At 35.0% G+C, this 72,089-nt stretch overlaps 1 protein-coding gene across 3 annotated transcripts; it reads right to left on the bottom strand.

Moving 5' to 3' along the window:
* Positions 1-1,202: 1,202 nt before the first annotated feature.
* Positions 1,203-34,801, bottom strand: LOC113743267 (rRNA (cytosine-C(5))-methyltransferase NOP2C-like). 3 transcript variants are annotated; one of them, XM_027271225.2, is made up of 13 exons: positions 34,624-34,800; positions 34,399-34,517; positions 33,061-33,430; positions 32,385-32,532; positions 28,350-28,487; positions 28,149-28,211; positions 25,083-25,204; positions 23,937-24,150; positions 22,426-22,631; positions 20,649-20,749; positions 3,401-3,482; positions 2,766-2,827; positions 1,203-1,631 (listed from the first exon to the last, which is right to left on the bottom strand). In XM_027271225.2, the coding sequence occupies exons 1-13, from the start codon at positions 34,702-34,704 to the stop codon at positions 1,517-1,519; spliced, it is 1,821 nt and encodes a 606-aa protein (XP_027127026.2). In that variant the 5' UTR covers positions 34,705-34,800; the 3' UTR covers positions 1,203-1,516. The 3 variants fall into 3 exon arrangements, with proteins under 3 accessions (XP_027127026.2, XP_071904484.1, XP_071904483.1); XM_072048383.1 differs by having other exon boundaries at positions 33,061-33,342; positions 34,624-34,644; XM_072048382.1 differs by lacking the exons at positions 1,203-1,631; positions 2,766-2,827 and adding an exon at positions 2,834-3,201 and having other exon boundaries at positions 34,624-34,801.
* Positions 34,802-72,089: the final 37,288 nt, after the last annotated feature.

Below are 72,089 nucleotides of genomic sequence, written 5' to 3' on the forward strand. Positions count from 1 at the left end.
TTCAAGACGAAGAACCAGAAGAAAATGTGCAAGATAATAGTAGTTCTGGCATTATTCAATCCATGGAGACAGTTAATGGAGATTTGGACAGTATGACCATGGAATACTCAGACAAGATTCAGTTTCACTACGACAACTTTGCCTGGATTGACACCATGGAAATTGGCTCTGCCTTGCCAAGTAATGATATGGACTTATGGTACGTAGATAATGCACACACTGAAGAGATAATTAGCGGAATTGCTCAGGTGAAAGAAGTTATAGATAACTCTAATAGCACAGTTCAAATAGATGAATCATCATACTTTGAGTTGTGGCATGATAATTGATGATAGAAATGCTTGGCCCATTAGAAGAATGGCTGTGACTTTTTATCATCATCAATCATTGATGATGAAACAATAAACCACAAAAGGTTCTGTTATCTTTAACTCCTTGAAGTTTGTTTGCCCTTATGAATGCTTGAAACACTAGAGACAACTTTTCTCGGTTGTCAAAATGTCGATGAAAATGTATCTTCCATGCTTTCGTGGTGTAAAAATTTTGTTCGCAGGAATGAATTCAAATTTCCTCCATCTCTTGATATGGCCTCAGGAGGAGTGTTCATGTTTAAATTTTTATTTTTTTTTTAAATTTACAGAATCGTGTATTAGTGGTACAACCGCCTTAAGCTAATACAATTTTACGACATGCAGAAAGATGGAAATAAATATAACTGTTGAGCGAAGGTTCAATTTAACAAAGAATAGACAACAACAATTGTCTGCCAAATAAAAGTTTTCTCCGTCTGAAAGAGTAAGACTTCAATTCACTTTACCATGATCCGAACAAGAATAGAAATTTCCATGTAAAAACAAACTCGTGGTTTATTTATTGATACTATTATTTAACTTACTCAGTTAACCTCCTGGCCCTTTTTTCCTCTTTTACTTTTAAACTTTTAACTTGGTGAAGGAAAGGGTATCAATTTGTTTGATGCAGAGATTAGATTACTTAATTTTGCCATTGTTCAATGTGAAGCCTTACTTGTGAATCTGTACGCACCTACGTTCTTCCCCAAGAATTCAAGTAAAAAAGGAAATAAAAGCTAAGAGTATGGAATAATGGAAAAAAACACATGCAGCTCCAAGTGTAAAGGCCCAACTTGACCCCCAAGAAGGAAAGGGGAAATAGAAAGGTCAGAGCATAGAGGACTGGAAACAGACATACAACTTCAACTGCTTGTGATGTAATTCAAGAACGTCTTGTTGGCTCAGCAGTACAAGTAAATAACTGTTGAGCAAAATAATATTCATTGCAAAAAATATGACATGAATAATGTAACATGGTTTTCAAGAGGGCTAGGGTACTGGCAAAAGGAGATTTGTTTCTTAAGCTTCCTTTACATGACCTTTGGCCAGTAAAACCTGAGTTCTTGTAATTTAGTGAGGTAACTTGCGTAAATAGATGTGCTCCATGAGAAACGCCAATAAATGGTGAAACTCTCCTGCTAGGGACTAATCCAAAGCATTCCAGTTTAAGCATCTTTGGAACTAACATTAAACTTTGCTATGAAAAAGCCTATTGTATCCAGTGGAGAAGATGGATCGAACCTCTGAACAAGATCTTCCTCTCCAGGTCTCAACCATTCCCTGAACAATTATGCCAATTAAAAAAGTTAAAGACAACTCATGGAACAACTTACAACTATCAAAATGTATTGATTATTTTTAAACTATTTGCCAAAACAGCTGAACACTCAATAGTACAGCCAAGGGCAGATATTTGTTAATGTTGGCATTTCATACCTAACATGAACCCATGTTGCCAGCAGAAAGTATACACTAAAATGTGATTTCTAAATTGCAATTAATTCTTTAGAATGTAAAAGCTGATTCTAAATATCAGTGTAATGTAGGAAAATCACAAGGCTAACTAATTTGAATAAACCATGTGATCTGAACATAATTGTGATATTATACATCTCTATCAAATTTCCTATGAAATTAATAAATTTAAATAAAAGTCTTCAACCAAACAATACTAGATGGCCTATATTCTTTTGAGACTTTTTTTTTTCTCCTATTATTTTCAGAACAAAAATGCTAAATGTCCTACATAAGTTGGTTCTCTCATGCAGTATCTAACTTTAATCAACAATGGCACATTGAAACCGTTAAACCTTTTATTATCAGGCCTGTGATTAAGAATCAGGTTTAGACTTAGCAGCAGTTGTAAACATTAATCACTAAAGAGCACAGAGAGAGAGAGAGAGAGAGAAACTGATAAGGCAGCTATCATTTACCAACTCCAAATAACAAGCAAAGCCATCATAAAAGAAGCATTAGTATGCAAAATTGGTCGTCTTAGCTTCAAGTTAGATTTTAGAGTCCCTTTTGCCTACACAACCAAAAATAGCACATGAAATATCTGCCAATGCTCATCATGATTCTGCTTATGTCTATGATACCAAAATCATAATCTCCCAAGTAAACAATAAAGCTTCCTTAAGTGAACGCTTGGGAAACTTCAGCCGAGGTGAACAAAATATTAATAATGTTTTCAATTGTAAGCAGAACCAAAAGAAGCACAAAAGAATTAACTTGAAGCTGCTTAGTTTAACTGTAATTCCAAACACCAAATGGTGGACATTGCATCCCTGTACCTTCAGATGAACTGCAAAATTCTAAAATTTAGACTAAACAGCTCCAACAGCTGAAGCATTTCAGACTCATAATATTTACACAGAAAAACTCGATATGATGACACAGGAGAAAAATACTTACTCAGTATATCCATCAGATAACTGACAGCCACCAACAAGGCCAGGTCCCCCAACTCTTGGATGCTGAAGTGCATTATGTAGTCAATGGAAGCTCATCAAAACATGACCGACTCAAAATCATTATTAGTCATCTTACAAGAACAGCAAAAATTAGGACCACCTGACACTTGCAAATGGTCAATCTAGAGTACAACCATACAAGTTGTGCAGATTTATTGCACAGGTTTGCAGTGTAGATATGTGAATTGTTGGTATTCCAAGTTTTGTTACCTAAGCGCCTCTCTTGGAGCAGAACTTATGTATGCTTTATGAGATTGCACAAGATGATCAAAATATCTTGCTCTTCAACATACTGTTCAGTTCAATTTCATCGCAATTTTGACCACAATATAGCATAAGGAATGCCCGCTGACAATAGATAGAGATCGACTGCCATGCTGAAAAGCGATCAATCTCTAGGTAATTTCTGGAACACATGCTAATTATTTGAAAGAGCAGGAAAGGAAAAATATAAGGTTTTAATTGTTACTTGGATGATTTTTAGAACCTCTAGCATAACTCAATAGAAAGTCCTTGCACATAAGTAAAGAATTGCTTCATTTATCTAACAGTCTGAGCATCAAAAGAAGTGCAGACCTGTGAAGCCAGTGAGAGAAACTTGTAGGTATCCAATGCATATCGAACCAATCCTTCATTCTCTCCAGGATTTATAGTACATCTGCCAGCATTGAAATTGAGGTCAATCCTCTTCCTAAGTTAGCAATAACTTTAAAACGAATGTTACTCTCTCCCACTTCAAATTGACGTCCGCTTTTCCATATTTTGGTGTAGCAAACTTATGTTCATTTTCCTTTAATGAAGACTTGGAATCATATAGTAGTAATCTTTTACATTAGCTCCTCATGTTTCCACATTTTCCCTAAACTAAAATTAACTGACATCGGCGCCACAGATTTTTTTTCACTTTCTTTTGATTTTATTATTCTTCAAGGTGCCCTAACATTTGCATTCTGTCACCTTTATCTTGCAATAATAGTACATGATTCACAGGATTCATGAAATAAACAGTACATACTTCATAGGGGTGTAACACAAGGTAGAGGATGGAGCGGAAGCAAAAAATGGAATATTGACAGCATATACTAGTGTACTACATGATGGCAGCAATAACTAAATCAAGAAAGTAACTGGTTAAGCCTTCCACTATTGCAAATATTAACAATCAAATTGGATAACTGCCTCTTGCATTATACAGGCGTGGGTTCCACCTTGCACTCAAGATATAGCTAAGATAGGCTTGAAAGATTCAGGGTGTGTTTGGATCCTTGTTTTTGGAGCTGTTTTTGAAAAACTGTTTTTCACATCCCAAATGCTACAGTAAATGTGTATTTCTAAAACAACTCCAAAAACACCATATCCAAACATTATATCAAAAACAACTACATATGTATATTTCAATTATGTATATTATATATATATATATTATATTAATATAAATTGAAATATACAAATTGAAAATTATATATATTATATATTATATAAATATTTATATACATTAATATTATAATATACATAATATAATATACATAATATGTAATATTGTATACATAAATGTGTAAATATTTATACATAATATATTATGTACATTATATTATAATATATACATTATTAATGTATAATATTATTATGTACATTATTGTGTATAATAATGTCTAATAATGTTAGGTATAATATATAATATACATAATATGTAATAATGTAACAATGTATATTATGTATAATATATTATATTATATATATATATAATATTATGTATATTATACAAATTGAAAATTATATATTATATATTATATGAATATTTATATAATGAAATATAAAATAAATATTAAAAATTGAAATATTATATAAACACCATATTTATAATATTATAATATTTATAATTAATATTAATGTATATTATATATATATTAAATATTTATATATTTATTTTTACATATTATAAATATTTTATTTTACTTAAAAAATATTTTTACATATTTATAATATATTTATATGAATATTATATATTATATAAATTATATATAATATAATATATATTTTACATTTATATAAATGTATATTTATACATAATATATATATTAATGTATATTTATAATATACATTTATATTATGTATTATACAAAATATAATACATTTATATTAATATACATAATATTAATTTTACATTTATACATAATATTAATACATTTGTACATTTATATTAATTATATTAATACATTTATACATAATATTAATATATATTAATAAAATTATAATTTATACATTTATATAATATTCATTTGTAATTTATACATTTATAATAATATGCAATTTTACATTTATAAATATATTTATAATATGTATTATATGTAATATAATACATTTATATATTTTTATATAAATACATAAATATATTTATTTATAAATATTTATAAATGTATATTTATATAAAAATATATAATTTATAATTTATACATTTATACATTTATACATTTATGTAATATTCCTTTATAATTTATAAATTTACAAGAATATACACTTATACATTTATAAATATATTTATATTATGTATTATATGTAATATAATACATTTATATACTTTTATAGAAATAAATAAATATATTTATTTATAAGTATTTATAAATGTATTATAAATGCATAAATGTATATTTATATAAAAATATAAAAATTATAAATTATAAATTATACATTTATACATTTATATAATATTCATTTATAATTTATAAATTTACAATAATATACACTTATACATTTATAAATATATTTGTATTATGTATTATATTTAATACAATAAATTTATAATATATTTTTATATAAATATATAAATATATTTATTTATAAATGCATAAATGTATATTTATATCAAAATATAAAAATTATAACTTATAATTTATACATTTATACAATATTCATTTATAATTTATACATTTATAATAATATACACTTATACATTTATAAATATATTTATATTATGTATTATATATAATATAATACATTTATAATACATTTATATATTTTTTAGCGAATATATAAATATATTTATTTATAAATATTTATAAATGTATTATAAATGCATAAATGTATATAAAAATAAAATTATATAAATTATAAATTATAAAAATACCCAAAATATGTTTTAAAAATATCTCTAAAAATAATCCAAAAAACATCTACAGTAAAAGTTTTTCATATAGTTTTTGAAAAACAATCTCAAAAACAACTAATCCAAACGGACTTATATTTCAAAAACGAAATGCTACAGTGCTGTTTTTGAAAAACAACCCAAAAAACAGGTAATCCAAACGGAGCCTCAGTTTGTAGCAACAGAAGTTAAATCTAAATCAGTATAAAGGAGAACAATATGGCCATCCATTGTCCAGATCCAGAAAAGAACACTCTTCTCATCTTCTTACCCTCCCAAAACCAAGCTTTCATGGTGTATTGCCCAACAAGACCTTCCAACAACCAAAAATAGCTATCTGCCAGGCATTCTGTGTCTTCCGAGCCCTCCAGGTCAAAAGAAAGTTTCCCCAACTCCTTTGATTGTGTAGGTTCCTTTCCCATACTAAGTTCACCAAAAACACTGCCAATGAAGTTCCAAATAACCTGTTGACCGACCATCCTCCAACAAAACTATGTTGTCCAGACGATAAGTGGCCCAAGGAATTCCAAGATTAAGGATTAGGCACAACTTCAAAGACAGCCTATTTGGTAGTAGTTGGGTTTGAGTCTCAACAAGTCTTTCTGTTTATTTCTAAATTTTTTTGGTATAACACTTAAGAGGTATATTCTACTAATATAGGTGTGAGGCCCCAGTCCGTTCGTAAGTTGATATTAAGGTTATTCATTATTTTGTGCGGTTAAATTAAGGTTGTAGGGCTAAGGAGAAACCCTAATCTCGGCTAAGATTGAAAACCCTAACTTTACTTATGATTAAACCCTAGTTTATGTGTTATTTGTAGGTTCAAGTTATAGTTCATGTTTGGTATTCTAGTGTGTGTTTTGGCCCAAGTAAAAATAGGATTCGTTTTAGTTTACAAAGGTTTAGCAAGGTTGATATGGTTAGCAAACCTTAGATTAGTAAACCTTTAGTGTTATAAATTATTAGAAAACTTAAGTTGGGTTTAAAAACCCTAATTTTGCCAATATTATAAAAGTTGATGTTTAATTGTTTTATTTATGGAGAAAGTATGTTTAAGTATAAGTGATTAAGATGGGAAAGTGATTAGTGAAGTAATTAAGTGTGATTATGTGTTTTAAACTAAATTAAGCTAGAACCTATGGAGTAAATTGAAAGATTATCAAATGTTTGAGGGAAAATGTATAAGAAAGAGAAAGTTGGAGTGCAAGGGTTAAAAGTGCAATTGAGGAACTTTTATGTGATTGGTTAAGCTTAACAAATATCTTTTCTTGTATTTGACTATTTAACACCTTAGGAATATGAAGTAATCACAAGACAAACAAGACAAACTTGGAGAGCAAGAGCGAGAGAGAGGAGCCGAGATTTAGAGAGAATTCTTCAAAAATCTTTAAATTTTAGCTTTCATCTTGCCTTTGGATCTTGTGGGAACAACTTAAGAGGTTGATTGTCAAGAATTGATCATCTACCTAACTCACTTGAAGGTATGCTATCTTCTTTAAAAGATAAATGTTGGGGTTTTAATTTCTAAGCTATGGAAATGATGTAGTATGTTATGATTATGGATTTATATGGTGGATTTGATGTTTATATTGAAGTTTCATGGTTAATTTTAGTGTTGTTTTGCTGCTGGAAATTCGATCAAGAAGAGAAAAATTAGGGGTTTCTTGCTTTAATGCTTTCCCTAGTTGCTTTGATTGAGAAATTGATTTGTAGTGATTGTGTTTGATAATTTGCCTCACTTGATTGGTTGGTTTCTAGCAAAAATCTGATTTGGGTTAAGAAACCCTAGACTCCATTAGGTTAGCTTAGTTTAGCCTATGGCTATTGAGTTAGGGTTTATGTAGTTGGATGTTAGAACAAGTTCTATGGTGCAAGTAAAACTAGATTAAGGATTATGGTTAGTATTTGGTGATTTTGGGCTAACTTGTGAAGGAATTTCGGACCACTCCTAAACTGATATAAGTATGGTTGTTGGGGATCAAATTGGTTAGAAAATTTGCATAAGAATCATAAGAACGGACCGTACGGTTGTGGCGCGCAAAACCGGCAAATCTGGGAAACTAGGACAGTTCAGGATCCGAACTTTGGCTTTGTTTTTCTCAATGTTGCGTACGGATTCAGAAGTTCCTCAAAACATGAAAGTTGTAGCCTTATAAGTCCTGAATATGCCTGTAAATTTTCAGGTCAATCGGATTAGCGTATCCGGAGTTATAGATGAAATACTCAAGTCTGTTTTGAACATCAGATTCTGTGCGTTTTTTGTTTAGCTTCTAACCATGACTTTTTCGATTTTGATCCCGTACGATCTGGGTGTCAACTCCTTCATAAGAAATGTAGATTTTGGTCTCAGCTTCGAAACGGTATAAAGTGCGTCGAAATCCGAGTTCCGTAGCTTCCGTTATGACCAAAATAAGATTGATCGTCAGAACTGCTTTTGATCTGGACAGTTCTGACGGGTACTTTGACACTCAAATTTCGTTCTGTTCTGAGTGGATTCAGGTCTTGGCCAAAACATCAAAGTTTTAGCCTTATGTCTCAGATTTCTAATGCCTTTGGAATTTCCTGATTTGGTTTTGTGAACTGGGAATTATGGTCCAGCAAACATACCCTGTCTGTCACTCTAAAGTGCGAATTTCTGGAACAGTTTTCCATACTTTCGACCTATTTCCGTTTAGATCCGGAGTTAGGTGTCTTCATGAAAGTTATAGACTTTTCTCTTAGCTTCGCAATGGTACCTCATGTACCTTGATCCGACACTCGTAGCTTCGATTAGGCTAAAAACAGTTTTGACGGCAAAATGGCTAGGCCACCATTTCCGTTTCCGTATGCCGTTTCCGCACTCGTATGTGCCGATTTTGCCGTTTTGCTTGTTTTAGATATATTAGTAGCCGTTTATGATCTTATGTGATGCAATCTTCTATTTCAGACGATGGTAAGCTAGGTGGAGCCGGTGGGGCCTACTAGCTACTTTTCGCGGCACAAATTTCAAATTTTTGCTCTTTTGTTCGTTGAGTAAGTATTCAGGCCGATCTTACGTGTTAGTTGCTTATGTGTTTCGATATGTATGAAAAGGGTACCTAGGCGAGGGTGTATTTTATCGCACTCGACCTAAACCCTAATTTGCGTACATATTTGTACATGACATATGTATATGAATCATTTTGGAACTAAACCCCTTGAGCTTGTGGCTCGGGGTGACTTTTGAATAAATTTTGTGAACTTTGTGAGTTTGGGGCCCGATCTCATGACCTAGATGGGCTATTCGAGCCGATTAGGGCTTGGTCGAAATCAGTCCAACCTAGTTGAGGTCACCAAGTTTGTGAATCCGGTTCATCGAGTATGTGGACCAAGTTTGTGACCCGAGCTTGTGAGCCAAACTCAATTTCGTTCGCTCGAGCAAGTTTGTGAGGTGTCTAGCCAGAGAGGGTGATAAAGTGTACGGTGGGGAGAACAAGTGGAGTTCTACGGACCATTAATTGTGGTCGACGGAGTTTCGGCAGGAGATCATACATGGCACATGAATTGGCTTTGGAGCCACCTGTATCCTTATTATGTGATGTTACTTTTCTGCTTTTGCTTTACTCTTACTGTGTAACTGTTGTTACGTGAAATTTACGCTTTTGCCCCTGTTTACTTACTAAGCATATAACTTACCCCTTTCCTTTTGTTTTCCTTAGAAGGGGCCGACGCGGGGACTTTTGGCATACACTAGTATAGTTAGCTTTGCTTGTAATAGTTGAACAATTAGGATGTTTGTTTTTGTTGTGGTGGTTTATATAAGGACCCTCCTTAGGGTCTACATTTTGGTTTTGGTTGTAATGATAAGGATGTAATAGTGTGAGCAGGTACTTTTGGAGAATGTAATTATAACTCTTTTGGGATTGTATATAGTATGTATAGTACTCTTTTGGATTTTCTGGCTTTTATTGTTTTAAGTTTTGAGTCCTGGCGCGAGCTAGGCAGGCGGCCCGCCGATACCCTTGGGTTCGCCCTTGGGAGAAGTGGGGTCGTCACAGTTGGTATCAGAGCCAGGTTAGGGGACTTGGGCAAATGGGACATACGTGATAGGCACTAGGCATATTTGATTCTTTTAAGTTGAATGATATACTTTAAGCTGAAATGCCGGTAAACTGATGAATTAATGTTTTGTAAGTATGTATCCGGGCAGTTCGAGTGGTGCAGGACCCAGTGGCATGAGACCGAAACCTCCGAGTGCGAGGGGTCCAGAGGATCGAGCACTGCGTAAGCGGGCTTCCGTTATCGACAGAGACCTGGAGAGCCTTACACTTTGTACTCCCCTTTTGGTCAGGTGTCACACCGACCTTATAGGTGTTGGTATACGTATAGTTATCCTGACGAGGTCGTCCTGGCAGTGGACGATGAGCGACGCAGTCTGATTAGTCAGCTAGAGGAGGCCAGAGAGGTTGGCCATGGGCAGGAGTTGCGTATTAGGGCCTTGGAGCTGGGCCTCCGAGATGAGATGGAGAGGGCGGACGCTTTACGCCGTCAGCTTCAGGACACACACCAGCACCTCTTCGCTATGAAGAGGCAGCTGAGGGATAGGGCCCGGAGTATGTCTGTCGACTGCGAGCTCCTACTAGATCTAGCCGCAGAGGCACCGCCACGAGCCACCGGTCCAGAGAGGATGGACGAGGTGGACACGTTAGGTTCCGTTGGGAACCTGGGCCTTAGGGGAGGCGATTAGGGTTGCTTTTGTACTTTTGTTTAGCTAGTGGATGACTTTTGTTAGAACTAGCATGACTACTTTCTTTTGTTATCTGGTTGACTGATTAGATTTTAGAGCCGATGCTCATGTGTACATTGGGTTTTGTACCGACCGGAGGTCGGTAATCTGTAAATCTTTTGGTGTGACTTTGTAAATATATGTATATATTTGAATAGTATTTTGAACTTATCTTTTGTGTCTTCTGTGCATACGCTTTACGTCTGTACTTTTGTTCATAGTCTGGAGAATAAGTATATGTAATGTTCCGATCTATAGACTTTTGCATTTAAATGGCCTCCGGTACTCGAGGTGGAGGTAGAGGGCGAGCACGAAGCCCTGAAAGGGAACAAGGACAAGAGCCAGATCAAGTCGCTACAGCCATCCAGTGGATGGCCGATCTATTAGAGCGAATGTCAAATCAACAAGGCCAGGGGAGCAGTACTGGGAATCCTGGACATAATCCGGGACATAATCCGGAAGAGGACCGTGCTTTAGAACGGTTCCAAAAATTTGCACCTCCTAAGTTTATAGGTGGACCCAATCCTGACCTAGCAGAGGCCTGGATGGACCGTATGTTAGACATATTTGCCGCGCTTAGGTATTCGGAGGAGCGGCAGATATCTTTTGCTGTTTTTCAGTTTGAAGGGACCGCTCGAACCTGGTGGAACATGATTAAAACCAAGTGGGAGCGCGAACAAACCCCCTGGACCTGGATCAACTTTACACGAGAATTTAATGAAAAATATCTACCACCCATTGTGCAAGAAAAACGGGAAGATGATTTTATCCGCCTGCGTCAAGAGGCATCTAGTCTGGCGGAGTATGAGACTCAGTTCACTAAACTCTCTCGCTTTGCCCCAGAGCTAGTACTAACAGAGCAAAAGCGGATTCGCCGTTTTACCCAAGGCTTGAATGTAGAGATTCAGGAAGCACTAGCGGCTGCACAGCTGGACACCTTTAGCCAGGCACTAGAAAAAGCACAGCGGATTGAGACTGCCAGGGGACAGGTTAAAGCCTTTCATGACCGGAAAAGGAGGCAACCCAGCTCGAACGATTCCCCGGTTGGACAGAGCTCGCGAAACGAGCCACCTGCTAAAACGAGTAAAGGCACAGATGGTCCACGACCTACAGGAACCCAGAATAGCTTTGGGCGAGGTCAGATAGTGCAAGAGCCCCAGAGGAGTGCCCAGCGTGGAGGGTCAGGTACGGCCACTAAGCCAACCTGTGATTTCTGTGGGGGCAATCACACCGATGAAAATTGTTGGAAAAATAGTTCGGTACGGAAATGCTTCAAATGTGGTAGCACTGAACATTTGATTGTCCGGTGCCCTAAGATGCAGAAGGAAGGACTCAAACCACCAACAGAAGGGACCACAACGAAGCCATCAAACGCAGGGGAAAATCGACCCAAAGGGCCAGCAAGAGTGTATGCAATGGATCAACACGAAGTGACTGACCCTTCGGCGGGTTTCGAAGGTATGCTTTGACCAAAGAATTAATTTCGAGGAGGAAATTGTCCTAAGTGGGGGAGATTGTGAGGCCCCAGTCCGTTCGTAAGACGATATTAGGGTTATTCATTATTTTGTACGGTCAAATTATGGTTGTAGGGCTAAGGAGAAACCCTAATCTCGGCTAAGATTGAAAACCCTAACTTTAGAAAGTTGTAGCCTTATAAGTCCTGAATATGCCTGTAAATTTTCAGGTGAATCGGATTAGAGTTTCCGGAGTTATAGATGAAATACTCAAGTCTGTTTTGAACATCAGATTCTGTGCGTTTTTGGTTTAGCTTCTGACCATGACTTTTTCGATTTTGATCCCGTATGATCTGGGTGTTAACTCCTTCATAAGAAATGTAGATCTTGGTCTCAGTTTCGAAACGGTATAAAGTGCGTCGAAATTCTATACACTTTCGAGGGAGTCAAAAGATAAGTTCAGCACTTTCGGGTCACAAATTTTATCAAACACTAAACAGGGGTAAGCTATACTAGTGTATGTGCCAAAAGTCACCCCGAGCCACAAGCTCAAGGGGTTTAGTTCCAAAATGATTCATATACATATGTCATGTACAAATATGTACGCAAATTAGGGTTTAGGTCGAGTGCGATAAAGTACACCCTCGCCTAGGTACCCTTTTCATACATATCGAAACACATAAGCAACTAACACGTAAGATCGGCCTGAATACTTACTCAACGAACAAAAGAGCAAAAATTCGAAATTTGTGCCGCGAAGAGTAGCTAGTAGGCCCCACCGGCTCCACCTAACTTACCACCGTCTGAAATAGAAGATTGCATCACATAATATCATAAACGGCTACTAATATACCTAAAACAAGCAAAACGGCAAAATCGGCACATACGAGTGCGGAAACGGCATACGGAAACGGAAATGGCGACCTAGCCATTTTGCCGTCAAAACTGTTTTGAGCCTAATCGAAGCTACGAGTGTCGGATCAAGGTACATGAGGTACCGTTGCGAAGCTAAGAGAAAAGTCTATAACTTTCATGAAGACACCTAACTCCGGATCGGAACAGAGATGGGTCGAAAGTGCAGAAAACCGTTCCAGGAATTCGCACTCTAGAGTAACGGACAAGGTATGTTTGCTGGACTATAACTCCCAACTCACAAATCCAAATCAGGAAATTTCAAAGGCATTAGAAAGCTGAGACATAAGGCTAAAACTTTGATGTTTTGGCCAAGACCTGAATCCACTCAGAACAGAACGAAATTTGAGTGTCAAAGTACCCGTCAGAACTGTCCAGATCAAAGGCAGTTCTAACGATCGATCTTGTTTTGGTCATAACGGAAGCTACGGAACTCGGATTTCGACGCACTTTATACCGTTTCGAAACTGAGACCAAGATCTACATTTCTTATGAAGGAGTTGACACCCAAATCGTACGGGATCAAAACCGAAAAAGTCATGGTCAGAAGCTAAACCAAAAACGCACAGAATCTGATTTTCAAAACAGACTTGAGTATTTCATCTATAACTCCGGATACGCTAATCCGATTGACCTGAAAATTTACAGGCATATTCAGGACTTATAAGTCTACAACTTTCATGTTTTGAGGAACTTCTGAATCCGTACGCAACATCGAGAAAAACAAAACCAAAGTTCGGATCTTGAACTGTCCTAATTTCCCAGATTTGCCGGTTTTGCGCGCCACAACCGTACGGTCCGTTCTTATGATTCTTATGCAAATTTTCTAACCAATTTGATCCCCAACAACCATACTTATATCAGTCTAGGAGTGGTTCGAAATTCCTTCACAAGTTAGCCCAAAATCACCAAATACTAACCATAATCCTTAATCTAGTTTTACTTGCACCATAGAACTTGTTCTAACATCCAACTACACAAACCCTAACTCAATAGCCATAGGTTAAACTAAACTAACCTAATGGAGTCTATGGTTTCTTAACCCAAATCAGATTTTTGCTAGAAACCAACCAATCAAGTGAGGCAAATTATCAAACACAACCACTACAAATCAATTTCTCAATCAAAGCAACTAAGGAAAGCATTAAAGCAAGAAACCCCTAATTTTTCTCTTCTTGATCGAATTTCCAGCAGCAAAACAGCACTAAAATTAACCATGAAACTTCAATATAAACATCAAATCCACCATATAAATCCATAATCATAACATACCACATCATTTCCATAGCTTAGAAATTAAAACCCCAACATTTATCTTTTAAAGAAGATAGCATACCTTCAAGTGAGTTAGGTAGATGATCAATTCTTGACAATCAAACTCTTAAGTTGTTCCCACAAGATCCAAAGGCAAGATGAAAGCTAAAATTTAAAGATTTTTGAAGAATTTTCTCTTCTCTTTCACTCTCTAAATCTCGGCTCCTCTCTCTCTCTCTTGCTCTCCAAGTTTGTCTTGTTTGTCTTGTGATTACTTCATATTCCTAAGGTGTTAAATAGTCAAAGACAAGAAAAGATATTTGTTAAGCTTAACCAATCACATAAAAGTTCCTCAATTGCACTTTTAACCCTTGCACTCCAACTTTCTCTTTCTTATACATTTTCCCTCAAACATTTGATAATCTTTCAATTTACTCCATAGGTTCTAGCTTAATCTAGTTTAAAACACATAATCACACTTAATTATTTCACTAATCACTTTCCCATCTTAATCACTTATACTTAAACATACTTTCTCCATAAATAAAACAATTAAACAACAACTTATATAATATTAGCAAAATTAGAATTTTTAAACCCAACTTAAGCTTTTTAATAAATTATAACACTAAAGGTTTGCTAATCTAAAGTTTGCTAACCATTTCAAACGTGCTAAACCTTTGTAAACTAAAACGAATCATATATTTGTGAGTTTGGGGCCCGATCTCATGACCTAGATGGGCTATTCGAGCCGGTTCGGACTTGGTCGAAATCAGTCCAACCTAGTTGAGGTCACCAAGTTTGTGAATCCGGTTCACCGAGTATGTGGACCAAGTTTGTGACCCGAGCTTGTGAGCCAAGCTCAATTTCGTTCGCTCGAGCAAGTTTGTGAGGTGTCTGGCCAGAGAGGGTGATAAAGTGTACGGTGGGAAGAACAAGTGGAGTTCTACGGACCATTAATTGTGGTCGACGGAGTGTCGGCAGGAGATCATACATGGCACATGAATTGGCTTTGGAGCCACCTGTATCCTTATTATGTGATGTTACTTTTCTGCTTTTGCTTTACTCTTACTGTGTAACTGTTACGTGAAATTTACGTTTTTGCCCCTGTTTACTTACTAAGCATATAACTTACCCCTTTTCTTTTGTTTTCCTTAGCAGGGGCCGACGCGGGGACTTTTGGCACATACACTAGTATAGTTAGCTTTGCTTGTAATAGTTGAACAATTAGGATGTTTGTTTTTGTTGTGGTGGTTTGTATAAGAACCCTCCTTAGGGTCTACATTTTGGTTTTGGTTGTAATGATAAGGATGTAATAGTGTGAGCAGGTACTTTTGGAGAATGTAATTATAACTCTTTTTGGATTGTATATAGTATGTATAGTACTCTTTTGGATTTTCTATTTTGTGCGGTTAAATTAAGGTTGTAGGGCTAAGGAGAAACCCTAATCTCGGCTAAAATTGAAAACCCTAACTTTGCTTATGATTAAACCCTAGTTTATGTGTTATTTGTAGGTTCAAGTTATAGTTCATGTTTGGTATTCTAGTGTGTGTTTTGGCCCAAGTAAAAATATGATTCGTTTTAGTTTACAAAGGTTTAGCAAGATTGATATGGTTAGCAAACCTTAGATTAGTAAACCTTTAGTGTTATAAATTATTAGAAAACTTAAGTTGGGTTTAAAAACCCTAATTTTGCCAATATTATAAAAGTTGATGTTTAATTGTTTTATTTATGGAGAAAGTATGTTTAAATATAAGTGATTAAGATGGGAAAGTGATTAGTGAAATAATTAAGTGTGATTATGTGTTTTAAACTAAATTAAGCTAAAACCTATGGAGTAAATTGAAAGATTATCAAATGTTTGAGGGAAAATGTATAAGAAAGAGAAAGTTGGAGTGCAAGGGTTAAAAGTGCAATTGAGGAACTTTTATGTGATTGGTTAAGCTTAACAAATATCATTTCTTGTCTTTGACTATTTAACACCTTAGGAATATGAAGTAATCACAAGACAAACAAGACAAACTTGGAGAGCAAGAGCGAGAGAGAGGAGCCGAGATTTAGAGAGAATTCTTCAAAAATCTTTAAATTTTAGCTTTCATCTTGCCTTTGGATCTTGTGTGAACAACTTAAGAGGTTGATTGTCAAGAATTGATCATCTACCTAACTCACTTGAAGGTATGCTATCTTCTTTAAAAGATAAATGTTGGGGTTTTAATTTCTAAGCTATGGAAATGATGTAGTATGTTATGATTATGGATTTATATGGTGGATTTGATATTTATATTGAAGTTTCATGGTTAATTTTAGTGTTGTTTTGCTGCTGGAAATTCGATCAAGAAGAGAAAAATTAGGGGTTTCTTGCTTTAATGCTTTCCCTAGTTGCTTTGATTGAGAAATTGATTTGTAGTGATTGTGTTTGATAATTTGCCTCACTTGATTGGTTGGTTTCTAGCAAAAATCTGATTTGGGTTAAGAAACCCTAGACTCCATTAGGTTAGCTTAGTTTAGCCTATGGCTATTGAGTTAGGGTTTGTGTAGTTGGATGTTAGAACAAGTTCTATGGTGCAAGTAAAACTAGATTAAGGATTATGGTTAGTATTTGGTGATTTTGGGCTAACTTGTGAAGGAATTTCGGACCACTCCTAAACTGATATAAGTATGGTTGTTGGGGATCAAATTGGTTAGAAAATTTACATAAGAATCATAAGAACGGACCGTACGATTGTGGCGCGCAAAACCGGCAAATCTGGGAAACTAGGACAGTTCAGGATCCGAACTTTGGCTTTGTTTTTCTCAATGTTGCGTACGGATTCAGAAGTTCCTCAAAACATGAAAGTTGTAGCCTTATAAGTCCTGAATATGCCTGTAAATTTCAGGTCAATCGGATTAGCGTATCCGGAGTTATAGATGAAATACTCAAGTCTGTTTTGAACATCAGATTCTGTGCGTTTTTTGTTTAGCTTCTGATCATGACTTTTTCGATTTTGATCCCGTACGATCTGGGTGTCAACTCCTTCATAAGAAATGTAGATCTTGGTCTCAGCTTCGAAACGGTATAAAGTGCGTCGAAATCCGAGATCCGTAGCTTCCGTTATGACCAAAATAAGATTGATCGTCAGAACTGCCTTTGATCTGGACAGTTCTGACGGGTACTTTGACACTCAAATTTCGTTCTGTTCTGAGTGGATTCAGGTCTTGGCCAAAACATCAAAGTTTTAGCCTTATGTCTCAGCTTTCTAATGCCTTTGGAATTTCCTGATTTGGTTTTGTGAGTTGGGAGTTATGGTTCAGCAAACATACCCTGTCTGTCACTCTAAAGTGCGAATTTCTGGAACAGTTTTCAATACTTTCGACCTATTTCCGTTTAGATCCGGAGTTAGGTGTCTTCATGAAAGTTATACACTTTTCTCTTAGCTTCGCAACGGTACCTCATGTACCTTGATCCGACACTCGTAGTTTCGATTAGGCTCAAAACAGTTTTGACAGCAAAATGGCTAGGCCGCCATTTCCGTTTCCATATGCCGTTTCCGCACTCGTATGTGCCGATTTTGCCGTTTTGCTTGTTTTATGTATATTAGTAGCCGTTTATGATCTTATGTGATGCAATCTTCTATTTCAGACGATGGTAAGCTAGGTGGAGCCGGTGGGGCCTACTAGCTACTCTTCGCGGCACAAATTTCAAATTTTTGCTCTTTTGTTCGTTGAGTAAGTATTCAGGCCGATCTTACGTGTTAGTTGCTTATGTGTTTCGATATGTATGAAAAGGGTACCTAGGCGAGGGTGTATTTTATCGCACTCGACCTAAACCCTAATTTGCATACATATTTGTACATGACATATGTATATGAATCATTTTGGAACTAAACCCCTTGAGCTTGTGGCTCGGGGTGACTTTTGAATAAATTTTGTGAAGTTTGTGAGTTTGGGGCCCGATCTCATGACCTAGATGGGCTATTCGAGCCGATTAGGGCTTGGTCGAAATCAGTCCAACCTAGTTGAGGTCACCAAGTTTGTGAATCCGGTTCACCGAGTATGTGGACCAAGTTTGTGACCCGAGCTTGTGAGCCAAGCTCAATTTCGTTCGCTCGAGCAAGTTTGTGAGGTGTCTGGCCAGAGAAGGTGATAAAGTGTACGGTGGGGAGAACAAGTGGAGTTCTACGGACCATTAATTGTGGTCGACGGAGTGTCGGCAGGAGATCATACATGGCACATGAATTGGCTTTGGAGCCACCTGTATTCTTATTATGTGATGTTACTTTTCTGCTTTTGCTTTACTCTTACTGTGTAGCTGTTGTTACGTGAAATTTACGCTTTTGCCCCTGTTTACTTACTAAGCATATAGCTTACCCCTTTCCTTTTGTTTTTCTTAGCAGGGGCCGACGCGAGGACTTTTGGCATACACTAGTATAGTTAGCTTTGCTTGTAATAGTTGAACAATTAGGATGTTTGTTTTTGTTGTGGTGGTTTGTATAAGGACCCTCCTTAGGGTCTACATTTTGGTTTTGGTTGTAATGATAATGATGTAATAGTGTGAGCAGGTACTTTTGGAGAATGTAATTATAACTCTTTTGGAATTGTATATAGTATGTATAGTACTCTTTTGAATTTTCTGGCTTTTATTGTTTTAAGTTTTGAGTCCTGGCGCGAGCTAGGCAGGCGGCCCGCCGATATCCTTGGGTTCGCCCTTGGGAGAAGTGGGGTCGTCACAATAGGAGTTGCAGTAACTCTCTGTTTTGGTAATTTTACTGTTTTGGCAATTAGCATTTCAGTTTTTACAATCTTAGAGTGAATAAGAAATGTCTCTGCTTTGATAATACTAGTGGTCCGTTTGTCAGGTTGTTTTTTGGGGGTTTTCATAAGAATTCAACTATAGATGTGTTTTACAAAAACATTTGATGTTTTTTAGGAGTTTTTCTTAAACGTTTTTAGAGATGGTGGTAAACCCCCTTGCACCTTCCCCTCCCCTCCCCTCCCCTCCCCTCCCCTCCCCTCTGCCACCCTCCCCATTTCTCCTCTTCCACCAACTCTAACAGTATCAGGGGTCAAAGGCGAGGTACCGGGTAAGAGGTGGGTAGGAAGGACGGGGGAGGGGGTGGCAGGGGCAGGGAGGGAGGAGGCTGGTTGGGGTTCCTCAGAGTGATTGCTAGAGTTTCATAATTCCCTTCTTCTTCTTATGCCTTCTTCAACTGCAGTTCTCTATACTTTTCTTTCCTGTTTCTTTTCTGATCTTTATGCCTGCATTTTTTAGTTCCTACCAATTCTAAGCCCTGTAAACTGTGCTATAGACAATTGGGGCCTACCAACAACTTTAGGCTGCATCACTCCCCCAAGCACAGCCTCTATAAACCAATACCCACCCTCAGTTGATCCTCTTAATGACCCAAAGTAAGGAATCTCATTCTCGGTAAATACAAAACCAGAAGACAAATTAAACCCACCAAAGGGAGATTATATTTCCATGAAAATTGGTCAAAGGACAAAAAATATTCCACCAAAAGCCTGTGACATGCACAACCCTCTTGCCAAATTCGATCTAAACTTCTCATAGGTTAGAAAGAGCAGTCTTCTCAGTCCCAGGCAACATCCTGCTGAAAGTAACCGATTGTAAGCGGGATATAGAAGGAAACTGGTGGAGAGTAAAAGAAGTGGGGTAAAAGATTAAGGGGAATGGAAGTGGAGGACAGAAAGGCTGGGAGGGCAGGGAGAGTTTGAGAAAGTAGGTTGGCCAGGGGATGGGATTAGAGAGGGAGGAGAAAGGGGAAAGAAATGGAATGAGTTAAAGGTAGCAGAAACAGAAGATAGTGAAGAAGGGGAGAGAGAGATAATGAGAAGAAACAAGGAAAAAACTTTGCATGGGAAAGAAGTCACAATTTCATTGCTGGTACTACTCACAAATGGTACTACTCACAAATCCTAATGTTCGTCAAAGCAAACAACTTGAAGAGGCAAATGTTCAATTTTCAGAAAGCCAATGCATTTATAAGCATTTTTATCAGGGGGAAAAAAACTGTTTACTGAAAACCATTTCTTGTTACTACATAAACACGGACTATAAAAATTATAACAAGAAAAAGAAACTAGACAGATAAATGTCATCTTACAGGCCCTAAGTTAAGCAAACATAGAGAACAGTATAGATAAATGTTTAAGAAAGACGATAAGAGTAAAATCAGAAAACAAGCAAGAGAATCAGATAAATACATCTCTTGAGATCATAGAATGACACAATTAAAACTTAATGAGGATTATCCACATATACACCATAAAAAAATGTAGAGCAACAATAAGTTGGTAAAATTTACAAATATCCATACTTACGTGGAATACACAATAACCCCACCCGGACGAACTAGTTGAACAGCTTGATCAAACATTCTTTTCTGGTATTTGGCATGATTCCTCAATGATTCTACAGTTTCCTACATAAGATATCAGACACATTCAATGTTCTTCCATCTTTTTTTAATTTTATTTTTAGTAGGGGATGGGTGGGATTTAAGAAGAGGGTGGGGGAAGGGGGATTCAAACCCAAGATCTGTAAGTCTTGAAGCCTCGACCTCAAGCATCAGACACATTCAACGTATTCCATCCAAACATTTGTCGGAAAATTTTCCAATGCACAGAAAATGGAATGACATGGATGCAGTTATCAACCGTACCGTTTGAATCAAAAGAACAAAAACAATATGTATGCTTCTAAATCTATGAAACTTATCCATGCCCACAAGCCCCCCGAGACAAGAAAAGGACAAGGTTAAGAAAACAGAAAAGGAATAAGGAAAGAAAAAATAATATCAAGAAACAAATTTTAATCTTCATGGAACCTTTTCCACAAGGGGAGAATGGTGTAAACAATAGGGATAATTTCAGAAACCTCCCTCGAGGTTTTTGACAATTTCACCTAGTTCCCTTGAGGTTTCAAAAATTACATATACAGCCCTTGAGTTTACCGTTTTGGCAACAAAAATTAATCAATGGTTAAAATTTTGAATGAATAACCCAAAATGCCCTCATGAAATTGTGAAGTTCATTTTACCTTCTTATAAAATTCTTTAAAAAAAATATGGAACATGCACAAAATCTCAAACCTATTTTCAACCCTCATTTGTACTATTTTAAACCTTTCATATTCCCACATATCATATTAGTACCATTATCACCATGACCACCACCACCATCAGTTCCTAAATTCTAAAACCACAATCTAAGTTTCAAAAAAAAAAATAGCACTATTAAACTCAAAAAAATTCACTAACTGCATTAATATAACATCCTATCCCTCAAATGTTGGAGTACCAACACCAGCCCCATCCTTTTTCAACATTTAGCTTACATCTTCTATTCATCTCCAGATCCTCTGAGCAAAGCTAAAACTAATTTTTAATATGTTAAAATTGTGTTTAGGACATAACTAGTTATCCCACGAGTGAATCTGGTTTTTGTTTCCATTAAATGTCTAATTGTGTGATGCATTCATGTGCACAAGATCAGGAGCGGATTGTTTAATTGCATGAAAATATTAAATATTAAGGTTACTATGGTCATTTTATAGGGCCAAGGAAGGAAGTATAATACTGAAAACCTCAAGGCTACTAGGTAAAATTGTTAGAAACCTCGAGGGAGGTTCCTCAAGGTTTCTGAAATTATCCCTAAACAATATTGTCCAGGCATTAACAAAATGCTTCAGATGAGCTGGATGTGCAAGGTGCAAACAAAAAATTAAAAAAAAATGACAATGTTAGGACAAAGAAGAAGTTAGTGAAACAAATGAAGATAGCATGACAAACAAATTAAGGAATACAAGTCACATACTAAGTTTGAGAATATCTCCACCTAATTGCAATACTTTAGTATACCAATTCAAATTGTGAAAAGACAAAAGAAACACGAGGATGATACTGTCATCGAAAACCAGCAATCTAAATTTTAGATGTACTACATTTACCAAAGTTCAGCAATTTCAAATCTCTTACAAAAAAGTTGTAAAAATACAATGCCTTGCAATCAAGTTGTACACTATGATGGCAATACATGAAAGGGGAGGGGCAGAATGATGGCTAAGCATAATATGTAATGCCTTTCAGAAATGCCTTACCTCTCCAGCAAACAGTCGAGGTCGAAGACCAAGAGCAGAACAAGGAGCATCTAAAAGAACCCGGTCAAAAGAATTTGGAAGAAAACCTTTGGACTTTTCAACTCTACCACCCGAACAGTGATTTCTTCCAGGCCCATTTCTCATTTTCCGCATAATCTTTCTCTCCACAGCTTTGCTAGAATAAGTTCCATTTTTGGAATTTACATCTGAAAAAAGGTTGAATAAGACCAACTGACTGAAGAGTGTAAAGTGAAATAATTTTAGGTAACCATATAGAGCAAGCAACAATCCTAGACAAAACACGAAAGGGAAACTAATGGGTGGTATCTAAAGGAATAGAAGTAAAGGGGAAAAAAAAGAGTAAGTACTGCATGGTAAAGTTGAGAAAACTAAATTCAAAAGCCCATAGTTCAAATTTTCTTCTTTTAAGGCGGGGCGGGGCCGGGGGGAAAGAATTGCAGGGTCACAGGCAACTCAAAATAAATAAACAGTTAATCTGGAGATTAAAAAATAAAGAGATGGTGTATTATATGCAAAATTAAACTAAGTAGCATGGTAAAAGAATATGCAATGGCTACAAAAACACCTTTTGGGTATTTGGTTGATGAAAAACAGGATAGTTGATTGGAGGATATGAACACGTGTAAGAAATTAGCTGATTCTAATTTAAGCAGGTAAAATCCAACCTTATCCATTCATATTTTGGAGACATCCAAAAGAAATCAAGACTACCATCAGAGTTCCAACCTTTTTCCTATTTATACGAAGCCATAAAAGTTAATTCTGCTCGTTGAGTTATAATTTCATATTTCTGCCTTTCTTCTTTAAACCATTATTACCTTGCCCTTTTCTGTTTCCTCAGTAAGAGTAATCAGTTTTTCTTATTCCTTCGCTTGATTCATAACTCAATCGTTAGCATTATCCCCACATAAGATTAATTTGTGCTAAAATTATATCTTCAAACCGTACAAGGCACTTAAATACAAATTGGTTCCTGAGAAGAAGAAATTTGATAGAATGGACACAGAAATGAACTAGAAATCTATTGGCATCATTTTGAGTTCATTTTATCACTGGATTCTATAAAAGTGGTCAATGAATCAGGTCAGATTTAGCTACTACACACATGACAAGTTTAAGGAACCAAGAACCGTTATTCTGACAATCAACCTTCATATTTTTACCAGGCAGAGAGAACTAAAAGCAGAGAGGGACTAAGGGAGCATAAATATAACCAGCAAGATGAATATGCTGGCATAATTGGGAGAAGGTGATAAACGAAGAAAGAAATTAACTGTTGTTAATCAATCTTTGAATTAAACCCCCAAAATAATCAGCAAGCGTAAGCTGTCTTCTGAATGAAGCATTGAGGTTGTCATAGCCGGAACTTGAAGCTAGATCCTACTAGGTCTCAGAATTTTTACTTGGGGAAGTTTAAACCATACAGAGTTATCCTCATATACCATGTAGCGCTCTTCAAATCCAAGAAGACTGTGGAATAAAAAACTAACCGCAACTTTGGGGAACCAACTCAGCATCCAAATCATCAGAAGCAGCCATTGATGTTTTCTCTATCCTTTCCTCAATGCCAACAACATCTTGAGGAAAGTGTGATGCAGCCAAATCATCAGATTCACTTCTACAGACAGCTTTGAGCGCATCAAGCTTGTATGGGGTGATGCAAGTCAGGCCCATCTCAGCTGCCAACTTTTTAATATCAAGTACCTAGGGTTTTTTCAAGGTCAAAGCTAGGTAAGGAATAAATGTTAACCAGAAACAATAAAATCCCATAGGAAGCAATGTAATCTATTGCAAAAAAAGCTTAAGGTCAATGAAGAAATATAAATTCTCCCAAGAGTATCAGATAACTTGCTAAATGTATATAAACTTCTTATATGAAGCCAACTGATGCAAGACAAGGATTCAGAGAAATGTGTCGGCATCATTGGAGATCAAATCTTCAAGTTCAACTGGAAAAAGCAAATCTCACCTAAGAGCATCAAATGACTTGCAAAAAATTATACAAAACAATCTTATTGGCTCCAAATGATGGAAGAAAAGGATCATTGAGATGATGGGAGATTCTTAGTGTTTAATGACAATACAGAATGCAATCCAGGAAAATTGAGCAAATTTTCAGTACATTTAAAGATATAAAAGATATGGCATACATTCTCAAACTTTAAGCTGCAATCTACCTCATATGTTCATCATGGTGTCCACTGCTCGAATTAAGTATTACTAAGCATTGCGTTAAGAAGCATATAAGGATAGAAGCCAATGCTTATTTTAAAACAATCAGATATCATTTTAAGATCTAACACTATCCATATGTTCTGCTTGAAGATTAAGTTGTGAATTCGTATGGCAGCATCAGTGCCTATCTGGTTCATATGAATTATGCAATTGATCAATAATATGTACCGGTTTTGCAACACATGGAAATACTCAATTTTAATAATTATAAAAAATGACTCTTAATAATCACATGGTCAACATCTAAAAAATTTTGAAACAGAATAAATAGGTGTCCTTTTACAGTGTTGAGTAATCTCAAGTTAAAAAAAATACCCGTTAAATTTACAAGATTCTGTAAGGAAGCCAAATTACATAACTCTTTTTATGCTAAAATCACCTGTTAGGTACAGATGATGCACCTTATTGTGAGATCTGTCAACTGCAATGACCTCTCCTTCATCCTGCATTAGGATCGCTATTGCAGTGGTTTTTCCTCCAGGAGCTGCACACATGTCTAATATTCTTTCACCCCGTTGTGGATCTACAGTGCAAAATGGGAATATGTCACGCACTCACACAGAGAGGGAGGGAGGGGGTGAGTAAGAAAATGCTGAACAAATATATTTTAGAGTGACAAGTTGCTATAATCTTTATTACTTTTGAGGTTCAACATGAAGATCTCCTCAGTAACAGGACATGAATGGAAATACAGTTGTTCGTAAAAGGGTCAGTACTAATGGTTTGTAAAGACTGCCTACTCTAGAAAGTGCTTAGTTAAGGAGATGGTGTGTAGACCTAGATGTGATTCTGATAAGGCCTTAAGCCCCTTGCATCTTGTGTATTGCAACTTAATTCTAAACAATTTCCTATTGAGCATGACTCTCAATGTGTTTTATTAGTACCACATCAGAGGCTGTGCCCATATCAGACATGAGCCCTCGGAAGTTGTTTTGTAAAGTCACTCATCTACTTCAACTTTTCCTTCAGAGGCAAAAATGGCCTTGAATTTTTAGGAAGATTGCAATCCATAACTTTTTTCTGCTTCCTTTGTAATGTTTTTCACTACATTCACAAAACGTCCCAATAACTTCATTCTGATCCTTGACTGAGATTCAATTTCCTTGGATTAATACCTACCTACAAGCACCAAAAACTAGCCAAGGAAAGTAGTAAGAAAGATGGGAAATGGAAAATGACTTCATTCAAAATTTTAATTCTTTCTCTTGTTTGGTAAACCAAGAAAAGTAGGAAGAAAGATGGGCAAAATTCCTAAGAAAATAATATTTTTGTTTGAATTACAGATTGTAAAAGAAATGGAAATGGAAAAAGTAAATAAAGAGAAAGATTCATTTACTAATAATATTGAAGTTGCTCAACTGATGACCTTGTTTATAAAAATAAACAAAAGTTGTAAAAAAAGAAAAGTAAATTTTCATTGATCAACAATTTTATACTGACAATCTCTCAAGTAAATTGTTTTTTTAACATCTTTTCCAGAAATGGCTGATATGTAAACAATTAACTAGCCCAGTATGAGTGATTCAAACCATCTTTTTTCCCAAATAAATTTGCATGTATAACATCTTTTTTCCCAAACTAAAATATGCAGATAACCTTGAGTTAAACCATGGATAAATAGGTCGGAATGTTGTTTTTGATGTCATAAAAATAAGGTCAGACTTATCCTAACAGAAAACAAGAGAAACATTTCCGAGATATAAAAAAGCCAAGTCGAACCATAGTATGTCCCAATCTCCAGCTCACCAATAGGTCCATTTGCCAGAAGAAGATGAGGTCCTGGGTTCCACTCTCAAACCTTCTTTTTCCCCTCTCCCTATAAGGTTTGGAGTCTCCCTTAACCAAAATACTGTAAAGTCGATAAGATTATTAATATAATTTTAACTAAAATGTAATTAGAACTCAATTGCACTAACTAATCATCCCAAAAAAAAAAAAAAAAGGGTCAGTGATCCAAATCAAAGATTTGACATGGAATGGATCTGCTTTCTTTTTTTAAGGTAATGGATCTGCATGTTAACCGTTCTCACTTCAGAACCCTTGTATCTCCTTTCCTACCCAGAACTGTCCCCTATTTCTTTTGAATAAAATAATACAAAGAGCTACATGCCCCTAAAACAATAAAAATGCAGATGAGATGTGGGTTTAGCCAACTATTGTAACAGATATCAGAGACTAAAATTTATGGTTTTGGCAACAGTAATGGCCAAAAATTTGAAAAATGCATTCACTTTCAAAGAACTGGAAAGGCTTACATTATGCCTCTGGTTCGGGAGAGTCATTTCGCATGCCTAACTGGGATGCTAGCCTATGATGTTTTGCCTACATGTCAAAAAGATTGCCAAGGATTCAAAAGCAGTCCATTCTCGATATTTCAAAGTTGCCTCAGGTAAAATGCCAAACAAATTTCATGTCACTTGCAAAAGAAAATCAACAAAACACAAATATGGACATGCCAAAAAGACACCAAGTATACATTAGCTATTAAGCAAGGAGTGAATATTATATCTCAATAAGGTGTAGCATAAACCTGATTTCTGATGAATTACAAAAACAAAGGGTTATATTAGCTTCTTGATTTTTTTTTTTTGGGTTTTGGAGGGGGGCGGACCTTTCTGAACGGTAACTATGAGAAAACATAAGATGTTGCATATGCATTTGTTCAGATGAGCCTTAAAATGCCCAAAAAAAAAATCTTCAAAACTCAAGTACGTCAGTTCAAACAATCTTGTTTCAAGACGACTCCTTGTTTTTCAATATTCAGCTACACTAACATAATTTAAATGCGCTGCCAATCTCCAAATAAGACCATTTATCAAGTTCATCCCACAATCTTTTAATATCATAGCTTTATAAACGATGGATCTAAGCCAGGCTCATTGTCATCTGTGTGCTAGAAATTTTCTTGATCCAAATATTCAGTACTGAAATAACAGATCTTAGCCGGTTAAATTTAAAAAAATCCAAGCTCATGAATGCGAACACACAGGAAACAGAACCACTAAAAGGACAGACTTCAATACAATCTAATGAAGTGCAACCAATTGAGCCTTAACATTACCAAATGAACATTGAAGGCGTGACAGGACCATGATTCAAAAAGAGATGGGCATTGGTTATGCTTCAAGGACCAAAAAACCTGATTTCTCATATCCCAAAGCTCTCAAGATGGTATGCAGCATTGCAACAAGCAAAAAAACTCTATCCCTCCTTAATCCACATGACAAACCATAAAAGACCATCCCTGTTCATCCCCAAGTACAATTCCTTACAAACAACATGACCAGAATGTAGATATCACTACTCAGACGTTGCTCAGAGAGCTACTTCAACTAAAAGATCAACTAAATCAATTGTATGAACATATGTCAAAAGAGAGAAAAGAGGAAAACAGCGAGATAAATGCATCACATGAATTAGTCTAAATAACTAATCAATTGCAACTAAATAAATTCGTTAAGATTTACCTAAGGCACGTGCTGCAATGATGCTTGGCAGGTTCTGAAGAAAAATCTCTCCCTCAAGCAAATCTTCCAATGAAAAATTACCTTATTAGCTAAAAGACAAGAACCACTTTATCAAAACCACAATTACAGGGAATCAAGGTTGTAAAGAAAGTGTACTCTTAATGCCACAGTTACGCTTTAACCAAAAATGTATGTTCATACCATGAAAAGATGGGAGATCAAATACTCTACAATTCATATCGACTGCAACTCCTACTGGTACACGAAACATACCAGCTCTTGACAACATAGTAATTCCTTGGCCGATATAGAGACCATTTCTTTCAAAGTAATAAGGATCTGTAAAAGAGTTAATATTAGCTCTCCACAGGACTCGATGGTATCTTCAATATATTTTTCTAAGACCAAAATAAAGTAGAATGTTAAACAAGGAATACAAAACTTCAATTAATTTATAAGAAGCCAATCTGCTAAAAGAATGGATTTTCACAAAAAATAGATTCATCAATCTTTGACTTCAATCATAAAGATCTAAAATGATCTGAAAAAGGAAGAAGTTATCTGAAGTTTCTCACCTAAGAGCAGTTAAAATTATATACCAAACATAAACTGACCCTATTAAATAGAGCTAAAGCACTTTCTCGCTGTGCAAGCATTATAGTTTGACAAAAGTAGTACCAATTAGTTCATGAAATATATATTGCAGAGGTATAATCTTTAACTGTTATCTCATTGGATAAGTTTTCAGTTACTGCTAGTCAAATGCATACAGGAGATCAGAGTACCAAACAACCCAAAGATGTTTCTTCTTTCTTTTGTACAAGTATATCCTCTATCAGTTATATACACTTGCAATCTGACACCTGATACTTAATAAATCACCTGAAAGGGAATGAATCCTACCATTTATTTGAAAAGAAAGTATCAAGTCACTAAAGAATGATAAAAAATTAAAGTAAGAAGTGGCGAAACATGTGTGTAGTTAAATGCTACAAAGGTGAAAGAGAGAATAGGGCTAAACCTAACCAGCTTTCAGAACATAAAAGTTATTCAGGAACCAACAAATATATCTATTCATCTCACTGTATATAAAATAATCAATCACTATAAACTTGTGTACCACATTCTTTGGAGATCTTAAAGCTACTTGATAAAGTAAAGCTTCACAAAGTATACATGATACTCCTTAGTGACATAAGTAAACTCATACTTTATCACAAAGAGCCAAGGTAAAGGTAACCCATGTAAGACTAAAATACATGAAGAATTTTTTTAATATTATAGTGCCTCGCAAATTGCATCCTCACAGGCCAGTGCATGTTCTCAACATGCAGACAGACAAGGCTTTGATAAGGCAGCAACAAAAAACATTAACACCTTAAAATCTTCCATAAACTAGACATGGCATACATTTTTTTTTTAAAGCCAAATGCTTGATAACTTGGTCAAACAAACAAGATCTGAAATTCTGACTTATACACATCCCTCAACAGCCCAACCACCATGGCCAAACATGAATAAGTATGAGTCAGGTCAGACATCTCACTACCTATCATAAGAACTTGGTAAATCGCTACTAGTGTTACCAATGAGATATCCCATTCTTGTGCTAGTAGCTTAGCCCTCACTTGTTTGCATGAACAGAAACCAACACGGCTGCATCCGAAAGCAACACGGACACATAAATGATGTTAATGTCCTATGGAATCTTGAACACACAAGTGACACACAAAAGAGTTGTAAACTTATAGTCTCCATCCCAAACTGAATATCTTATTTCCCTCTTCAATATGCCAAAAAAAAAATACTCCATGAAGTATATAATTCTTTACTTCCTGCAGCATAATGTAAAACCTTAAAAAATAATGGCTCAGAAACTGTTAGGCTTTGATTATCTATTATGGTGACCCTTCACACTATATTTATCAAACTCTTTCTTAGTACATTATCCAATCAAACCACGATGTTCAACAGGCACAGTGGGTCTCCACGACTAATGTACAACATCATAATCTTTCACCAAATGATGGGTTATTTAAACAGTCCTATGGTAACTGAAAATTTAAATATGTTCATTTCCATTTCATCGTCATGTGATTTCTACTTCATTAATGAAATGACACCAAAAATTAAGTTGAGATGTTAACATCATGGTAAATTCTTAGGTGTCAGGTGACGCGGTCATGGTGATGCTCAAAAAGATGATCATTCATAGTACAGAATAAGTTTCAAATTCCAAACATTTGTGTCCTTTTTCTAGCTTCATTCATAAAATATGCAGCTTCATCAACCTCAATCTTCGGCCACAAAATTGAAACGAAATTAATCATTTCATGTGACAAGATGAACAGTATCCAGTAGACTATGTTTCTCCTTCACCTTGTTGATTCTTTTTCTTTTCCACCCAATAAATCTTCAGATGCTATGAATAATTGGTCTACCTAACAACTCTTGCCCAAGGATCTTAGGTCCCGATTATCAATTCAACAGTTCAAGCTAATGTTACATGTAATAGCACATAATGAACCACGGTTCAGGAAATACTACCCACAAGCAATTGAGTATATCTGTTAAAGCAGAACTGAATTTGCACAACCCACTACCAAAGTATCGACATTGAATCTTTCTTAGTTCTCGTAAAAATTTGATGCATAATATGGTACTAAACCTTTTGTAACATACACCTCCACTTCTCTAGTCTCTTATGCACATAGTTTTAGATCTATTCCGACTTAAAAGTATCCAAAGCCATATCCATAGCACCCTATCGACAACTTGTTATAAAAGTTGGGGAAATAGGAAGAGCAAAAGGTATGAAAACAAAGATGTTAACCATTTTATCGTGCTTATTTTGTTTTAGCAACCAAAAAAAAATTATCCTTGCTGAATCATGCTCAGGTTGTCTACCCTTAAAGAATCAGAAAATATAGGATAGGAAATACATTGAGTGACAGTTGGAGTTGAGGTAAGCTGATAGACTTTGGACTCTCACAACTTCTAAGCATACATGCATACAAATCAACCACCTGTTTGGTTGTTACTTGGGAATGATAATGATAATCACTATCAAAAGCCCCCTCAATGACAATGAGTTTTTGGTATTCCTTTTCACTTGTTAGGTTTGTCTCTTCAATGAGAATCTATTTTGGTTTTTCTTCTTTTTTCCACTTTTTTTAATCTCTAAATATTTCTTTTCTTTTTTTCTTTCACAACATTTCCTACTTCCTCAATTTCTCAGCATCCCATCTGCAAATAATCTATGAAGAACCCAACACACCCAACAGCCCCAATTTAAAATTCAACACATATTAGAAAACCCAACCTCCAATAAAAAATGTCTAATCATTAACCTTGAAAGTTTTTCAAATCTTGAATGCAATTGAACCACTGATGATCAAACAAACATTCACAATCAACTCATCTATTCTTCTTTGCATGATTGTTACATCTTAAACAAAGGGCTGGTAAAGTAAACTTGACCTGATTGTTCTTCCAGAACATATCCCGTTGAGGTTTGAGGCTTCTGAAGCTGATTTTGAAAAGGGGTCCTACTCTTCTTTGATTAAATTTGCTCAACATGTTCCTGGCTATTGAATTTTGAATATAAGGAGTAAACTAGTCTCTTGGAGAATTTGACAGGAGGAGCTTTGGGCTATGAGACTGGGTTTGAAGCTTTTGCAAGAAAGATGGAGGAATAAGAGAGACAACTGATGAGAGGTGAGAGAGAAGAGAGATGGAAGAATGGGGAGACAAGAGAGAATAAAAAGAAGAGAAAATACTTTGGAGTATTTTTTTGGTGATAGTGGAGCAGAAGTGTCCAATTTGGTCAGGAATGGGGAATACACACTTTTAGGACTTCCATTATCATAGATTGATTGTCAAAGTAGTGTACCAAACACTGACAATGACTATCATTAATGAGCATTCCCATTAAGGACCCCCTATCCCCCCTCCCCAACCAAATGGCTTGCAAATATTTACGGACTAACATTGAAATTTAATGGCAATAATGAAGTCGATGCTCAGAGGACTCCTCAGATGTTCAAGAAGACATCATTTGTGAAGGCATGCAAATAGAAGGATACAAGTTGATTTTTCTATATTAGTAGAGTATTCTAGTACAGATTCTTTGGCTTCCAAATACTTGGAGCAAAACAATAATAATAGTTGAATTCTTCATGTAAAAGAATACTTAAATCACATGGTACAAGGTGCTCAAGACCATAAAGTTCTTGCCTGCTGGTGATCCCTGCAAAATGGTCCCGCGTGTAATATTAGCACCCCATCCACCATCAGCACCAGGCTGCTCCACAGCAACAGAAACTGCAACTACATCGCCTTTCTCAACATGGGCGCTGCAGGCTAGAACACCAGGCACATACACCTAGAATGAGAAAACAGTATGAGGGGAGAGAAAAAAGGAGGAGGTATCACGTAAACTTTATCATGTTTGCAGACAGAATTTGCCTTAATACAGCTATATATTTAACAAAAGAACAGTGTCAATAGCCGTCCAGAAACAATTTTGATTCACAGACACAGTTTCTTCTCATCAGATGAGAAACTAAGTACATGCAACATGCACCAGACTACGCTAGTTTCTAAAAGACTGCAAATTTATATTAATAACACCAGTTTTTTGCTTCTTTGTTTTTTTCCCCTTTTTTTTCAACATTCTCGTCAATAATAACAACTGACTCCACCAGAAAGTAGAAAAAGCGACAAAGAAGCAAGAATTGATGCTAAACAGTGGCATTAAGTAGACACCCTCATAAGAAAAATTAATCCACATAATTTCATACATGGGTCAAATAGCTCAGGCAGTCATATCAGAGGAAAGACTTTAGTACTTAATAAAAGTTGTAACCATATGGCAGAAGTCATCTTGCAGAAGCTAGAGTAACATGATTACCTGAGCCCCACGAAGTACAGCCTCTGCACATTTCCTACTAACTATAACCTCCTTTGGAGATTTCCCTCCACTTAATCCATAGTCAATAGCATGCGGTCCTGACCCTCTGACAAAAATTACATGGTCTAGCCCAGGTATCATACACTTTGAAACAAGATTGTTCTGAGCATATGTTCGTCGTGTGTCAGCACTTTCACCAATCTCTATGGGTTTTGAACAGAAATCCTCCATATGTTTACGATCATTTGATATTCTAATCATACCATTAAGCAACCCTCTTTCCTGTAGAATGGCAGAAAGTTTCTTGATGACAGCATCACTTGTTGACTTGAGTGTGTTTACACGAATACAAGAGTAACATGATGGACGCCTAACAGAATGTTAAAGTATAAATTTTCAGATGAGGCCAAAATGCAAGCAAAATTACACTCTTTCACATTTCATAGAGGTCAATAATCACAAGTTCTGGAAGTTAATCAGATTAATAGTCGCAACATGTCAATACCCATCAAAAACAAGAACAAACACACATAAAGAAGAAAAAAAGGCCAGGTGTAGCACAATAAGCATAAATGTGCAGCTAGTGTACTTCCAACATACTGCTGAAAAAATATAATAGGAGAAAAAGAAACATTTATTCAAGTAATATTGTCCATGAAAGGCCACCTTTATCAATCTACACAATCGCTGAAGAAAAATGGGAAAAGGACGGTGATTTCCTCGCCTCACAAGTGTCCAATTTCTAAGGCCAAAAAAGAAAAACCAAGCACTAATTTCTCCGGCATATTTAGCCTTAAGGGAATTTCAAAGTCATCTACATATAGGGAAACCAAAATTTGCCAAAATCCCACCCAATTGGATTGCAATAATAAGCCACATTGTGAGAACATCTAGAAGCCTGATATTAGCATTTAGACATCTATCACAATCCATTGGACTTTAAATGTTCTCATTAATTATTGAGTTCAAACAGATGTGTGCATGGAATTATTGAACCGTCTTGCAGTCCAAAATTCAATAATTCATTATTTTCTCACTCAAGTTTAAGTATTGAGCTATGGACAAACAATACCTACTCCAAATTAAGCTACACTAAAATTCTTCACCGCAATAACTACATTCTTCTAGCTTAAAAAAAAACTACATTCTTCTATCTAACACTTTTGAAAACCCGCTATTATCAAATATATTAAAGCCACAAAACATACAAACAAAAAATTGCGTGAAAGTATTATGCACAATAAAAAAATTCCGATAAGGAAGCACAGGAAACTGCAAATTAGAACGGTGAACAAAAACTTGATCACAAAAATTCAAAAAAAGGAAAAAAATAATTACGTCAGGGCTTCGGAAATTCGGGAGAAATGCTCCGGCCCGTAAGCGTTGATGAAGTATTCTTCCACCTTAGGGTTCCATTTCAAGCTCGGCTTGTAGCAATAACGCTCTGACAAATCCATCTGCAGAAGAACAGAGTCACAGGCGTTACTGTTTTGGTACAACCTCTGTAATTAGTGCGTGAGTGTGTGAGAGAGAAAGAGGAAAGGGTAGTCGTGCAGTACTCACTTGGCCTTGGCTTTGGCGGTGGAGAGGGAGTGAGGAGGTTTTGCAAAGGGTTTTGAGCACGTGCCCGGCTTTCTTGATCATTGAATTACGAAAATGTTGAAGGAAGACGGAAACGGAAAGCCCAGCGTGTCGAGGATAACGGGCCTTTGTGCCGTCCGGTATTTTATTGGGACGGTGTGGCCTGGGTCTCTTTTTGGGTTGGCGCGCTGTAGCGGGGAGAAGTATTGATTAATTTACATTCAGTCCTCAAAAAATGGTTAAAAGTATCACTTCGGTATCCTAAAAAGAGGATGTGTTCCAATTCAATCCCCAAATTCACTATCATTTAGTCTCTAAATGTTAACTAAATGTGAGTTATTCATCGTAAAGCCCAGACAAAAAGCAGATTTTAGGATTAGAGAAGAATTTATCACTTTAGGAAGCTACTATTGGACTATCTTATAGAAATTGGGACTCAAATTAATTTTCCATAATTGTGGATAGATGATTACGATGAAGTTATAGATGGCACAGAAAAAAAAAAAAAAAGAAGCCAATTTATCGGCTAATATTCCAAAACCCGATTGAATGCATTAGGTATTACTATTTAATTAATTTGGAATTTCATGACCCTTTTTGACTTGGAGTAATTACAGAGAAGTGGGTGGCTGGGGAGAAAGGGAGCAATGTTAAAAATTAAGAAACTAAATCGCACTATTTGTGAATGATTCTTGGAAATTGGAGTTTTCCAGATGCCCAAATCACACACCTATTTAGCTCCCACTCATATCATCACTCTTTCCTCTTGGAGTGTTCTAAAAACATTACTCTTACTAGACACAAGATTTTTTCAGGATGGAAGCCGCCTGGTATGTGAGTTTCAGGGATATCCCTATTCATAAATCTGAGATCTACATTTGTAAATTCAAGTGCCTAGATGATCAATTAGGCAATGAGTTGTTATAATCAATAAATTTTCAAATTACGTGTCCAAACTTCTTTAAAGAAACGAAACAAAACTAGAGTCCTGATAGAGTATTGTTACGGTGATATTCAAAACTTCTCAATTCATATCCAAGTTGAAAGATAGGGGTTTTTGGCAACATTTTCCAAAGAAAAAAAGAAAATGTCAAGCATGGCTTAAAGGAGTCTAAAATAACTTGTGTCAAATTTTCTCTCGATGCTTGGATCAAGAAGAGATCCTACAGCATCAAAAATCAAAGATCCTATGGCTAAAATATGGGGACAAGAATACCATTTTTTTTTATCTATCCATAATTATCTACAAATGGAAGAATTGCATGTAGAGTCTGAAAGACAAATATGAAAATTGGCAACTAGAGATAGAGAAGGTGAAAAAAGCCATTGTGGGCTTGCTTATAGGCAAAAACAATGCTAACTAAAGCTACTATAATGAAGCTTGAGTCGTGCTTAATAGCACTGTCCTAAAAAACTATTTCAGACGATTGAAATGTTTCCTTGGGATTAAACAACCATTCTTCTTGTTATAAACAAGAGTAACAGAAAATAACGTTAATAAAAGAACATTGTGAACGTGCTTGACTTTTGTAACCAATGAGATAAGAACTTAATCTTCTCGATGAAAAGAGTCAAACTTTTATCCTAATTTGTAAAACGTAAAAGACAAATTTGCAAAACACAAAAGAAAAATAAATTTTACTTCTTGCTTGCTGTAAAACTATCTTGGGTCGTGTTTAACCCACGCGCATGGGGGCTGCAAATCCGTTAGTTTGTGCAAATCCGTCAGTTTGTACTGAAACGACTCATGCTACTGCACCACCACCAAGGGTGAATACATAACCACTAGTAGATTTTGTCTCATTTGAATGCGAGATCCAATTGGCATCACTATACCATTCTAATACAGTGGAAAATCCACAATATAAGATACCATAATTCATGGTACCTTTCAAATATTTCATTAGTCTGACTAATACAAACCAATGCTTAGTATTAAGATTATGAGTATATCTACTCAATCTACACACAGTATAAACTATATTAGGTCTTGTGAAATTCATCAAATGCATCAGACTCCCAATAATCTGAGCATATTTAGACTGAGCAATTGGGTCACAATTATTTTTCTTTAATTAAGTGTTAGCATCATAAGGAGTACTTACAAATGTTGCATTATAATTTTCAAATTTCCTAAGAAGTCTTTCTATGTAATGTTCTTGTGACAACATTATTGTGACGACCCCACCTTCTCCTAGGGCATACCCTAAAAGTTAGCGGATCACCTGCCTGACTCTCGTCAAGGCTCACTCACTTACATTAACTTCAGAGATAACATTTTGATAAACCAAAACCAAATGCTCAAATCTTTTACAATACCAAGTTCAATACAAAAGTTTCAACCATAATACGAAAGTAAAGGATTTACAATCACAAATGTCTTCACGTTAACTCCCTAAGATCCCTCGTTCGTTCCCCGACCATCAACTCCTATAAGGAAAACAAAACTAAAGGGCTGACCTAAAGTTCAGTGAGATTTGCCGAGCAAGTAACATTTAATAAACACTTAAATCAGTATAATTAAGCAAGTAATGCACATTTCACTGTACAATCACTTTTATTAAACAATTGAGGAAACACTTCACTAAACAATCACTTTTAAAAGGATACGGTGCTTGCATTATAGCCACTTCAATGTCATTGAGCATTCATTTTAGTGTCAAGAGACACTCATTTCACTGTCATTGGACATTCATTTCAATATCATTGCACATTTCGCCAATTCACCTTCTTATGTCCTCCAAAACAATAAACAATCCCCTACATTCAATAATCAGTTCAATAATCTCCCAACCTCATGGTAATACTCGAGTATACCGAAACATTTACCCAAAGCTACCGTCCTACCTGACCAAGCCCTTTGCTGGCTCGAATAGTCCATTGAACAGAGGATTTTGGGGCCCAATTCAGCCAATGTGATAAAGTACACACACGGCTTACAGTCATGCACACTTACAATATCACTTGATCAATTATCAACCTTCAAACTCAACTAAGGCGAGTGCGATAAAGTACACCCTCGACTTAAAAGGCGAGGGACAATTGAGATACACTTTGCAATGAATCACTTAACAATATTTCATAATAAGTACATTTGTCACATAATTTCACTTAAGTACACATAAACAATTAAACACATAAATTCGGAAACACTCACCCTAATCAAAAGTTACACTTCGATCTTAGAATTGCTTTCTTGCACACCGTTGTCTCCTGAGACAAGTTTCGGATCTTAAGGTGAGTATACAATTCATATATGATCACTTATCATTTATTACCTTATGAGTTAAACGATTAAAGTCAAGTTTTGGCTTTAAAAGAACAAGATATAACAATTTCAACAACCTCTCTATATTTTACTTCAAAACTTGTCTATTTTTATCAATTCAAATTAGGGAAATATACATGTATTCCAAGTTCAAAGTCTTGTATGTTTAAACCAAGATTATATCTTTCTCAATTCAATATTTAATGATTATAGCCTTGGAACACTTCATTCGTTCCTTTTAAACTAAATCGAATTCTAAGTTTGTAATCAATTCAAATTAGGGAAATATACATGTATTCCAAGTTCAAAGTCTTGTATGTTTAAACCAAGATTATATCTTTCTCAATTCAATAGTTAATGATTATAGCCTAGGAACACTTCATTCGTTCCTTTTAAACTAAACCGAATTCTAAGTTTGTAGTTTAGATTTGGTTTCACTACACCAGCTCCCATTTCTTCCTCTAAGATTCAGTTATTTCCTTCCAAATCAGGACAACCACAAATATACGGAGTAAAACAGAGGATTAGTGTTGTTTTTGATGAATACATGCATAAATTTCAGGTTACAAGATGAAATCTAAGGTTGGAAAAACATAGCAACACTCAGGTTCAAAGTTGAAATTTCATTTAATGCATCAAACAATAATCAAATTTGACATGCATTCATTAGTGAGCATGATATAAGATCCCTAGTAGGATTTTCATCAAGAAATTCACTAAAATCAACATTTAAAAGCTATCTTCCATCCACGTTTCAACATAAGCAAAGTTGGAAAGAAATCCAACAAACATTCGGTCCAAGTGAGGGATTTTTCCCAATAATTTCATTCAATCCATCCTAAATCAACATGCAATCTCATAAACTAAAATGAGGACATGCAGTTTCGAAATCCAACAAAACTTTCCAAGAAATTTCAATTTTAAAACAATAATTTCAACTAGACATCCATTGGACAAGCTAACAACTGTCTCACAGTTTTGCAGTCCTTTTATAGCCTTTTCAGCCCCATTAATCGAGTTTTCTCCAAGAAAAACTAGCATGAAACACTAAGTAAGGATTATACTAAGTATATAATATGATTTTCTAGTTACATTTCACCAAATTACCCACTTAAAATAAAAAACTCACATCGGCTAAGCTGGAAATTTCCAGCACCATGCAGTCCTCTAAACAAGGATTCTAGCCACGAAAGTCAAGCTTTTCACCATAGAAACTCACATGCATCACCCTATAACTTTATACAAGACATAGAGCACGAATTCCAGCCATAATTCAACATAAAATCCATTTAAATTGGAGAGAAAACCTAACATCAAAACAAGAAGTATGAGTAAATCATTCAATAACACCAATAAATACTAACTATTACAAGCCGGAGCGTTCATCTCCAAAATATCTTAATACATAATTCAAGATTTAGCTTACAACCCAAAAGTACGAAATATAAAATATACCAAGTGCTGGCACACTCACGACTCTCACGGTACTAACACTTTTCCCCCTGTTAAGGAAAACGAGCATACAGTGAACTTTTACCCAATGAGGTTCTAAGAAAATCATGCAGTCAAACCAACAAGAACATTTAATTCAAGACTAATTCAAAAAAGAATAAGACAAATACTTAAAACGCAAGTTAAGAAGTAATAATCCAATTCAAGGATACAAGGACTTCCAAAAGCCATATCCACATAGTTCGAACATCTCGCAAGTGGTTGACGCTCCGTTAATATTTATCAAACCAACAACCGTAGAACATCATTTTACTCCAATTTTCGTTCACCGTTTCACCCCTTATACCAGGTCTGCACGCCACAATAAACAATGCTGGTTGTTGCGCCCCATTTTTTACGAGAAAAATAAATGGTTAAAAAAAGTGAATTTTTGATTTAAAAAATGAATTTTGATTTACAAAGAAAATGAAGAAAAATATGGGTCTAAATGGGACTTGAAAATGCGACGATTCGACCCAAAATATAGTTTAAAAAGGGTTTATTGAATGAAAAATGGAGTCGCCACTTGGTATAGAATTAAGGTGTACCAAGTCACCTAAAAATGAATTTTTAAAGAAAAAATGGAAAAACCCTTTTTAAACGACTCCAAGTCTACGTAAATCAAAGAAAAAGGTTCGGAAGTCATATTTGAAGAGAGGGAAGGCAAGGACGAAGTCCAAGGCACCCTCTCAACCTAGCCAAGGCTAGTTGCGCGATTTAGTCAAGGATTTTCTTATTTTAACCAAAAGATTTATCACATTTGGATGTGTTATATGAATGAAAACCCTAGATCTAGGAGGGTATCGGGGGGCAAGATTTCTCTTCAAAGCTTGAATGGTGCCAATCACATTAGTTGTGACGCCCAATAATGACTCTTTGGAGAGGTCGCGAATAATGCAAAAATATGAGACTCTAAGAAGAGGAAAATGATAAAATAATTACAGAAATATACATGTCTTAAAGGAATGCATCATGTCGGGTGCGGGGGACTAATGTTCGTGACTCAATTTTCCCTTTTAATAGAGGGAATACGAGCGTGCTAAGGCTAGAAAAGTCAAACTCGTCCATATCCCATATCCAAGGGTGCTTTCCCTAATCTAATCAAGCAAATGTACTACCCTAATCCGAATTCTAAAATGAAATGCAAGTCTAATGTTATGTATCATACAAAAGGGACAAATAATATACATATAAGGGAGAATATGGGGGAAGGGGTATACGTATATAAGAAAAGAGTCATGCAATATGGTGAAAGAGACCCTAAAAAGCAAAGATATGCGTGAGATGAAGTGATCACACAATCATGCAATCATGATCTAACGCGCGAAGGGCTCCTAAGGGTCTAGCGTTGGACTAGCCCATGTCTATAAATTCTCGTTAGCATTGGACTAGCGGAGAATCGAAACAAAGAGCCACAACTAGCATTGGACTAGTGTGGATTCGAGAAAGGCGACCACAACTAGCGTTGGACTAGTGTGGTGACGACATGCATTTATTATAATCAAATAAATCATATAAAGCATAATAAAACAAATAAACACATGAATCACATATAGCACATAACACATAAGCATGGTATCTAGATGCAAGGCCCTAAGAAAGCGGTAACACATAGCACGTAAGCATGCAAAGCACACATAAAGCAAGTAAAACAAATAAAGCCCTAACTATTACATTCGGAGGGAAGCCTACTACAATTCTAAGAGGGGGAATGAAAATAAATAAAATAAACCTAACTATTACAACTTGGCATTTAAATGCCTTTTAAATAATCAAATTGAACTAAAATAAATATGCAAAGCCCATAAATAAATAAATGAAATGAATAAAAAATATTCAAGAGGCATGCAATCAAACATGTAAAATCACATAGGGCACGTAGAGTCAAATAAGGTAAGAATAAGGGATAGAGTGTACCTCCCTTGAGTTGATGCCCTAATGGGGTGAAATTACTTATTTACCCTCCAAAAACAAAGAAAATGTCAAGGCATCACTTTAATTAACAAAATAATCATATGAAATGAAAATAAACATGAAATTGAATCGCTCGAAACATTCAAATAAACCAAACAAACCATATTCATCAAATTGAAACAAATCAGGACCCAATCGAAACAATCAAAGAAGTTTGAGGAATCAATTTATTATTGCAAACATTAAGGGTCCAAAAGCAAGTAAATTAAGATTAAGGGCTTAAGGTAAACCCTACCAATCAAAGGATAAAATTCACAAAAATAAATGAAAACCGATTTGTTACGATTAAACAAGCAAAATACCCAAAAAACAATTCCTAATTGTTTTACTAAAAACCCAATCAAAACTAAATCTATCAAAAACTTATTGAATCACCAAATTTCATCCCAAAAACTCAGGCATATCCTGTCCAATAAACCCATTAAAACATACCAATGGAAAATGACATTTAAAAGGGACCAATTTGATTGATTTCCCAAGGTTTCTAGGCCATAACAGAGTTTCAGGGAACTTGGGGGGCTGAAATGCAATTTTGAGAACATTTCCATAAAGCTTACGAAGAAACCTTCTGCAACTTTGCTGGTTTCTTTCTACTGCAATTTTTACCGTAGCTTCCTTTCCGTTTCATTACCTCAAGCAACCAACATTTTGATATCTCAAGCAACTAACACAACACTAAGCATTCATCTCACTCCTCACCATGAAATCTTTGTGTTTAAAAAAACAGAAATTCATTCAAAAGATCATGCAAGCATCAAATAACAAAGCTGTGCAATTTTCAAAAGTATTTCATGCATGCTTCGAAGCAAGCTTCCTTCTGCAATTTTTTGCAACAATGACATTCAGTTCATACGCAGCTAACAAAAATCCGAACAAACAACAAACTTTCAAACCAAAACAACATTTTATGCATCTTATCATCAAAACTCACCCATATACTATGCATTCCCCAGGATTCTCCAACCCAGATCACGCACAAAGACAACCAAAAAGCAGTCATGAACTCTAATGAAACATGCAGATCCGCCAACTAATCCCACAAAACTCAACCCAACAAGAGACCACGCAACCTAGTCGATAACTTCCTCTTATTCGCTGGTTTTTCCTTAAACACGACAGGTCATCAAAACAGAATTCCTGTATGAATTGCCATCGCCATACCATGGGATAGAGAGGAACCAAAACATTGTTTGAAACAAACCCATGTAAACATTATTCTTATTCTCACAGCAAAAAAAAAAACACCAAAAACATCAGACGGGTTCTTCATTCTTAGGGAGGAAAATAGATTTTAGGAACGAAATGATAAAAAAAACAACAAACACTGCCATACCTAAAAAATGCAAGTAATCAGCAAAAAGCAACAGTTTTGGGCTGCAAAACATGCAAGTAAGATGCAAGAAAATAACTCTCCTAACTTTCGGCTACACTCACAGGTTAGATGCATTAGTAAGATTGAACCTACTCCATTAACTTGTGCAATAACAAACCCAAAATCGCAGCAACCCAACAAACTCATCATACAGTGACAAAAATCACCATCAGAATCGACACAGCAAGCAACCTCATAAAAACAGTAAAGTTCTTGACCCAAACAGGAAGAGAAACAAACAAGTCACATACTTCTCATAATCCCACATATTTATTAGCAGAAATAAAGCGTAGGAAAGGAAGGGACGAAATCTTACGATGCTTTTAGAAGTTCTGATGGCAGTGGTGGTGGATGATTTCTGCAAGTGACGGCTGTTTCCAGCTTCTCCTCTGTTCCTTGCTACTGGTTCCAGCCCTTTCTCCTCCGCCGTCTTTTCTTGCTTGGTTTCTTTGCCCAGAAAACACTTTTCCCAGTTTTTTCCTTCTCCGGCCCGTCACCCCCAGCTCTCTCTCTCTCTCTCTCTCGCTCTCTCAGTCCTCAGGCTCTCGCTCACTCTCGGCTCTCTATTTCGCACTCTCTTTCTCAGCCTTTCTTTCACTCAGCCGCCAACAGGTTCCCTGGTTTTCTTTTATTAGCCGTCACCGAACCCCCCTTTCCTGCTTTCCTTCTCACAAGCTCCGCCGCCAGCCCCTATTCTCTCTACTTCTCTCAGCTATCCCGTTGACGTACTTTCTAGCTCTCTCTCCTTCCCTCTCCCAGTTTTTCTTTTCCTTTGCTGCGTTTCTAAAACCTAGCAGTCACCGAACCCAGGTTCCCCCTGCTTCTAGCTTTTCATCAGCTTTTTATATCAAGAACTTATCACCGAAACCTAGTATCTAAGGGGCAGAAATAAACTCCATTTTTTTGGCACCTTTTACAACCTTAGATCTTCACGGTTGTTGATAGACCTTGGATGAAGCCAGGTGTTTTCTATTGAGATCATCAGACAGAGGAGAAAAAATGAAAACAAGGAGCTTAATCAAAATATTACAAAGCCGAAAGAAATTGCAGCACTCTCCGCTGTTTTGTTTTTCGCCTGGAAATATAATATGAAGGAATGGGCTCGGATCCTGTGTAGCTCGGGTGCATGGGCTTGTCTCCTTCTTTTTCTTTTTTTTTTTAATTAAATAACAATGAACTTGAATCTAAAATAACATATATATATTTTTTTGAATGATTTTCTCCTTTGACAAATTTTATGCTAAAAATCTTAACAATAAAAATAAACAGCTTAAAAGGCAAAAATGAATACAAAATAAAAATAAAAACTAAAAATAAAATAATAGATAATAATAATAATCTGAAACGCTATACAAATGCTAAAAAAAATCTAAACCAAAATCATGAAGTTAACAAATAAAAATAGATAAAAATTATCACTAAAAACAAAAATAAAAATAGAATGAAAATTATTTAAAAATTTGGTGTCTACACTGGTAATATTCGAACATATCTAGTAGTCGACGAGATAACACTCTACTCAACAAAACAGTAGACCCAAGGTTCGTTATCTAATCGATCAAACCCTTACCGGCTCGACTCGAATAACTAGCCAACATGCAGTTGTGTTGGTGGGATAACGGCCCAACCAACTAATCAAAATAATCATACAATAACAGTTAACAATAAAGAGTTGGTGGGACAATAGTCCAAACAATTAATAGGACAAGTACAAGCAAGAATGGGTTTGAACAAAATAAAGTCCATGTTCACCCAAGTTAAATATCAAACAGTTCGATAACAGGAAATTTCACAGGGCACATACGTGTCAAGCAAGTATGAAGTGCAACATGCACTTAGAACACTCACCGTGTTAAAAAAAGTTAACTTTCCTCAGTAAAAGGGTCCGCGGGTTCACTTTCAAAATCTGTGATCAAATACATAGGATAAGTGAACTAAAAAGTTCACGTTTAAAACATTTGAATAAAGTAATCGAACCTTAAAGTGCTAGCTTTTAGACAAAAAGTATCATTTATTCTTGCTCCAATCATAAGGGAGAACTTTTGATGCTAAAGTCAAAATGCAAATTTAAACGAAAAAAAATAAAGTTTCAAATGAGGCAAGGATATAGTAGATGATATAATAACGTTCAACAAGCGAATTGGAAAGAAAAGCCACTCGCTCTTTAAAACACCCTAGTTTTAAGTGAAAATTCACGTAGTGATTTAGGGGTTAACAAGGCATAGTAATCTAAAAGGCACAAATTCACCATCCAAACACCAAATTACAGTTAGAATTCTTCTTCATAAGTCCTACCATCCTATACTGAACCTTTAGTACCATCGAATAAGGATTTCATGCCACGCGCTATTCGAATAATGACTAAGGACTAGTAGAGAAACTCGGTCTCGAACAATCAACACTCACTATTCAATTCAAAGGCATAAAATTGCGAGAAAATCTTAATTTCAATCATAAAACCAAACTCAAAATGATTCAACAACTCGAACTTGAAGTTGGAAAGGAAAGCAAGTACAACTTTAGAAAAACAAAATTTTCTCTAGTTTTGCACGATGCTGTTTGAAAAATCACATCTCAAGATTTGTAAGTCCAAAATTTATAAATTTTATACCATTGAAAAATAGATTCAAAGGACTACAATTTCCCAGAAGACACATTTATGAGATTTTATTCACAACTCAGGCAAAGTTCAGTCTCAAGTTGCTACTTCATCAGGTAGAAAAATTGAACAGGTGTGAAAATTCAATCAAATTTGAAAAATCACAGATATTCATAGGAACTGAGAAAAACTCTGAAATTTTCACGATAGACAGTATTCTGAATCTAGTTTCAAATGCAAAAGCAAAACTCAATTTGAATTTTTCTACACTATGATACGACAGATTTTCCAAGACTGTTCAGAGTCTCCTGCGAAAAATTTTTTTTGCAACACTTGACTCAACCTTCTCACTTAAGTTCATGATTTTTGGTTCAAACCCAACTTACAATCAAAGTTTAATGTCTAACAAGATTTGTGGAGTAAGATTCCCCCAAAATTTCTTGGAAATAAAGGCTAATAGTACTCAAAAGTTTTGACCAGCAAGAAGCTTTGAAAACAGAATTTTTTCACCAAAATTTGCAACAAAATCCAACTAAGATTCAAGCTTTCCAAGCAATAAACACACAAGCCACAACATCAAACTTTAAAGCACCAAAATCTACTACAAACATTCATCATAAAAGCACAAGAATGAACCTCAAGTCATCTACCTAACTTGCCATGAAAACACAAGGAATTTTTCTCAAGTCATCTACCTAAATCAAGGTTTTAAAGAAACCCATCAATAACCCATCAAAGATTCAATCTCTCTACCAACAAATTTACTAGAAACTTGAAGGAAAAAGAGGGTTTCAAGCCAATACCTCTCCTAAAAATTTCAACCAAACAACAAGTCCAAGTTTCCTCCAAAAATTGCCTCCAAGCAAGACTTCCTTCCAAGTTCAAGCAAGGTTCCAAGAATCAACCAAAGTTGGGGAAGATTGAAGCAAGAAATGGACGAAGAAAGTTGAACTTTTCTTCTTGTTTTTGGGAGGAGAAGCTCGGCCAAGAGGAGTGGAAAAAGAAGAGAAAAAGTGATGGGAAAAAGTGAGAGTTTATTGGGTTTTACAAGCAACCAAAATCAACTAGGAATAGTGAGAGAATAGGGTTCAACTCTCAAGTTTTGTCAATCTCCTATGAGATTCAAATCTTACTACACTTTCATGATTATGATCATATTTTGCTAGTTGGTTGTACTAGTACGTCTCAATAAAATTTAACGTAGTTATGCTAAAATGTGCGCGTAAAAGATTTTTTTTTTTTTTTTACTATTCCAACTAGTGATTAAATTACTAAGCAATTACTAATAGAAAAAAATGATTTAAAACGAATAAGTTGAGAAAAGATAGGAAACTAAACATGTGAATAAATAGTTAAAGAAATAATTAAATGATTGAAACACTTGACTAAATAAATATATATATATAAACAAAATTTTTGAGTTTTCACATCCTCTCTCCATTAAAAGAATTTCGCCTTTGAAATTCTCGCCTGGATTAGTAAATCACTTGGGGTACTTCTTTCGCATTTCCTCTTGTAATTCCCACGTAATTTCTTCAATTTCATGGTTTCTCCAAAGCACTTTTACTAAGAAAATTTGCTTATGCATCAGCTCTTTTACTTTTTTGCCCAAAAGCTGTACAAGTTGCTCCTTATAAGTCAGTGATTCATCTATCTCGATGTCCCCTAACTGAAGCACGTGAGTAGGGTTGGGATGATACTTTTTGAGCATAAAAACATAGAATACATTATGTATCATAGACAAACTCGCTGGTTCCAGACGATACGCTACACTTCCCACGCGTTGGAGAATCTCAAAAGGTTCTACGTATCTTGGGTTAAGTTTCTTTCCTTTCCCCGACATGATACTTGCCTTAAGTGACGTGACTCTAAGAAACACCTTATCTCCAATCTCGAATTTCAAGTCTTTTTTTCGATTATCTGCATAACTCTTTTGCCGGTTTTGAGTTACTTAAATTCTTTGGCGTATTAGCTTCACTTTCCCATACGTTTCTTCAATCCAAGGCACCGTTGTAGGGTCCAAAACTCTTCGTTCTCCTAGTTCATCCCAATGAATTGGGGACCTACACTTCCTTCCATATAGTGTCTCATATGGTGCCATTTGAATGGATGAGTGGTAACTATTATTATAAGCAAACTTCACTAAAGTCAAGTATTGTTCCCAGCTTTCTCGGAAATCCAAAACACACGTCCTCAACATGTCTTCAAGAGTTTGGATCGTTCTCTCTGACTGTCCATCGGTCTAAGGATGATATGTAGTGTTATGATTCAACTTAGTTCCCAAGCTTTCTTGCACCTTTTTCTAAAGTCGCGATACAAGCCGAAGATCTCTATCAGACACTATACTCACTGGCACTCCATGTAACCTTATAATCTTATCCATGTATAGCTTAACTAGTTTCTCCAAAAAATACTTCATGTTAATAGGCAAGAAGTGAGCTGACTTAGTTAATCGGTTAACTGTTACCCAAATAGCATCATGTCCCTTTTGAATTCTTGGTAACCCCAACACAAAATCCATTGTAATGTATTCTCATTTCCACTCGGGTACCTCTAAGGGTTGTAATAATCCTGATGATTTTTGGTGTTCAACTTTAACTTGCTGACAAATCAAGCATGTCTGTATAAATTGGGCAATCTCTCTTTTCATATTATTCCACCAATAGAGCAATTTCAAATCTTAGTACATCTTATTACTTCTCGGATGCATCGTGTATCTGGAACAGTGGATTTCTTCCAAAATCTCTTTTTTCAAACCTTCATCTTTTGGCATAACTATCTGGTTTCAAAACCTCAAGATCCCTTCAGGTCCTAAATTAAAGTCCAATATTTCATCCTTTTGCACATTTTCTACCCAATTCTATACCATAGGGTCATTCTTTTGTACCTCTTTGAGACGGTCTAACAAAGTAGATTTCATTTGGATATTTCCACAAATTGCCTTTTGTCATTCTATATGTGGATTCCATTTGCTTACTTCTTCTATCATGTGCCATTCCTTAACCATCAACCCTGCTATTTGAACTTTACGATTTAAGGTATCAACTACTATATTAGCCTTTCTCGGATGATAGTTGATTGTACAATTATAATTTTCTAAGAACTCCATCCGCCGGCGCTGCATTAGATTCGACTTTTTTTGGGAAAACAAGTACTTAAGACTCTTGTGGTCCGTATACACATCAAATGTTACTCCATACAAGTAGTGTTCTACTTTTTCAAAGCAAAAATCACTGCCGCTAGTTCTAGGTCATGGGTCAGATAATTTTGCTGATGAGATTTCAATTTTGTAGAAACATAAATAATTACATTTTCATTTTGCATCAACACACATCCCAAACCTTCTTTTGATGCATCTGTATAAACTGTGAAGCCGTCCTTCCCATTAGGTAAGGTTAATACGGGTGCTCTAGTCAACTGCCTTTTTAACTCTTGGAAGCTATTTTCACACTTAGCATTCCAAATGAACTTATTATATTTCTTAATCAACCCAGTCATCGGCCCAGCAATTTTGGAGAAATTTTTGATGAACCAATGATAATACCCTGTTAAACCCAAGAAATTACGAATGTCAGTAGGATTTTTCAGTTGTTTCCACTTGATAACAGCTTCTACCTTAGATGGATCCACCGTGATTCCGTCCTTAGAGATTATATGACTTAGAAAAAATATTTTCTCCAACCAAAAGTCATATTTGCTGAATTTAGCGTACAATTGGTGCTCCCTCAGGATTTGTAGCACTACCCTTAAATGGTGTTTATGATCTTCTCGCGTTTTTGAATAAACTAAAATATCATCGATAAAAATCACCACAAATTAATCCACGTAGGGTTTAAAAACACAATGCATTAAGTTCATAAAAACTGTAGGGGTATTAGTTAACCCAAAAGACATTACCACAAATTCAAAATGTCCATACCTAAAATTAAAAGTAGTTTTTGGTATGTTTTCTTTCTTAATTCTCAACTGGTAATACCTTTGTCTAAGATCCAATTTAGAAAACACCATAACTCTTTTTAACTGATCAAATAATTTATCAATGTGAGGTAAATCGTATTTATTCTCAATGGTGATATTGTTCAAGTCTTAGTAGTCAATGCACAATCTCAAACTTTCATTTTTCTTTTTAACAAATAATATCGGTGCTTCCCACGGAGAATCACTTTCTCTTATAAATTCTCGCTCTAACAGATCCTGTAGTTGCAATTTCAATTCTTTCAATACAATAGGAGCCATCCGATACGGAGTTTTAGATATAGGTTCTGCCTCAGGAACTAGATCAATCTTAAACTCTACTTTCCTTTCTTGTGACAAGGATGCAAGCTCATTAGGAAAGACGTCAAGAAATTCCTTCACTACCAGTACATCCTCTAACTTCAATTGATCTTTTGGAGTATTGATTAAAAATGTTAGGTACCCTTGTGCTCCTTTACTTAATAATTTTCTAATCCGAATTTCCGAAATAAAAGCAGACGAAACTAGCCTACCCCTCACATCCAATTTTAGGGTTGCTTCTCCAGGAATACGAAGCTCCACTACTTTCATCTTACAATCTAATTGAGTATGGTATCCAGCTAACCAATCCATTCCCAAGATAACGTCATACTGCTTAATGGTTAAATTCATCAAATCTGCCAACAGTTTACCCTCTCAAATCCATCTCACAATTTTTATACATCAAGTTGGCAATCAAACATTGGTCCCCAGTAGGTGTCCCGACCTTTAGATCATATGGCAACTTTGTTGGGTTTTAGGGACACTACGCAGCGGAAAAATAAAAATTTTTTCCCTAAAACCATCCAGGAATCACCCTAGATTTTACGTATGATGTACTAAAGGTAGGGTTTTAGGATTACCTTAATCCAAGCGGCGTCTCCCTGCAGCGTTGTTTGAGGATGGTCAGCCCCTAAGCAGTCCAGTCGTCCTGCCTCTACTGATATCCACGCTAGAGCAACCCTGGGTCGTCTCACGAACTATGTATTGAAGAGCAAGAAAAAGTTGCTAGCCCTTCTTGATCTTATTCGAAAAATATGTGACGCTCACAGATTCTCCCTTTTTTTGCCTTTTGTTACCTTCACCCTCTCGCATCTGTATCTCACCCCAAAAAAAAACCATTGGAGAGAGAGAGGGATATCTGATGATATAGAATGATGAGTCTTCTTATCTGATTCAAAATCAAAACAAAAAGACTTCTCTTAACACAAGACTCTATCTATCATTATCTGATAGATAAGAGATAACCATTTACTCTTATATGCTCAAATAGGCCTGGGATTAATTTTCTTTTAAAATTAAACCCCTATAATACACATAGTTTCAATCCAGGATTAAATCTCTATTGCGTGTGACCCAATAGGTCCCGAATACATTGGTAATAATTATGGTTTAATAATTAGATAAAATAAACGACTTTATTTTATCATAACTTATAATAAATAATTAATCCATAATTATAAATCACGAGCGGTGTCTAGCAACACATCGTGATTGCCCAATTATTCGGAATTAGTCAAGGGAATTTGACCTAACCTTTCCGTGAAAAATTACCGTGTAATTATTATCCTTTCACCAAAGATATCCAATTAGTCAGGAATAAGGAATAAGTGCCAATTCCTTGATGACTAATTAAATTTTCTAGTTCCCGAAATTTACCCTTAATTAGGTTAAATTGAAGACATTCTTCAATTTGCCTAATAGTCGACTTTAGGGTTAATTTCTCACTAGTGGCCATCCGGATATCAACTCCTTCTATCAGAGTGGTAAATCCTATCTTGATCACCCATTTTCTTTACGTGCTTCACACTACATCCAACTTCTACACTTTAAGGTACTCACGAAGAGTAACAAGTAAATAGAGTCAAAATGTAGCAATTCACACTCAAGATACTATGGTGATCTCAAGTCGTAGGATCACTTACACAATTTTTCACTAGAGATACACCATTGGCACTAAATAGATATCCTAACGGGATCTCTAAACGGATCACTCCAATGCATTTGTACTTTTCAAATCATCTACACATTAGCCTAAGTATCTTCATACCATAGTTGATGAGAACAACCACTAATTACATTAATTAGAGGCTAACTGTGTACTAGTTTTACCGTACTAAAGATGTCCTATTTCATTAGTACAAAAACTAGGGAATTTTAATAATATTACTATAAATGTGATTGATATCTCATAGTCACCAACTCTTGTGACTATCATCACATTAGTAATATTATAAGGACTTTATCGGTTGTATCTAATATTTAACAGATAAATAAGAAGTTATTAAAATACAAAACATATAATAAGGAATGTATAAAATAAAAAAAACAAATACATTGTTTTAGGGCATACATTCCAACAATCTCCCACTTGCACTAAAACACATTATCCATGTTTTTCATCCCATAAGATAATACATGACTATCATGCTTCTTTTGAGGAAGAACTTTAGTAAGAGGATCAGCTATGTTATCCTCTGTGGAGACTCTCTCTATCTTTACATCATTCCTAGCAACAATTTCTCTAATCAAGTGAAATCTCCTAAGCACATGTTTGGATCGCTGATGAAACCTAGGTTCCTTGGCTTGAGCTATAGCTCCATTGTTATCACAGTACAAAGTGACCGGATCAACAATGGTTGGAACCACACCAAGTTCAGTTACGAACTTCTTGATCCAAACTGCTTCCTTAGCTGCTTCCACTGCCGCAATGTACTCGGCCTCTGTTGTAGAATCTGCTGTGGTGTCTTGTTTGGAACTCTTCCAACAGACAGCACCTCCATTAAGAGTAAAAATGAAGCCTGACTGTGATTTACAATCATCCTTATCTGATTGAAAACTCGCATCAGTATAGCCTTTGAGCTCTAACTCACCCTTTCCATATATTAAGAACAAATCTTTGGTCCTTCTTAAGTACTTAAGAATGTTCTTAACGGCTATCCAATGACCCTCACCTGGATTAGCTTGAAATCTGCTTGTGACACTCAGAGCATAGGAGACATCAGGTCTTGTACATAACATAGCATACATAATTGATCCAATTGCTGAAGCATATGGAACATTGTGCATCTTATCAGTCTCAACTTGTGTCTTTGGACACATGTTTTTAGAAAGGCTTATACCATGAGTCATAGGTAAATTACCCCTCTTAGACTGATCCATGCTAAACCTTTTTAGCACTTTCTCTATGTATGTAGATTGTGAAAGATCCAGTAGCTTTTTAGATCTATCTCTATAGATCTTAATGCCTAATATATAGGCCGCTTCTCCTAAATCTTTCATGGAAAAGTTCTTCGACAACCAACCCTTTACCGATTGTAACATCGGTATATTGTTTCCCATTATTAATATGTCATCTACATATAAAATAAGGAAAACAATTGAACTCCCACTAACTTTCTTATACACACAAGGTTCATCCGGATTCTTGAGAAATCCAAACTCTTTGATCGTCTCATCGAATCGGATATTCCAACTCCTAGATGCTTGCTTGAGTCCATAAATAGACTTTTGTAGCTTACATATTTGACTCGGATTTGGAGATGTAAAGCCTTCAGGTTGTGTCATATACACATCCTCATGCAATGTCCCGTTAAGGAACGCGGTCTTTACATCCATCTGCCAAATCTCATAGTCATGATATGCTGCTATGGCAAGCAATATCCGAATGGTTTAAGCATAGCTACTGGTGAGAAAGTTTCATCGTAATCGATTCCCTCTTTCTGCTTGTAGCCTTTGGCTACCAGTCTAGCTTTATAGGTAACCACATTACCATCCATGTCAGTCTTCTTCTTGAAGATCCATTTACACCCTACAGGTTTTATCCCTTCAGGTGGATCAACTAAGGTCCACACCTTATTGTCATACATGGAATTTATTTCGGAATTCATGGCTTCTAACCATTTAGAGGAGTCTGGATTACTCATTGCCTCTTGGTAGGTAGTAGGTTCGTCATCTTGAATGACTAGAACATCATTGCTATGGCTCACAAGAAATTGGTATCTCTTGGGAGTTGAGCGTGTTCTTACTGACCTACGAAGCCCTTGTGTATTAACAGTTTCAGTATCTACCCCATCATTATGTGGTTGAAGCTGTTCTTCATGAGATCATTCAATGTTTGTTGGATGATCCTGAATTTCTTCAAGATCTATTCTACTCCCACTGCTTCTTTCTAGAATGTATTCTTTCTCTAGAAAAATAGCATGTTTTGAGACAAACACTTTTTGCTCAATTGGATTGTAGAAATAGTATCCTATAGACTCTCTTGGATACCCTACAAACAAACATTTATCAGATCTAGGTTCAAGCTTGTCTGACTCTGCCCTCTTCACATAAGCTGGGCAGCGCCAAACCTTCATATAAGACAGATTTGGTTTCTTTCCTTTCCATATCTCATATGGTGTGGAGTCGACAACTTTAGTGGGTACTCTATTAAGAGTGTAAGAGGCTGCATCTAATGCAAATCCCCAAAACGATTTTGGGGCACTTGAGTGGTTCATCATAGAACGAACCATATCCAATAAGGTTCGGTTTCTCCTTTCAGATACACCATTTAACTGTGGTGTACCTGGAGGAGTCCATTGTGGAACTATTCCATTATCCTTTAAATAAACTCCAAACTCGTCATTTAAGTATTCTCCACCACGATCAGATCGTAGTATCTTAATACTTTTATTGGTTTGTTTTTCTATTTCATTCTTGAATTCCTTAAACTTTTCAAAGGATTCAGATTTGTATTTCATTAAATACACGTAACCATATCTCGAATGGTCATCTGTGAAGGTGATGAAGTATGAAAAACCTCCCCTAGCAGTGATCGACATCGGGCCGCATACATCAGTATGTACTAGCCCAAGTAAATCACTGGCTCGTTCCCCTTTTCCAGTAAAGGGCATTTTGGTCATTTTGCCAAATAAACAAGTTTCGCATGTATCATATGATTCATAATCAAATGAATCCAAGTATCCGTGTTGGTATAACTTGGAGATGCATTTTTCATTTACATGACCAAACCTACAGTGCCAGAGGTAGGTTTTATTTAGTTTATCTGTTTTCATTCTTTTTCCACTCACATTGAGAATTTGATGATCAAGATCTAGAATATATAAACCGTTATTCCAACTTCCAGAACCATAAAACACACCATTTTTAGAAAAAGAACAACATTTATTCTCCTGGGTTATCCGAAACCCATTTAAATCCAAACAGGAAATAGAAATGATGTTTGTAGTAAGTGCTGGAACACAATAACAATTCGATAATTCTAAAATCAATCCATTGGGTAAAGTGATATAATAAGTCCCTACAGCTAAAGCAACAACTTTTGCTCCATTGCCCACACGTAGGATGACTTCTCCTTTTCCCAGCTTTCTACTGTCCCTTAGACCCTGCATAGATGTGCAAATGTGAGAACCACATCCGGTATCTAATACCCAAGAGTCTGATTTGGAAGTAGACACATTAATCTCAATCATATATGTACCTGATGATGAAACTTCAGCAAGCTTCTTTTGCTTCAGGCTCTCCAAGTATGACTTGCAGTTCCTTTTCCAATGTCCAGTTTGATTACAATGGAAGCAGGTTGCTTTGGACTGATCCGCCTTTGCCTTTTTGGGTTTTTGGGTGGGCTTGTTTTTGGATTTCTTAAATCCCTTTTCTTGCCTCTTCCTCTTCTTAGAGGAAGTAACAACAAGCACACCAGTAGAGTCTTTTCCCTTTTTGATTTCTTTCTCAGCAGTTTTCAGCACATTCAACAATTGAGGCAAAGTGTGCTGCAGATTATTCATCTGATAGTTCATAACAAACTGTGAGAAAGAATCTGGCAGAGATTGGAGCACTAAATCAATATTCAGCTCCTGATCCATTTTAAAACCTAATTCGGCCAGTTTTTCAATTAGCCCAATTATTTTTAAGACATGCGGAGCAACAGGTGCTCCCTCTGCCATCTTGCACCTGAACAATTCTTTAGAGGTATCATATCTAACCGTCCTCGATTGTTGTTCAAACAACTCTCTCAGGTGTTGTACAATATCATACGCTCCCATGTTCATGTGCTGCTGTTGAAGCTGAGGAGTCATGGAAGCTATCATGATACATGAAGCTTCCCTATTGTCATCCTTATGTTTCTTATAAGCATTTCTAACAGCAGCAGGTGCAGTAGGTTCAGGCTCTTGAGGCATAGGACCATCAAGTACAAACTCAATTTTCTCATGAGTGAGAACGATAAGAACATTACGATGCCAATCAAGAAAGTTTGTGTCGTTGAGTTTGCAATCAGTAAGAATAGTACGAAGGCTCAAATTGTTACTCATTCTACAACAAAATGAAAGATAGAATTTGTTAGAAAAATGTTTTGTTTAATAAAATCATAAAAACTTCAAAATTATGATTTTATTTCCACTATTTTTTTTCAAATCAATTACCCTCCAAAATTGATTCGGGAATTTCTAAAATTTCATAGTGGCTAGAATCCTATCTTAATTTATTTCGACCTTGAGTGTGTCCCAACAAATCGAAAATAATTATGAAAGGTAGGTACTTTTACCAATTACAACTTATTGTAATTCCTAGATCAGTTGGGTGTCAACTCTTGACTTTAAATCTCTATGAATCAACCCAACACTTGCCTCTAAAATTAATGATTTTGAGTGAATCCCAACAAATCATAATTTTAGTTAAATCAAACCCATCATTCTTGAGAACATTTCCCATAGCAAAAACACGTAGTAAGTAAGGCAGCCTTGGGTGAATCCCAACAAGCTAGCACTTAATAACTACTCTAGTTTTAGACTATAATGATGGAAGGCATTTTATTGATTTAATATTATTGTTGAGGGATTTGTCTCCTTTTTTCCAAAAATATTTTATCATTATAATTTGGAAAAATTGCTCATTTGGTCTCATCAATAAACATGCATATAACCATATCAAACTTATAAACATGAATTTAAATCGTGGATGGTTGTGGATATTCCTAGACTAATTTCCCCGGCCATTAGGAAAATTAGCATGAGACTAAAACCTTTAATACCGCGACGAACCCCTTCGTTGTAGTATGCCTCCTTTCTTCTTTTCAAAGTAACAATTTATTATTATTTTTTTTGGTCCAATGATCATCCTGCAACTTTTGCAGATGATCAACTATGACCATGGGTGACCCAAATCCACGAAAGAAGGGGAAAAAGGAAAAAAACCAGGTGCTTGTGAAAACCTGCGACTGCGGCCACGGCTTTCAAAAGCTTTTAAAAATCAGGTTTTCAAAAGCTTTCATGCAAACCCTTTTTTTTTTTTTCTTTTCTTGTTTTGAAAAACCCAAAAACAATTCTTCCATAATTCCGCATATCAATTAAATCCAACCAGCAATATTAATCCATGAATCCAAAATTGCTTAAAATCATACGTAAAATTCTTAGGGATGGCTCTGATACCACTGTTGGGTTTTAGGGACACTACGCAGCGGAAAAATAAAAATTTTTTCCCTAAAACCATCCAGGAATCACCCTAGATTTTACGTATGATGTACTAAAGGTAGGGTTTTAGGATTACCTTAATCCAAGCGGCGTCTCCCTGCAGCGTTGTTTGAGGATGGTCAGCCCCTAAGCAGTCCAGTCGTCCTGCCTCTACTGATATCCACGCTAGAGCAACCCTGGGTCGTCTCACGAACTATGTATTGAAGAGCAAGAAAAAGTTGCTAGCCCTTCTTGATCTTATTCGAAAAATATGTGACGCTCACAGATTCTCCCTTTTTTTGCCTTTTGTTACCTTCACCCTCTCGCATCTGTATCTCACCCCAAAAAAAAACCATTGGAGAGAGAGAGGGATATCTGATGATATAGAATGATGAGTCTTCTTATCTGATTCAAAATCAAAACAAAAAGACTTCTCTTAACACAAGACTCTATCTATCATTATCTGATAGATAAGAGATAACCATTTACTCTTATATGCTCAAATAGGCCTGGGATTAATTTTCTTTTAAAATTAAACCCCTATAATACACATAGTTTCAATCCAGGATTAAATCTCTATTGCGTGTGACCCAATAGGTCCCGAATACATTGGTAATAATTATGGTTTAATAATTAGATAAAATAAACGACTTTATTTTATCATAACTTATAATAAATAATTAATCCATAATTATAAATCACGAGCGGTGTCTAGCAACACATCGTGATTGCCCAATTATTCGGAATTAGTCAAGGGAATTTGACCTAACCTTTCCGTGAAAAATTACCGTGTAATTATTATCCTTTCACCAAAGATATCCAATTAGTCAGGAATAAGGAATAAGTGCCAATTCCTTGATGACTAATTAAATTTTCTAGTTCCCGAAATTTACCCTTAATTAGGTTAAATTGAAGACATTCTTCAATTTGCCTAATAGTCGACTTTAGGGTTAATTTCTCACTAGTGGCCATCCGGATATCAACTCCTTCTATCAGAGTGGTAAATCCTATCTTGATCACCCATTTTCTTTACGTGCTTCACACTACATCCAACTTCTACACTTTAAGGTACTCACGAAGAGTAACAAGTAAATAGAGTCAAAATGTAGCAATTCACACTCAAGATACTATGGTGATCTCAAGTCGTAGGATCACTTACACAATTTTTCACTAGAGATACACCATTGGCACTAAATAGATATCCTAACGGGATCTCTAAACGGATCACTCCAATGCATTTGTACTTTTCAAATCATCTACACATTAGCCTAAGTATCTTCATACCATAGTTGATGAGAACAACCACTAATTACATTAATTAGAGGCTAACTGTGTACTAGTTTTACCGTACTAAAGATGTCCTATTTCATTAGTACAAAAACTAGGGAATTTTAATAATATTACTATAAATGTGATTGATATCTCATAGTCACCAACTCTTGTGACTATCATCACATTAGTAATATTATAAGGACTTTATCGGTTGTATCTAATATTTAACAGATAAATAAGAAGTTATTAAAATACAAAACATATAATAAGGAATGTATAAAATAAAAAAACAAATACATTGTTTTAGGGCATACATTCCAACAAACTTAACAGGTTTCACATCCAAATCACACATAAAATCAGGGTTTACAAAAGAATGAGTTGCCCTCGGATCGATTAAAACCTTAGTTAAGCGATGGTAAATCAGGATCGTACATTCTATCACTTCAGAAGGGTCAGGGACTTGTTGCTGATCTAGAGCAAATACAATAGTTGGTACTTTAGGTTGATTTTCTCCTGCATTTGTCTGCCTAGAAACTGGTTTATCCGACCTTTGAATCTCACTTTCTGGACGAGTCCTCTCGGGGCAACTGGCCACCTGATGTTCAACACTTCTGCAGCGTAAACACTTTCCCGCATTTTTCCAACAGTTATCTATCTCATGCCCTGGTTTCTCACAATATCCACAAGTTCACGAGAAGTTCACATTTGGTCTCCTTGTGAGGCAGTCCCTATTGTCCACTTTGTACTCCCTTTGATGGGGCTCTTTTTTGCGGTCCCGGTATCTTAATTCCGCTGACTTCTCTTCATATCTTTGGTGACAGTGTAACTTTATTAATCTGTCCGGAGGTGCCACTCAGGGCACTTCTTTTTTTTGCCTGGATGGCTTTCATTTGAAGCCTAGCACTTCCAACCCTCTAAGTTTTCTCTAAAGCATCGGTAAAAGTGTCAATTTGATCCGCTGCTAATGTCTCTTGGATCTTCACGTTCAACCCCTAAACAAATTACCTTACCTTCTTTCTCTTAGTCATCACCAACTCAGAGGCAAATTTAGATAGTTTAGTAAACTGGGTCTCATATTCAGCTACGCTCATGGTGCCTTGTCGCAGCTTAATAAAATCATCCTCCTATTTCTCTTGAATCAAAGGGGAAGGAATTTGTCATTGAATTTCCTCACAAAGTTTGCCTAAATCCACTAGGTTTGGTCTCTTTCCCACTTAGCTCTCACTACTTTCCACCATGCTAGAACCGCTCCCTCGAATTGGAAAACGGCAAAAGTGACTTAACTGTCCTCTGTATAGTTTAAAGCGGCAAATATATCCACCATTCTTTCCAACCAACTTTCAGCTATTTCAGGGTTAGGTTTTCCTGTAAATTTGGGTTGAGAAAACTTTTAAAACCTCTCTAGGACTCTATCCACCGTCCTTCTAGTCCTCCAGGTTGGTTTACTAGCTCAGGATCCTGTCTATTTGTCAAACGTTCCAAGATATCTGTTATACGATTAATGGCCGTAGCCACCTGATCCCAAGTTTCAACCTAGGTTCCTGATTTTGGTCCACTGCCGATCCTTGGTCACCCCCAAGACCTTGGGATTGTCTATGTCCTCGACCACGTGCTCTACCGTCCATGTCTTATCACAGATCTAAAGATGTAGAACAATAAATTAAATATACGTATAAGCCATAAAATCAATTAAAAGCAAAGTAAACGTTCATATATCATAAAAGATCATAATAATTACTCCCGGTTAGGATAAGTTCATCAAATCATTTCAAAAAAAGGGGAACAAATAAGATCATAGCAAAACGTGCCAAATCGCAGGTGTACAAAACAACAAAAGAACGTCATCCCTTATACAAAAGATTACAACCTCTAAAGTGCAAGTCTAAACTAGGGTATAACCACAACCCCTATCTCCCGAATAGAGCCAGATCCATCACCACTCGTAGAGCCCCCACTGCTTGGATCCCTCTCAGGGCCATTAGCATTAATCACTCCCTCGACCAAGGCCCCACACTCTGCTAGAATACCCTCGGGGTACGATCTCGAACCTCTACTACAACCCGAGTAAGTCGAGCGTTCACTTTCTGTAACCGCTCATGGAAGGCATTGGTCCTCTCTTGCTCTATTAAAATATTTTCCTCTAACTCTCGGATTCTAGTAGCCTGCCCATTCTTGATGCCTGTCAATCTCTGGTGGTCAATTTGAGCCCTATGGTTGGCACTAGCCAACCTCCTTCTCTCGTCTGCAACCGTTAAGATCACTCGGTCTGGGTAGGAGTAAGACCTCCAACAGTCGCAAGTCCTAATGCGTCGCTCAGGCGCCCATCGACGAACAGGGCCTCCCGGCCTCTCCTGGTACCTAAGGACACGCAGATGTCTAGCAGGAACTCCATTTCTATTACTCTCGCTGTCCATGACCTACATGATATCCAAGGGAAGGGAATTAGACTTACTTATCAATTCTTAAATTATAATACTTAGAAAATCAACACTTAAAGAATTCATTCACTTAATATACTATTCTGCCACTCTTAATCTTTCATATCTATTAACCCATATATAACCCTAGGACATTTCGAATCTGACTCTGATACCAACTGTGACGATTACACTTTTTCCTAAGGCGAATCAGAGGGGTTGGCGGGCCGCCTGCCCAACTCTCGCCAGAACTCACTAATATCTCAAGACAAGAAGTACGAGTAAATCATTCAATAACAGCAATAAATACTAACTATTACAAGCTGAATCATGCATCTCCAAAATGTCTTAATACATAATTCAAGGTTCAGCTTACAGTCCAAAAGTACTAAATACAAAATATACCAAGTGCTGGCACACTGACGACTCTCAGGGTGCTAACACTTTTTTCCCTGTTCAGGAAAACAAGCATACAATGAGCTTTCGCCCAATGAGGTTCTAAGAAAATCATGCAGTAAAACCAACAAGAAAATTTAATTCAATACTAATTCAAGACAGAATAAGACAAATACTTAAAGCGTAAGTTAAGAAGTAACAATCAAATTCAATGATACAAAGGCTTTCAAAAGCCAGATCCACGTAGCTCGAACATCTCGCAAGTCAAACCAATAACCGTAGAACACCACTTTACTCCAACTCCCGTTCACCGTTTCACCCCCTATACCGGACCCGTACACCACAATAAACAATTGTGGTAATACTCGAGCATACCAATAGTCGAGTAGATAACACTCCACTCAACAAAACAGTAGACCCATGGTTCGTTATCTAATCGACCAGGCTCTTGCCAGTTCGACTGGAATAACTAGCCAACAGGGTTTTGGAATTTCCAACATGCAGTTGTGTTGGTGGGATAACGGCCCAACCAACTAATCAAAATAATCATACAATAACAGTTAACAATAAAGACTTGGAGGGACAACGGCTCAAACAACTAACAGGACAAGTACAAGCAAGAAAGGGTTTGAGCAAGATAAAGTACATGCTCACCCAAGTTAAATATCAAACAGTTCGATAACAGGAAATTTCACAGGGCACACACGTGTCAAGCAAGTATGAAGTGCAACATGCATTTAGAACACTCACTGCATTGAGAAAAGTTAACTTTCCTCAGTGAAAGAGTCCGCGGGTTCACTTTCAAAACCTGTGATCAAATACATATGGTAAGTGAACTAAAAAGTTCACCATTTAAAACATTAGAATAAAGTAGTCGAACCCCAAAGTGCTAGCTTTTAGACAAAAAATATCACTTATTCTTGCTCTAATCATAAGGGAGAACTTTTGATGCTAAAGTCAAAATACAAATTTAAATGGAGAAAAATAAGGTTTCAAATGAGACAAGGTTATAGTAAGATGATATAATAATGTTCAACAAGCGACTCGAGAAGAAAAACCACTCGTTCTTTAAAATATCCTAATTTTAAGTGAAAATCCACACATAAGTAGTGATCTAGGGGTTAACAAGGCATAGTAATCTAAAAGCTACAAATTCACTATCCAAGTACCAAGTTATAGTTAGAATTCTTCTTCATAAGTCCTACTATCCTATACTAAACCTTTAGCACCATCGAATAAGGATTTCATGCCACGCGCTATTCGAATAATGACTAAGGGCTAGTAGAAAAACTCAGTTTCGAACAATCAACACTTACTATTCAATTCAAAGGCATAAAATTGCAAGAAAACCTCAATTCTAATCATAAAATCAAGCTTAAAATGATTTAACAACTCCAACTTGAAGTTGGAAAGGAAAGTAAGTACAACTTTAGAAAAATAGAATTTTCTCTAGCTTTGCATGACGCTGTTTGAAAAATCAAATCTCAAGTTTTGTAAGTCCAAAATTTATAAATTTTATACCATTGGAAAAGAGACTCAAAGGACTACAATTTTCCAGAAGACATATTTGTGAGATTCTGTCCACAATTCAGGCAAAGTTCAGTCTCAAGTTGCTGCTTCATCAGGTAGAAAAACTGAACATGTGTGAAAATTCAGTCAATTTTGGAAAATTACAGATATTCATAGGAATTGATAAAAACTCTGAAATTTTCACGGTAGAGTATTCTGAATCTAGTTTCAAATGCAATAAGCAAAACTCAATTTGGATTTTTCTATACCAAGATACGACAGATATTCCAAGACTGCTCAGAGTCTCCTGCGGGAAAAATTTTCAGCAATACTTGACTCAATCTTCTCACTTAAACTCATGATTTTTGGTTCAAACCCAACTCACAATCAAAGTTTAATGTCTAACAAGGTTCGTGGAGCAAGATTCCCCCAAAATTTCTTGAAAAATAAGGGCTAACAGCACTCAAAAACTTTGGCCAGCAAGAAGCTTTGAAAACAGAATTTTTCCACCAAAACTTGCAACAAAATCCAAGTAAGATTCAAGCTTTCCAAGAAATATACACACAAGCCATAACATCAAGCATTAAAGCACCAAAATCTACCACAAACATTCATCATAAAAGCACAAGAATGAATCTCAAGTCATCTACCTAACTTGCCATTAAAACACAAGGAATTTTCCTCAAGTCATCTACCTAAATCAAGGTTTCAAAGAAACTCATCAACAGCCCATCAAAGATTCAATCTCTCTAGCTACAAATCTACTAGAAACTTGAAGGAAAAAGAGGGTTTCAAGCCAATACCTCTCCTAACAATTTCAACCAAGCAACAAGTCCAAGTTTCCTCCAAAAATTGCCTCCAAGCAAGACTTCCTTCCAAGTTCAAGCAAGGTTCCAAGAATCAACCAAAGTTGGGGAAGATTGAAGCAAGAAATGGACGAAGAAAGTTGAACTTTTCTTCTTGTTTTTGGGAGGAGAAGCTCGGCCAAGAGGAGTGGAAAAGGAAGAGAAAAAGTGATGGGAAAAAGTGAGAGTTTGTTGGGTTTTACAAGCAACCAAAGTCAACTAGGAATAGTGAGAGAATAGGGTTCAACTCTCAAGTCTTGTCAATCTCCTTTAAGATTCAAATCCTACTACACTTTCATGGTTATGATCATGTTTTGCTAGTTGGTTGTACTAGTACGTCTCAATAAAATTTAACGTAGCTACGCTAAAACGTGCGCGTAAAAGTTTTTTTTTTATTATTCCAACTAGTGATTAAATTACCAAGCAATTACTAATAGAAAAAAAATGATTTAAAACAAATAAGTTAAGAAAAGATAGGAAACTAAACATGTGAATAAATAGTTAAAGAAATAATTAAATGATTGAAGCACTTGAATAAATAAACATATATATATATATATATATATATAATTTTTGAGTTCTCACAATGATTGATCTAGATGTGGGTTTTCTTTCTTTTTTTCCCCCCAATACATCTGAGTTTGATTAGAAATAGGCAAAACTTTATATTCTCAATGTCCTGAAGCATTTTTTTTCCCATTTCCATTTTGTTATAATTGTGACTAAACTCAACTAATGCCAAACTGTGTAAGAACAATGTTGACTAGTTAAAATCCTGCAGCTATCTATGTAATGCAATGTAGTTCCCGCTGATTCTCCTTTAAACTATAGCTTAATTTTTCAAACAAACTAGAAAATGAACATAAATATAAAACATTTCTTCAAGAATAGGGCAGCTCAATAGACATGATATTCAACGAATATGAAGAATTGACAATTGAATTAAAAAAAATGAATTCATATTATCAATTGAAACAATCCTACTATTGGTCATCTCCTTGAAGTAGAAAAATATACATACTTCACTCACTACTCGCTTACTAACTATAATGAATCATAGAGATATGCATAGCGGAAAATTTTAAAATTTTGATTCTTTTACTAGATCGATTTTTAATTAAATTCATGTGACTTAAAGTTGTTCAAGAAGATTACCTCAATCCATAAAACTCTTCTTAAACTGGTAGAGATCTGACGCAAAGAAGCAAAGTGATCCATGTAGCCGCACAAATATCCGGTCTCTAACGTAATCCACACGAACCTTCTTGACTAGAACCTCATAGGTTGAATTAACTTAAGTTAGATTAGTGCTAACTATTACTAAGATACCTCTTACAAATTGGTTGAGAAAAATCCTAATTTTTCATCATAAAAAACATGTTCCAATGAGAGAAATAAGAAATGTGATTTTTCCCTTATTTTCTTAGATGAATTTTGGATATTTTTCTCTCAAGATTTTTCTCAAAAATCTCACAAGGTAATTTGTGTATCAATTAGTCTTGCTAGCAAAAAGCTTAGTGAGTATTTATAGACAAATAAGTATTTCCTATCATTATGGAAACCTGAAACCATTTTTCAATAGGATTCACCTTCCTTATTCTAATACAACCCTTGTATTTGGAAGAATTAAACTTATTTGCATTATAAGTTCCTCAAGTTTAATTTGTCTCACAAATTAAACTATAAGTTATAAAACTTATCTTTCAAGTCTCCATTTGAAATTCATTTAATCCAACTAAAGAAGTTCTTAATGTGTGTGACCCATTAGATTCTCATATATGTTGGCAATAAGTATGAGTTACAATTCTTGATAAAGAAGAATTAGGTAAATTAAAACTCTTTTCAATTTATCATTTATTCAACTAATAAATAAACTCATACTTATAGATCAGGATTGGCATCTAACAATACATCATGACCACCCAAGTAATGAGAAAAGTCAAGCGAATGACTTTACCTTTCAATAAACCTTTACCGTGTAATTAATAACCTTTTATCACACTTATGTCACATTAATTTTGGAATAAGTTATGCCTATTCCATTATCTGGTTAATGTTCATTTCTTGTACCAAAATAAAACTCGAATGAAGAAGTACTTAAAAACACTTTCTAAGACTCTTCCATTTAGTACTAAGAATTCCGAATTATACTTCTACAAGTAGTCAGACATGAGATAATTCCTCTTTCAATAAGAGGTGGTAAATCCTTATAGATTATTCACTATCTTTCTATACTTCAGGTATATACCCATAAGCTAATGATGTAAGGATTCCCTAATACGAGAGCAATCATATAGCAAATAAAGTATAACCGTCCGTACTCAAGATATTATGATAACCTTAAATTTAAGGATCACTTACAGACACGTCACTTAGAGATTAATCCTTTGGCACTTAAAGGATATTTCTATGTCGATCAATCTAGTGAACTTCATCATTCTATCAAGCATCCATACACTAACATAGGTGTCTCACACACCATAATAGATGAATTCTACTACTTCTTAAATAAAATCGGTATAGTATATCCTAGTCTAATCATATTAACAATGCCCTGTCTTATTAATACTTTGACTAGAAATATTTAAGAATAAATCTTGTTTATGATCGAATGAACCTCACCATTATAACTCTTATGATTTCATCGATTAAATTTACTCTAAGAGTTTTATCATACTTATATAAATTTAAGCAATCATTATGATAAAGATATAATTTATTATAACATAAATAGTTCAAGTGCATATTATACAATAGAAGTTGATTGACTTTGAGGCACGCACACTGTACGCACACTTTCAATTTCCCACTTACACTAAAGCCAATCACTCATAAGTCAAAGACCAAATGAGCCTACATGACCATTATGTTTCCTTTAAGATAAGTTTTAGTAAATGGATCAACCATGCATCATCTGCGGGTACTCTTTCTATCTTCACTTTTATTCCTATTAATGATTTTACCAAATCATATGGCAGCATCTTAACAAGTTATAGATTTGTGATGAGACCTTAGTTCCTTTATTAAGGCAAATTTTCATTATAGTCACAATATAGGATAAAGGAGTTAAAATGGAAAGAACCAATCCAAATTCCGATTTGAATTTACAAATCCAAATGCTTCCTTTTGCCACTTCTCAAGTAGCAATTTGTTAAGATTTAATTGTAGAAATTTTAGTTATTTTTTTGCTTGAAACCCTTTCAACACATAACATCAATATTATAAGTAAATGAATAATTACTTGCAAATCATTTTTGTAAGATTATTTACAAGAATATTTTCAAATTTCCCATTTTAGTCCTTCACGGATAGAAGGAGACAATAAGTCTAGTACATTGAAAGGATTATTCTATGGAATATAGATAAAATCCCTTTTTAGATCACTTCATGCTAAACGACTCTAACATCTCATCTATGTACTATGAAAGGCCAAGCAATCATGATCTATCCCTATAGATCTTTACTTCTAAAAAGAAGATTACTTCTCCTTAACACTATGGAGAAAATCTTGGATAGTTATACCTATAATTTTGGAGCATAGGTATACCTTTTTCAAGTATAATATATCAATCACATATATAACATGGAAACTATAACAGCTCCCATTAAATCATATATTAACACAAGGCTCATCCCCACTTTTGATAAAACCAAACTCTTTGATTATCTCATCAAAACGGATGATATAACTCTTAGAGACTTGTTTTATTGGTATATAAATGGAGAAACCTTTGAATTATGTCACATACACAACCATTTATCGTTTCTATTTAAGGAAAGTGGTTTTAACATTAATTTGGCATGCCATAACTCATAACTAAAGCAAGTAAATCTAAATGAATTTAAACTTATTAACTAGAGAGAAGATTTTTCAAAAGTAATTATTTATCTTTAATGGTAACCTTTCTATTAACCAAACTTTATAGGCAACCCTTTACATTCCATATTCATCTTTACAGCAAAGACTCTCTTGCACCTAATAAACTTTTTATACCTTTAGGTGAATTGACTAAGGTTAATATCTTTTGTCAAATATGGAATCTATTTTAGATTTATGATTTTTTTAACCATCTCTATAAGTTATAAAACTTTTCATAAGTCATTTGGAACTTCATGACCAAACATCATGATTCTCCATAAGAAATCTATATTTTTAAAGGGCAAAGAAGCCCAGTGGCTCTCAAACTATTAGCCGGATGAACTTTTGGCCCCCGACCAATTAAAAGTAAATTTTTGGCCCCTGATCTATCCAAAGTACAAAATGTTAGACCTTCTGTCAAATTCAGCAGTTAATACCGATGGAATTTACGATCACGTGAGACGCACGCCGAAATACGAAGGGCATTTTTGCCAACAATGAGCTGTGTTCCACTCGGTAAAATGGAGCGAAAAATGATTTTGACCCAAAGAGCTGCAATTTGAACAGAGATATTGAAAAAAAAAAAAGGAACTAAGATGGCACTGGCTAAACAATTTTTGGGTACATCTCTATCGGAGAAATCTCAATTTATCAATTCATTTAAGGTGGTCTTGGTTGATCAGAAATCCGGCCAGTTTTCTTCTTCGCATCCAAATCAGGTTAAACCTGCTGAAAGAAGAAGCCTGCAAGTAAGGAAAGCAAGGAGGACCAATACTGTTAGTAGTCCGGTAGCGGCTATAAGTGAGAAGAATTTGGTGAAAGTTGTACCAGAAAAGGCAGTACAATTCAAGGTGAGAGCTGCTGTTACTGTTAGGAACAAGCACAAAGAAGACTTGAAGGAGTCAATTGTTAAGCAATTGGATGCTCTGACCGACAAACTTGGAAGAAATATTGTGCTAGAGCTTGTTAGTACAGAAATTGATCCTAGTAAACCATTATTTCCTTCTTTTCTTGAACCCAAATAAAACTTTTTGCTCCAAAGTTTACTACTTAAGAGTCAACATTGATCTGGAAAATATGTTTTGATTTGGCCTTCTAATTTATTCCCCCATCTCTCTCTCTCTCTCTTTCTCTTTTTGTGGGTCTGGCATTGATGAAGATACAAAAGCTCCAAAGAAAAGCAAGCAAGCGATGTTAAAGGACTGGTCTAAGAAATCAAATCTTAAGACAGAGAGAGTAAATTACACAACTAAATTTATTGTAGACTCCAATTTTGGGGTGCCAGGGGCGATCACAGTGGCTAACAAGCACCAACAAGAGTTCTTCTTGGAGAGCATGACTATTGAAGACTTTGCATGTGGTCCAGTACATTTCTCTTGCAACTCTTCGGTGCAATCCAATAAACATCATCCTGGAAAGAGGATATCTTCTCTAATCAGGTATAAAGGCATTTGTTAGTAATCATCTTTCTGCATTTACTATGATATTCTGTTTTCACAAGACGGCATTATCTTACTTTGGCTGCTCTCCATCTGAAAATTTGAGCTTGGTACTCCTCATTCACAGTTTGCTGGATCTCCCTAACTGGGATTCGAGAGTTCGACCTAATCCTCTCCATGTACTTGTCAGACAACCACTTAGCCTTCAGGTTTTTATTTTTCTAGGCGTGATTGCAATTTTACCGAGTGGAATACAGCTCATTGTGGACAAAAATGCCCTTCATATTTCAGCGTGCGCCTCACGTGGTCGTAGATTCCGTCAGTATTAACTGCTGATTTTGACAGAAGGTCTAACATTTTGTACTTTGGATAGATCGGGGGCCAAAATTTTACTTTTAATTATTTGGGGGCCAAAAGTTCACCCGGCTAATAGTTTGAGGGCCATTGGGACTTTTTGCCCATTTTTAAAACTTATGAAAAACCCTTGTTCTAGGAGCTTCTGCTACATCTCATCAACATAAAATGCAAGTTCCAATTCCATGTTTTTGTTCAACTTCCTTTTGTGACACTTGAAACTTTTTCAAGTTTTAAATTCTATCTTACTCCTACTACTTTATCTAGAATAAACCGTTTATCTAGAAAATTGTGGTTTTAGAGATAAAACACTTTTACTCTTGAAAATAATAGAAGTAGCATTTTTTGAGAAAATGAGAAACTCTAACTTATAGTTTAGAAGAAATCAAACCAATGAAGCAGAGAGAACTGATTTGCTCTTCTTCTTTTTGGCCGATTTTCCTTTTTTCTTTATTTCTTAAGAACACTTTACAAAAAGGTTTTGATCAAATCTTAATTCCAACTTGTCCGGTCATACTTACTTCTTAAGTAGGATAACCCAATCTTTCATAAAATTTTGAAATTTTAACACTCCATATCTCATATGGTATACTTTGAACATGGAACAAGATTTAGCATATAGGAGGTAATTTTGTCTAGGACAAATCTCAAAACTATTTTGGTAAACTTGCATGGTGCATCTTATCTCATAAGATATAATTCTTTATCTAGATTACTCAATAATGAAGAATTAGTTTACTTAAGAATCTCATTCTTTTTTAGACAATTTTGAAACCTTTGGACCAAGTATACTTTACCTGCTGGATCAAATCAAGTGTTCTAATACTTTCACTAATTTATTTCTCTACTTTATATTTAAACTTTCTAACTTCTCAAAGTTTTGGATTTGTACTTCAAAAGATATATATATCCATTTTGAGTAGTTATTAGTAAAAGTAGTAAAGTATAAGAAAAAATTACCTCTAGCATGAATTGTTGGGTCCGTTTGGATTCCTTGTTTTTGAGTCTGTTTTTGAAAAACTGTTTTTCACATTCCAAATGTACAGTAAATGTGTATTTCAAAAACAACTCCAAAAACACCATATCCAAACAATATATCAAAAACAACTCCAAATACATATTTAATATGTTTATTTCAATTTGTATATCTCAATTATGTATAGGATATATACATTATATTAAATTAAATATATTTATTTATACATATTATAAATATTTTATTTTATATAACATATATTTTTACATATTTATAATATATTTATATAAATATTATATATTATATAAATTATATATAATATAAATATGTAATTATACATTTATATAAATATTATATATTATATATTTAATATATACATAATATATATTATATATATTATACATTTATATAAATGTACATTTATACATAATATATATATTTATGTATATTTATAATATACATATATATTATGTATTATATATAATATAATACATTTATACATTTATATTAATATACATAATATTAATTATATATTTATACATTTATATTTATTATATTAATACATTTATACATAATATTAATATATATTTATAATATATTAATTTATACATTTATATAATATTCATTTATAATTTATACACATTTATAAGAATATATATTTATAAATTTATAAATATATTTGTATTATGTATTATATATAATATAATACATTTATAATACATTTATATATTTATTTATAACTATGTAAATATATTTACTTATAAATATTTATAAATGTATTATAAATGCATAAATGTATATAAATATGAAAATTATAAATTATAAATTATAATATACATTTATATAATATTCATTTATAATTTATACATTTATAATAATATACATTTATACATTTATAAATATATTTATATTATGTATTATATATAATATAATACATTTATATAAATATATTTATTTATAAATGTATTATAAATGCATAAATGTATATAAATATAAAATATAAAATATAAAATTTATAATTTATAATTTATACATTTATATAATATTCATTTATAATTTATACATTTATAATAATATACATTTATACATTTATAAATATATTTATATCATGTATTATATATAATATAATACATTTATATATTTTTATATAAATATTTATAAATGTATTATAAATGTATATTGTTATAAAAATATAAAAATTATAAATTATAAAAATAATCGAATATGTTTTAAAATACATCTAAAAATAATCCATAAAACATTTACAGTAAAAGTTTTTCATATAGTTTTTGAAAAACAATCCCAAAAACAACTAATCCAAACGGACTTGTATTTGAAAAACAAAATGCTACAGTGCTGTTTTTGAAAAACAACCCAAAAAATAGCTAATCCACACGGACCCGTTAATCTACCATATACATCATAATGTATGAATTTTAACAATTTTCTAAACCTTTAGATATAAAAGACCAACTTAGTCTTTTATCAGTGAATAAGATTCACATTTCTCAAATGATTCATAATCAATTGACTTAAATCATCATGTAATTTGAAAATGTGTTTTTATTCATAAGACTAAATTCATAAATGTCAAAGATAAGATGATTCCAAGTCGTCCAACATTATATTGAGAAATGGACCTTTCTTTTGTTTTATAAATTAATAGCACTTATTAAGTTCTAAAATAAGTCTATAAAATTAAGAAAGATAATTTATCATTACAATTAAATGAAGTAACTTTTACTTCATAAAAGTAGATACTTATTATCCTTCTTTTCAATTTACTTCTTTTAAATCCTAATATATTGAATATGCGGTATTTCCTACCAAGGATCTTAATTTGGAAGTAAATATATTAGTTAATCTTAGTTATAAACTTAACTTAAAATGAAACTTTCAAAAAGTTACATTTTATTCAAGTTAAGACCATGCAATGAAAGTTTGCACTATAAGGCTTATTCTTTAAAATTTTTTAACTTATTAACTCTTGATAATTGATTCACCTTGTCAATTTTTGATAAGTGATATCCTTTTAGCCAACACTTATAGTTCATGACAAAATTTAATTAATCTACCTTTTCAATATAGCCAATTATTCTCTAATAAATCAATATTTATTTAGAGAGAATTTGTCATCTAGTGATGGAATTATTGTTAAAAGATTTTATATATTTTAAATCTTGATTATCCATCATTCAACTCTTGAAATGTCTAATCATGGTGAAAGAAAATG

The sequence above is a fragment of the Coffea arabica genome, chromosome 5e (assembly GCF_036785885.1).
Source record: "Coffea arabica cultivar ET-39 chromosome 5e, Coffea Arabica ET-39 HiFi, whole genome shotgun sequence".
Taxonomy (NCBI): Eukaryota; Viridiplantae; Streptophyta; class Magnoliopsida; order Gentianales; family Rubiaceae; genus Coffea; species Coffea arabica.

What these genes read in the sequence shown, in the direction of transcription:
- LOC113743267 (XM_027271225.2), bottom strand. Translation starts at nt 34,704, where the DNA reads ATGATCAAGAAAGCCGGGCACGTGCTCAAAACCCTTTGCAAAACCTCC. An exon ending in TGATCTCCCATCTTTTCATG is followed by an intron (nt 28,212 to 28,349) that starts GTATGAACATAC and finishes TTTCATTGGAAG; the next exon opens with ATTTGCTTGAGGGAGAGATT. An exon ending in GTTGGTTCCCCAAAGTTGCG is followed by an intron (nt 22,632 to 23,936) that starts GTTAGTTTTTTA and finishes ACCTTTTTTCAG; the next exon opens with ATGTAAATTCCAAAAATGGA.